Source organism: Lampetra fluviatilis, chromosome 12 (assembly GCF_964198595.1).
Source record: "Lampetra fluviatilis chromosome 12, kcLamFluv1.1, whole genome shotgun sequence".
Taxonomy (NCBI): domain Eukaryota; kingdom Metazoa; phylum Chordata; class Hyperoartia; order Petromyzontiformes; family Petromyzontidae; genus Lampetra; species Lampetra fluviatilis.
This window is the reverse complement of record NC_136286.1, coordinates 9,346,620-9,418,708: the sequence shown is the minus strand read 5'-3', so window position 1 is coordinate 9,418,708 and position 72,089 is coordinate 9,346,620. Positions and strand designations below refer to the sequence as shown.

At 51.5% G+C, this 72,089-nt stretch overlaps 1 protein-coding gene and 1 long non-coding RNA gene across 2 annotated transcripts; both read right to left on the bottom strand.

The window, feature by feature from the left end:
* Nucleotides 1–23,736: 23,736 nt before the first annotated feature.
* Nucleotides 23,737–30,704, bottom strand: LOC144934957 (uncharacterized). Its single transcript, XR_013637239.1, has 3 exons — nt 30,666–30,704; nt 27,358–27,454; nt 23,737–23,767 (listed from the first exon to the last, which is right to left on the bottom strand). It is a non-coding gene; the product is annotated as an uncharacterized LOC144934957 (long non-coding RNA).
* Nucleotides 30,705–37,808: 7,104 nt separating this feature from the next.
* FGF8 (fibroblast growth factor 8) lies at nt 37,809–59,974 on the bottom strand. Its single transcript, XM_078861216.1, has 5 exons — nt 59,808–59,974; nt 58,409–58,445; nt 53,984–54,149; nt 44,313–44,419; nt 37,809–38,240 (listed from the first exon to the last, which is right to left on the bottom strand). The coding sequence occupies exons 1-5, from the start codon at nt 59,843–59,845 to the stop codon at nt 37,887–37,889; spliced, it is 702 nt and encodes a 233-aa protein (XP_078717342.1). The 5' UTR covers nt 59,846–59,974; the 3' UTR covers nt 37,809–37,886.
* Nucleotides 59,975–72,089: the final 12,115 nt, after the last annotated feature.

The window sequence follows — 72,089 nt, the reverse complement described above, 5'->3', positions numbered from 1 at the left end:
AGTCACGTAGAGTTCCAGACGCCATTCGCGGATAGCCAAAAATCGCGGACAGAAATTTCGTGAATGACGAGGGAACACTGCAGTCATCATCCGGGAGACACTATCACTACTCAGCTTTCCTTTGTACCATCTCATATTTAGATTCTACACCTAAAACAAGCAGATATGTCTGGTCGCCGTGCGGATGTGCACACACACATACACGAAATAACACGCCAGCAATGAATGTGCCAGACTATGCCACCGTTAGGATTCTTAGCGCTCAGTGTTCATACCTGAGGCTCGCATAGCCAGACTGTCGGCACTGCGTTTCTAAGGGTTCATTATTATATCCTGAGGCTCAGAGGCAGACTAAGGCAATGTTAGGATTCTTGGGGATCAGCGTTGATTGCCTGAGGCTCACCGAGCCAAGCTGAGGCACCTTCAGAATTCCTAACATTCAAAATCAATGCCTGAAACTCAGAAGGCCAGATGCAGGGCCCTCTAGATTTGGAGTAGCAAACATTCAAGTGTCAAAACACAGCAAGCTTGTCTAACGCCAAATGTTTAGACAATGTTGAGTCCTCTCGTTTAACAGAGAACATTTCCTAGCAGGCTGCCGGGGGATAGGTGACAAGTGGAGATCAGTGGCAGATCTAGGGGGGGGGGGGTGCAACAATGGGGGCGACCGACCCCCTCCTTGAGACGCAACACATTGATGGGAGGTGCTGGGAGTGTGGCGGCACTTTCGGTCGCGTGGGCCCCAACGCTCGGCTCTGTTTGCTACGTTTGTTAACTCTGCTGCTGCTGCTGCTCCTGTGGATGTTGTGGTTGTTGTGGTTGTTGCTGTATTGACCAATGACTTAGCCGGTGGTCTCTGTTTGCCGGCCCCTCTCATTGAGCCTGTTTACCGGAAGGATTTGCCCTCCGCTTTGTGCGTGCACGCGAAGCGTTTCGATAACGAACAGCGAGAGAACGTCGTCCTCGTGCACCGGCGGTGATGATGAGCGTGTTTGGCCGGCGACGGCGACGGTGGTGCTGGGAGTGAGAGGACGTCAGCAGCACGGCCCTCCTCACGGAATGTCCACCGCGACGCACAGTGCTCGCCGCACCACGGGACGTCCACGCTGCTCGCTGTGTCCCTACCCAGCCGCATGTATCTGTCTCCCTCTTGAGATCCTCGCTAGCACACCTCCCCCCTCCCCACCTTGCCACCGCCCCTCCCCCAAAAACGTTCAGTTTGTTACTGCACTCAATCACTCATTCGTTCACTCACTCGCGTACACACTCAAATGCGCAGGCACTCATTCAATCACCCGGCTCGCTTACTCGCTCACTCTCCGTTGTGCGCTCACGCACTCCACCGGCTCACGAACTCGCCCGTACGCACTCACTCTCACCTCCTCACGCGCTCACTGCCTCATGCACTCCCTAATGCACTCGCTCAACCGCCTCACTACCTCGCTTACCGACTCGTGAACTCGCCATCTCATCCATGAAACTCTCTCACCTCGCTCGCTCACTCAACCGCTGACAACCTGTGCACTTCATGTGCAACTATCGCGTGCTGGTTACACGGGTTCTGTGTCTGGGTTCGAATTCCGGTTGTCGCGTGAGCAGTGGTCACTTAACCGCTAAGGACTCGAATCCTTATGAACTATTGAAAGTTTTACTGGGCAAAATGTATCCTGTGTAAAATAAGCAACTTTGCACGTTTAAGGCAATTGGAGCACCCACAGGCTAACAAGTAAAAATGCAGAATTCCAAAGATCAACAGGTTAAATTTTAAAGGTTTCAATGAAATTCTGCCGTTTTTGGCAGCAAAAACACGACGGCAAATTTAGCAGCGTGCGGCACCCATTACGCAAATGAGCGTTATTAAGAACAACCCCAAATCGCCCACGACAACGGCGCAATCCACGGAGTCACCTTGCAAAGTTGGGCCGTAGAATCGCTTGGGAATCTGCGGTGGGTGGGTCGTGGTGATGCGGGGGGTGGGGGGGGGCAGTGACAATGGGACGACGGAGTAAGGACGGGAGACTGATCGCGACGGAGATGTCACTGTTGAGTGGGTTAGACCAGTGGCTGTCCACCAAAGCCAAAGAGCATAAACCCATCAGAGCGCGAACTCCGGTCAACCTCCTCATGGCAGCGGCAGCTTTTTGGGTGGCCATCGAACAAAGACGGTGGCTTTTGCGTGGCCGTCTGGAACGCTCTTGCCTTCCGATATTAAGAAGCCACTTGGAGCTTTCCACTTGTAAGTTCGTCGTCCTTTCCCCCGCACGGTTGGCTACGTACGGTACGAAAGAAGTTCAACATGCATACGTACATTTTCCATTGCACAGCAACGGGTTCTCTACTCGTTACATCAATAATGCCATGTATTTACAACCATCAAAAGGTCTCAAGACTCCTTTACAGGAGGGTATTGCACAGGGATGTTCGACCAGTCCCATTAATGAGTGGTCGGCCTCATAAGAGTAAAAACCCACAGAGTACCGAAACGAAAAAACACCAACACACATACGAAGGGACAACCCTGGAAACTCCACACAGATAGATTCAAGAATCCATTGCTGTACTGCCACCTCCTGAGCACCTCGCCAGCCCAAGCCTATAACACCTGGTATAATTCCAAGGGGGGGAGATTGCTGCGGGAAGATGTTTTTTTTTCTTTTTCTGCCATTGAACATCTTGTGCACTGGTCGACGTCCCCCCACCCCTCTCTCTCTACCGTCGTGCGCGTCTTCTTCGAACGCTGGGGAGCCGGAAAAGCCCCTCTCTGTACCAGCGTGGACGGCACCCTCGTGTTCACCTTCTGAATCGCTCGCTCGTCACCGTGGCGTGCCCGATGACCACCACAACCACCACGTGACTTTTCTTTCGTGTTGTGCGCGGTGCTTTTAGCGCCACAGCGCGTGGATTTGTAGCGTTTATTTTAATTTGTTTGCTGGTGACTTTGTGTATTTCATATAGAAATCGCCTCCAGTGCTGTTGTGGCTGGCGGCAATAAAAGTTGTTTAAAAGTCAAAAGTCTGCGTGTGTGTCTGTCTGTGTGTCTCCGTGTCTATGTTTTGTCTCAAATGTAGCAATCTTTGGAAGAACGTAATCAACCAGATGGGGTGTTGACTGTTGTGTTGGCCGACTCTCTGTGTTGTATTGCATTATAGTTGTTTAAAAGTCAAAAAGTCTCTCCACCGTCAACAGCGAGCCGAACCTATCGCTGACTAATCGCAAGTCCTTCTCTGTCCTCTAAACAGTCAACAATCCGGGACGCTGCTTATTGGGAAAGGGGGGGGGGGACCACTCCAGTTATTAAGCGACGCACGCTCGCTCTGCGGCCACGCTACTGCAGTGGTGCAGTTTAGTCTTCATTGGAAACACGTGACATGCATTCTGCGCTCGTATAACACTGGTCAACACACTTTTTCTGGCATAAGGTTTTCCAACGGTTTCAAGGTAATTTTGGGGTTGCTGATTCCAAAAACTGGCATCAGTTTTTGTCTATCACATCAGGTTTTTGAGATATCAAATATTGCATTGTCAATAAAAACTGCAGAAGAAAAATATTAAGTAAATGTGGATATCTACATAAAATGATTTTATAAACACACTATCCTAAAAATACAGCACCATATTTTAACACTAAAGCAGTCACTGACTCGCAACAACTTGCAATCATAAGTGACAGAGTTAATTTCGGGTAAAATCAATGAAAATGGGGTATGCCGATAGCATAAAATTAGATGTGATAGAGCAAATCTGAGATCAGATTTGGAATCAGCACCCTGAAATTAGTCTAAAACAGCTGCAAAAGTCCAGGCCAGAAAAAAATGTTTTTTGTTGTTGTCGGCTTTGATTTTTTTTTGTTTAAGATCATCGACTTTTTTTGTTTACGAATCGTTCGCATTGATATTCCAATGGTGCTACGGGCGTCACGTCGCGGGGATGGAGACATTCCTCTCGTCATTCCACTCGGGAATCTGCAGAGAGCGGTGCACCACCCTGTGGCAAGAGAACGACTCCAGAAGATGAATTCACAGAACGAGTTTTGAGGTCACTTCAATCGCCTCTCTACTCACACCAGGGGCACACAATTATAATCTCTTGAAAACAATGGCTGTCACGTGTCAATCAAACTTAAATATTTAAGTCTCAGAGCTCAAATTCTGCCAAACTAAGCGGAAAAGTCAATTTTATTAGATTGCTTTTTTTAACGTAGTCAAAGGTGAATGGGATGAGCCCATTAACTTCCCTATGCTTGGGATGCTGGTCTATTCATGAGTGGCTACTCAGATTCAAAGCTACACATGGACATGTGTTGGTGTATTTACCGCTCTTTCGAGTTATCCGACGGAACAAAAGGCAAGTAGCCGATTGAATGATGTATAAAATATAAAATCCCCAAGTAAATCAATTTGGTCATTCAATCACATGAAAGGTAGATTAAAATGTAATTTGTAATAGAAAATTACTATGATTGCACAAATTCAAATCGTGAAAACGTCTCTGGAGGACTTCCAGAATGCATTAAGCAAACTACTCGTTCGATGGGTGGAGCAGTGGTTAGTGCACTATGCTGTCCATCCGGTGACACGAGTTTGATTCCCAGCCAAAGCTGACGCAGGCGGCGAGTGATATCGGAACGGGCCATGGGCAGCTCCCTACACCAACTCCCAACGACCATCGTGGTGAAGTATGGTCAAACCACCCCCACGACTGTCAAGGTTGAAAACAACGCTCTTCCTTCAGCGGATTGATAAAGGAATGAATTTGTTTTATATGATGAACTTTAATTGTATACAACGCATAAGAATAAAACAATTATTCATTTGCACGTGATTTTACGCGTGCATCCTCAAGTGCAATAATCAACTTTAATTCATGCCACGTTATTAAAGTGTGGCATTTCAGGGCCTCCATCCAGCGGTGGATTAATACAAGTATTGTACATTATTATTATTACCCTTTCAGACTCACTGGCCTCTTTGTCCACCTGGCAAGGCGGGCAGGCAGGCCACTCAATAAATCAGGCCCTATGATAGTGTGTCTCTGTGTCTATGGGGATCGGTAGTGTAGCAGTTAGCGCGCTGCGCTACGAACACCAGTGACGATTATTTGAACCGGTCCTGGGCCTCCCCTAGGTCGACTCAGCCTGAAATGAGTACCTGGTGCGATGCGTAAATATAACCACTGGGGAGACAAAGGCGGCCGAGCGCGTGCAGTGCAGGCCTTCCATAGGTGCTTGCTCACAGCGCTTGCCCCAACAGTCTGTTAAGTCTACACGGGGGATCTTTGTCTTTGTACGGTTGTACAAGTGTCCCACGTGACGCGTACAGGGTGAACCGCGTAGCGCTTCACGTGGGACGGGTCTACCGATCTTCGGGCGCGCGCTGCGAGGAACGAGTTCATTTGTATTTGAATTGGGAGTAAATTAGTTTGCGAGAAAAGACTCAGGCGTGGTGGTGAGTTGCGAGCACTGGAGTTTTGGGAAGCCCTGGTCTCGACGTTATTGCTCAACAGTTTAGAGAGCCGGCTCAGTGTGGTTTCATTTCCTAGCTGCTCGCTAACGGCACTTGGCCCAACAGGCTGTGATGTCTCTCCTGGGGCTCTGCGTCTTGTGTGCACGAGCGAGCGAAGCCAGAGGAGAGCCACCAGCAGCGTCCCCTGCACCTGGATTTATCCGTTTTCATCGGCACGGGGGTGGAGTTTGGTTTGGATTTTTTTGAAAGAGGGACAAACGCCCCGCAACTGCTTTGCCGTCCCATTGAAGCCGCCCGGCCGTCACAGCTTATTATTGTGCGTGTTGTAACCTTCACAGTATTGACCAAGGTGGGAGAGAACAAGCCTGGAAAGACAATGGGGGGGTGGGGGTGGGGGTAGGGATGAAGAACGGGCGTGTGGGCGGGCGATTTGAGAGTCGCATCTGCTGCTGCTGCTGCTGGAGGGAATCGTGTGGGAAGGAGAGCAGAAGGGCAGGGCTTTCCTGCTGAACTCAGCGCCGCTGCTAAATCACTGCAGGTATGACATCACTTTGCCAGCGAGGCCCCCCCTCCTCCCCCCCCCCGTTTGAAGGTGGGGGCCACCACTGCAGTGCCCGCAGAGGCACGGCGACGTCACGGCTACCCGCGTCGCCACCGCTGCCACCGGGGAACGATGGCGCTGAGGCCCCCACCGAACCGAGCATTGGACAATTTAGACTCCACGGTCTTCGTTGTTGGCCTACGCGTTTTCGTTGCGGTAAAGTGCAGTGGGATAATACAACCGCAATTTACACCTCCGTGGCCATCCACTGCTGGATGAAGGCCCCGGCCACGTGGGTAGTCAGCAGTTTCTATGTAGTTGTTGTTGCACAATTCAGTGGGGGTTGGTGAAGGGAGGGCCTTAAGGGCTGGTTCAGATACCACTCGCCACTAATGTGAGCAGTAGCCAGGATTTTAACTCAGGTGACCGAGTTGATAGTGCCACTGCACCCGGCATTGCAACACCACTGCTCCATCCCCTCGTTGTTACATTTCAGCGATTTTTTTGTATTATCTCACACGACCTTTATTTGGCAACCTGTTAATAGTTGTGTACGGCCGAGAGCTTGTGTACTTGGCTTTGGAATTTTTTTTGTAAAGATCATCCTAAGTGAAGGCACCAAAATACTGTTCTCACCCACATAACACAGAAAAGTCACTACAAATACGTTCCAAATTAGAGTTAATGTGCCTTATTTAGACAAACATACAGCCTCAGAAAGTCAAAAGATCAATAATTAAAACACGAGAACGATGCCTCATTGCTTAAAGCGATATTCCAAATCATCAGAAGTTCCGCCTTCTCTTAGGACATTAAACAAACTTTTTGGGCTAAAAAAGTCACTGAGAACTGCCTGACCGATGCACACCATAGTGAGTTTTGTTGTTTTATGAACATTGTTTTATTTTAGTTCAATTAATTGTAGGGCTGTAAATGTTTTGTTTACAAGAGTAAAACAAAAGTAACTCGACCGCTTCCTTGGACGCCGATTGGCTGCCCCGTTAGCGCAGTACCACGTGGCGACCAGGGTCCCCATCAAGGTCGTGGTTCCGTGTCCACAGCCCCCTCCTCTTCCCCCCCACCACCACCAGCCATCACAAAGACAAAGATCACCTGTATAGCCTTAACAGACTGATGGGGCATGTGTCCGAGCACCGATGAAGGCCGGCACGGAACACGAGCGAGTGGGTGCCCAGCCACCACCCACGATGTTTACACATTATTTGAGGCTGAGCCGACCTAAAGGAGGTGTTGGCTGTGAGTGGGACTCTAACTCGGCTCACCGGGTCCATAGGGCAGGACGCTAACCACTGCGCCACACACTTACAAAGACAAAGATCCCCTCTATAGCCTGTAACAGACTGTTGGGGCAAGTGCTGTTAGCGGCTACTTATGAAGGCCGGCACGGCACACGAGGGGGTGGGTGGCCAGCACCACGCCCGGCCGCCTTTGTCTCCCTAATGGCGTAGCTTACACACCGCACCAGGCACTAATTTACGGCTGAGTCGACCTTGGGGAGGCCCAGGACCGGTTCGGATCATCGTCACTGGGTGTTGACCGTGAGCGGGAAGCGAACCCGGGTCGTCAGCTCCTAGCGCAGCGTAGCGCTGACCGCTGCACCACCGCTCCCCACGCACACACACGCGCACGCGCAGTCACACAGACAGGCGCAACGCAGGCACGCGCACCAGAATCGATCTTGGCCGCTGGGTGCTCGTTACTCATGCAGGGCTCCGCACCGCGCGTGCGCGAGCCAGGAGGATCCATACGCGACGATTCCACCACACGGCCCCCGCCCGCCCGCCCTTCCCCGCCACTGGTGGGGGCCCACAGAGGAGTGGGGTCCTTGGAACGGAGGGGGCCGTGGAGGCTGAGGTCGTGGTGGAAGCGGCTCGGGGGGGGGGGGGCTGTTGTCTATTTCCCCAGTGGCGCGGTGCTCAGTCGCAGCCTTCGTTTAATTGCATCGCAATAAGCAGACGTGCCGTGCTGAGTTTGTGCCCACGACGGGAACTTGTCGAGACTACATTTGGTTAATTTTAATGGGTTATTGAACAGTTCGCGGCAGCAGCAGCAATGGCAGAAACGTAGAGGGTGTTAGCTGTATGTTAATGAGTGGTGTGTGTGTGCGTGTTTTTTTTTTAAGTGTGTATCGTACGCGTCGTTCTATAGCTTGTTATCGGCGTGTGCGTTTGAGCAGAACTCACGTTTATTTCCTGCATTAAAAATGGGTACGCATGCGTGTACGATCTCGCACACAAGATACCATATACCCCGTAGAGCCCTTACAGGCTGTTAGGGCAGGTGCTGTTAGCGAGCACCTATTAAGGTCAGCGTGCCGCACCAGGGGATGATGACGTGGCTTAGGCACCAGGCCTGGCCACCTTCGTCTCCCCCAGCGATGATACTCGTACACTGCACCAGGTATCCATTTTATACTGAGTCGACCTAGGGGAGGCCCAGGACCGGTTCAGATAATCGTCACTGGTATTAGCCGTGAGTGGGAATCGAACTCGGGTCGCCGGGTTCGTAGCGCAGCGCGCTAACCGCTGCACTCCCGCTCCCCACAAGTCTTGCATAGACACGCACGCGTGCAAACACAACATACTTTATCCACTGCTGTTATATCCGGAATGTACGAATCCAATAAAATAGTCCACGAACCATAAAACGCATGCGTTACGAATGCATGCGCATAGGAAAGTCAAGTACATTTTAAGGACAGTAATGCACATGCAGCTCACGTCACCATGAGCCAAACGCTTCCATCTTTCAAACAGTCAAGTCTTATTCTTCCAATTTGCTCAGCAATTTACCCACACTCTACCCGACCACGTGTGATAACATCTATGGGCCTTGTCCTTGTTACAGTGCTATCATCTTGACTGGGAGTTGAACCCAAAGTCTTTAGATTACATGTTCAAGGTTATCGTTCTGTACAACAAGGGGATTGTAAAGCCTCCTATGTGGTCTTTGTGTTGTGTGTTTTGAAAACAAATGCAGCGTGTTTTTTTACATTTGATATGAAATGTTATGCATACCAAAATATCCCATCAATACAAATGTTGAATTCACCAGAAAATGTGTGACTATCGGTGAGATTGTTTCATTAACTGAGAGGCCCATACTGCCTTCGTGAATGTCAAGACAGCGGACACTGCAGCAGGCAGCTCAATGTCTGTGGCGGTGGTGAGATGTTAACTCCCTCGCCTGGTAGGCAGGAGGTCGTGGTGTCGATCCCGACCTCCTGTATATTTGAAGTTTACATGTTCTCCACCTGGTCGCGTGGATTTGTCTCTGGGTCCTCCGGTTTTCCCTCCACATTTAGAATCAACATGCATTTAGATTAAAGTATTTGGCTGCTATAAATTCCCACATAAGCCACTTTGTTGAGCTTTTATTTGTGGTCAAGTAGCTTCTGTAAAAAGATACATAGCTCGGTGGGCCTTATTTGGCAAAATAAAAAAAATGGTTAAGGAGTATTTCGTTTGAATAGTCACAGTAATATATGTATATCAATTAAGTCATGGGGAGTTTTTGACCAAGCCTATCGATGCCGGCCAGGGCAAGTTGTTCTAAAATCGACACCATATCCCCTACCTCCCTGTACTGCGGAACATTATGCCACCAAATATCCGCAGAGAAAAGCAAACTGCAAAGGAGTGTACACGTTTCTTTTCCAACGACAACCACCTACCCATCATCAACAAAGATCTCAACAATGTACCTCGCCGCTGACTCAAGTTCCGATTCCCCTTCTGGGATCGCGATGTCACCGTCCTAGATTCTCACCCAGATCTGGAAGAACGCTGGCAAACAGAGTGGAGGTCCAGAATAACACGGAAGGCTACATACGATTGTGATAGAAGTTCAACATACGTACATACAACCACGTCGTTCGAGACCCAAACATTGCACCTCCTGGCTTCGACATTTCTCCTCGAAAAAACTGCATGAAAACATCAACAGGCCGATGCACACACCTCCTGCATGCATGGACAATTACAGAGAAGCCACAATGCGATTGTGGCCATGCAACCAAAACTATGGACCGCTGTAGTCTGTCTTCTTGGCTCTTTCGGTAAAGTCACGTAGAAGGAAAATAATAAAAAAATAAAAAAATAAAACATAATAAAATAATTCTCACGACGTTTCGGCCACAACGCAAGCACCCGTTTAATTATGTTTTATTTTTTATTATTTTATTATTTTCCTTCTACGTGACTTTACCGAAAGAACCAAGAAGATGAATCCCTGCAGTCACGAAAGAAGCTTTAAATCGAAACTGTAGTCTGTACTCGCTCCTTCAATACAACAAAAACTGAAGCCCTCTCGTGGCTAGCAGACCTCGACATTGGCATTTAACTGCTGAACCATATTGCCATAGGCAAGAATGGAATGGCATAGGGCAGGTTGGTTAGGCAGAGGTCACGTGGGTTTATGGCGCGGCACGCTAACCACGTGCCCAAGGCTCGCTCTGTGTTGAGGTTGGCCCGGGTCCAATGGCGGCGCGGCCCTACCATCTCAGAAGCCGTTTGTGAGCATCGATGGAAGTTGGTCGCGCTTGTGAGGCTAAGAACACTGGCCGGCCTTCAACTTGGCTAAACATTTGTCCTATTGTTCAAGTTTATTGACAAAAACATGAGCAAAACGAAGGACATCGAGTTGCACTGTTGAGGTGGAAACATCGTAAGTATATATTTAAATACTTGGGTGAACAAACCCTTCGTTTTAAAGCATGCTTCAAATATGAAACTTGTATTCACTGTGAAGGTGTATCACCGTGAACTCGGGGAGGGGGAGGGAGGAGGGGAAAGATTGAGGCCCATGCCAGCTGCAGTTCTACGCTGGGTTCCCACGACCGTTGAAAAACAGACCTGAGACATTTTGCGCATTTTTTCGGAAGGGGCCACACAGCGCGGCTCGTTCTTCTCCCATTGCCTCTAGACACACGCGGCTCCATGGACGCGCCATTTTCTCCCCGCCATTGCCTCCTCTTCGGCTTCCACGAAGTCAGCCCTAAGCGCGTCTCTTTCTCTTTCTCTCTTCCACGTTCACCCCGTGGCGTCGTCGCTGTTTTCTGACGGCAAGTCAGCCCATAGTCCCACGGCCCGCTCAGCCTCGCAGTCCGGTTATTTCGCACGTGGCCTGACGACAATGGCATCGCCATCCATCGTGCAGGTGGTCTAACTATCACCGGAGGCCCACGGACTGGTGGGCAGCCCAGGTGCCGTGACATTTCAAAAGCGGTGCCCCCTTTCGTTCCTCGCACAAAGGGCCCATGCCAATAACACGACGCCACTGCCGTGGAAAATGCTCCCGTGGGAATCTGGGCCTCGCCATCATTCCCGGTGTCCTCCACCTGGGCTGGCTCACTTCCCGGCAGTGGTCGTGGGAATGAGGCATTAGTAAGCACCCCACGCGTGTGCATTGACAACTGCAATTACTCAGCGTGGTTAAAGCTGCTGGCGTGCACTGCCATTACTTAAGTACACAACAAACGAGGACAAGAAAAACCTCGTGCTCCTCTCAGGCCTCTTCTCCCATCGGCCCATTTGCCACACAGATCCACGCCTCTCCACTTCATTGCCTCCAACTCATTCCCCAAATGCCTAGGATCCCAATCGCCACTGGACAACAATGACTAAGATCTCCCTTGCCGAGATAACCGAGATGCGAAGGCGAATTTCAAAGGTGTGATCATTTTCGCAGTGTCTATTCATGGCCATAATTTATGATGATGGTGGTCGTGTTGACGATGATCATTGTGATAATATACAGTCATTTGTCAGTGCGCTGCTGGATGCAGGCCTCTCTAGGCCGTGTCAGTCACGCAAGTTGTTTGACCATACTTCACCACGCTGGTAAGTACGGCATGAATCAAATGAAGGCCAAGGAGCGGATAGATGTTAGCCCTCGAAAAAGAATGTAGCTCAGTTTGGACGATTTGTAGCGCGGTGCTGCTCACAACTGTTCCACAAACTCCTGGCAACCTCACAACCCAGACCTGAGCATCCCCAGACAGCCCGCTGCCCAAGCACGACGAACCAGTTTCAACCCTGCTTAGCTTCCGATATCTGCCAGGATCAGGCAGAATCCGGGCCTTTTTATCTTCGCCGACGGGCAGAGAGAGAGAGATCAGTGCGAGCACTCGGCAAGGGCGGCCGGGCTGTGAGCGAGTGAGCGATCGAGTGAGCAAGTGTGGCCGCCACGTCGCAGTGAAACAAACTATTAAACCATTTTTCATTTTACCAGGTAAGGCCTACTGAGCTATGCGGAGCTCTTTTTCAGAAGCGACCTGGCCACGAATGACAGCTCAATGCGGTGACTTATCATCACGTGGATATGGAGAGCAGCCAAATACACTAAGCGCGTGATGTTGATCCTGAATGTCGGAGGGAAAAAAAACGGAGGACCCGGAGAAAAATCCAAGCGACAACAGGGAGAGAGAAACACGCAAACTCAAAATATACAGCAGACGTCAGGGTCGGGATCGAACCCACGACCTCCTGCATACCTGGCGAGGTAGTTAACATTTCGCCACCGTGGCACGAGACAAAATGCGGGGCGAACATCCCGAACAGCGAGGGAGGCAACGCGCAAGGTGTGCCCTATCGCTTGCACCTGGGCCACGTGAGCCACCTGGGCCACCTGGGCCACCTGGGCCACCTGTGCCACCTGGGTGGGAGGGGGGGGAGCAATGGAAGTGGATGAAGGTTCAAGAGGTTCAACCAAAAATGCCGAACACCACTGCCTCCATCCAAACCATGAGCAGCGCCACCACCTTGTTGCTTTGTTTGCCCCGCCCCCCCCGCCCCCCTCGGCTGCAATGAATGTGAGGAGTCGTAGTAGTAGTAGCAGCAGCAACAGAACCCACCTGTCCACAGATATGGTCAACGTAGAGAGGGCCTAAAGCCACAACCCCCCCCCCACTCCCAAGTTCTTCCAAGTGTGGGGGGGCTACAACCCCCCCTTACCGGCCCACCCCATATACTCCCCCCCCACTGAATGATCCCTTGTCCACTCAGGGTCCCTGCGAGACCCCACACCTTTCACGATCGCGGCCTAACGGGATTACGAGACCGCCCGCCCGGCCCGCCTTGTAGTTGGCAGTGCTCGGAATCCTTTCAGCCGCGCCAACTCAAAAATGCGCTCATTGTGGACGGGCCAGAGCGGGCCCCGACTCGTGTGGGGGAAGCAATCACGGCTCGGCGCAGCTACGGTGGGGGGGGGGGGGCAGCGTAGCGGACCGCAGGGGGGGCCCCGCACAATGCCGTGCGGAGCGTCACGTCACACTGTAAATATTTGGCGCGGCGAGCACAGAAAGAGAGAGAGAGAGCCCGGCGGATTATTATATCGTTACCCTGCAACAAAGATCTATGAAATTAGTATGCATTGGGGTTCATTGATCCTCTCGCTCTCGCGCGCGCGCTCGCTCGCTCTCGCTACTCGGGGTAAGGAAAGCAATTTTCCCGGTGCCGGTGTGGCCCGAAGGACCGCGTGGCCCACGGGGAGGACTTTTGGGGTAAATCAAACGGCAGGTGAATTTGGCAGCGTGGGGTTGTGCTGAGAAGGGGGGTGGGTGGGCAGGGGGCAGGAGGGCCGGGGAGGGCAGCTGCCATCCCCACTGGGAAAAGTCTCAACTCCCCTGGCCGGCTGGAGTAGCAGTGTTTGCTAGGACTCGACGGAGGCCCCGGGTTTCTCCACAAAACCCGACTCGTGCAAATAGGTGCGAGGGAAGGACAACAAACTAAACACAAAAAAGCATTTCTAAAGAAATGAGTTTTCAATCTAGATTGTAAAAGTGCACAGCTCCGGTCGCTTCCTAATACCGGAAGGAAGAGTGTTCCAGACGGCCGCAGAAGCGCATCTGAAAGCGTGCGATGCGGTGACCGTCTTTGTTCAATGGCGAGCCAAAATCCACTGCGAGGATGACCGGAGTTCGTGTGATGGTTTATGCCAAAATCGGCAAGGAATTGTGGCTCATTTGTGGCAAGTACTGTGTGTGTGTTGGCAGATGCACACCACCTGTGCTCGCCACCCGTGTCCCGCACAAGACGTCATGACACACACACACACACACGGAGTGTGCATGCGCACCGCCGACGCGCACACAGAGAGCGCGGCTGTGCCCTCTCCGATCGCACAATGCCGTCCGGTGCTCGAGCCTTGGCGAGACGTTCAGCCACTGTCAGCACTGGGTCGTGCTTTCAACGCTCATTGTGCTTGTGAGACTCAAAGCCAGGGCCAACCGTGCAATGTGATTAAGAGCTCTTTTGCAATCCTGTTTACAAATTGCAAGGGAGCAATTTCTTAACGCTGGCATCTCGGCAGCGCGGCGAAACGTTTAGGGAAATTGAAGTGGACCGGCCTAGGCCAAACGCAGCTAAACTACGAAACTCAACGTTTTAGTTTACCACGTAAGGCCCACCGAGCCGGACGTCCAGAGTAACTTGGCTCAGCGACGTGGCTTACCGTGTGGAAATGTATAGCGGCTGAACGTCGTGAATCACACGACATGGTGTCTGGTAAGTTTTACACGCAGTAGGGCTTTCGCGACCAGTATTATGCATAACAGAGAGGTTTTTTTGGGGTTAGGTAGCGTGAATATAAATGTGTCGTTAAACCCGCCACCACCTGACACAGCCAACTAGTAAGGTTCGTCACGTAAACAAAACATGCCAGTTAGTTACTAGTACAGCACAACGGTGTTTTGGAGAAATTGTACATGCTGTGGGTTTACTCTCCAACACACCGGTGTGCTGAACCAGTAACTAATCGCCACGTTTTGTTTACGTGTCAAACATTACTAATTGGCTGTGTCGGGTGCTGGCAGGTTTAACGGCACATTTATAATCACGCGATCTAACACCAAAAACATTTATCATGGAGGGTATCTGCTGTTAGTGCCTAGTGAGTGTTAGTGCCTGGTAAGTGTCAGTGCCTGTTTAGTCGTTAATTTCTGTAAATGATTACGAGTGTCGAGGAGTGATGAGTGTCTGGTAAGTGTATTTGTGTGTGCGGTAAATGGTGAATGGCTGGTCAGTAAGTGTGCATTTCATCTGTGCTGAGTATCAGGTGATTGTCTTGTGCCAATGCATTTCGGGTGGCGGGATTGCAGTGAGTGTCTGGTGAGGGTCGAGTGAGCGGTGATTATCTGGTGAGTGGTGTCAGGTGAGTGGCAAGTGGTGTCTCGTGAGGACGAGGGTCAGGCGTCAGGTCTAGGTTTCACGGGGCTGCTCTCAAGCAATATAACAATTACCCCCAGGAGCAAATCAATATCGCCTGATTATCTCTGCGTCCAGGGATTCCACCAGCCGCATAGCCATGCACATAGGAGGGTCAATACGAACTCGCGACAAAACTGCTGCCTTATGTAAATCACTGCACCCCCTTTTTTCTGAAACATCCTAACAAACCCCTCCACGTTTTTTTTTAAACCCCTCATAGCCTGAACAGACTGTTGGGGCAGAGTTGCTGTTAGCGAGCAGCACCACTGATGAAGGCCGGCACGGCACACGAGGGGGTGGTCGGTGGCCAACACCACGCCCGGGCCGCCTTTGTCTCCCCAGTGGCGATGTTGACGCGCCAGGTAATCATTTGAGGCCCAGCACCGGTTCAGATAATCGTCACCGGTGTTCGCTGCGAGCGGCAATCGACCTCGAGTCGCCGGGTTCGTGATGCAGAGCACGAAACCGGTAACACCGCTACGTTACCGCTCACCACAACCACATCATTTATATTTACCAGTTAAAATACGTTGATTGCTTTTGTTTATGTCGTACGGCACAGTACGTGGCACGATACGCCATCTCGCCGCGCGTGCGTCGTATCTCGTCCAACTTTATCGTTACATTATGTTTTGGGGAAACTGTCTTCGCTTAACGCGTCCTGCGCTTGAAGCGCGGCACTTTTCCAGGAGGGCACCTAACTGCGGCGTTAAACGAGGACTCGCTGTAACAAGGCTGCGCACTCACCCCCCTCAATATATTTCGTGTCCCCACACCCGCACTCCGATGGCCGCACCTTCAAGCCCCTTCTCGAACTTCGAGGCCGCTCACGCTGCTCCACGACCGTGTCCGATGTGCGCAGGAGGTAGCGCAGAGGCGATCAGGCTCTGCTCCGTTCGGAGCTCTAAAACGTCAGCGGGGACGAGGATGACGTCACGCGACGTGGCATCGCAAGTGCTCGTGACGCGTCCGTTTGCAAAACCCCCCCCCCCATCGCGGTATTAAACGCGATGGGGGTTTGGCGTTGGGCAGGTCATTGAGGACAGGCGCTGAAATTTTCAACTCGTCACACTCGAGAATCCAGTTTTTATTTGCACAGAGGAAAAAAAAAACAGACACTCGGCACGTTCGTCAATAAGACTACGTGGCCTTAAAAGGGGGACAAATATATAATAGGCGACGTTTCGGGCACATGTCCACGATATATTTTTTTCCTTTTAAGTTCGTGTTTTTTGACAAACGTGTTGAGTCGTTTTTATTTGTGGCTGTGCACCGCTGCCACGCAGAATCACCAAAATAATAGGAATTAATACTTTTCAATAATGTTATTTATCCGGGAAAGCCACACTAGGTCTTTGGACTCCTTTTCACGAAGGTCCTACATTTGGTTATCATTTCAAGATGTTTCCAGCTAATCGATGAGTGTTCATTATAAAACCGGGTGAAAACCAGACCAGCGGGAAGAAGAACAAAACGCACGAACGCATGTTGAACTTCTTTCACACCGTACGTAGCCAACCGCAAAAGAGGCAAAACTCCATCGCCGTACAGATGCAAACGGACGGCGATGAGTTCACTCGCTGTTACTGCCTTCTCGATGCCCGTGGCAAGGGAAAGTCTGACAACCTCGCCTCCCCTCCACAGTGCTGGACTACAGGCCACGTGGATAGTCGCCGCCAACACCACCACCTTAATCATTTGGTGCTAATTACAGACGGCCAAAATCTGAACCGGTACCAGTTCTCTCTCATCGATCCTGGCCTGCCACCTCAGCTCCGTCATTCACCTATAGCAGGCACACGCTACGCGTGCCTGGTGATTATGATGATGAAAACGTGATGTTTTAACTTCGCATAGTAAAGTAATTGTGTGTTTTTATTTGCTATACAGCCAAATAATACAAATCGCTAACAGCCAGTCGTTCATAATAGTTGAAGGCAGTCTAGCACTATAGTAATAGAGCAAGTGCAGAATCGCTGAACCGGAATTGATAGCTTGAAAGCGTTTAGCGCGGGGCGCTTGAAAGTGCGAGGCCCGTAGCTCCACGTGTAGCTGCTTTTGCTGCTAAGGATAATGCGGCACCGACGTCGCCTCGTATAAAACATCGAGTGACCAACCTACCTCAGCTACGTGCGGTGTCGGCAGCGGCTTTCCGAGCATCTTCTCTCAACTCGGAATATTCCGCTCAAGATCTTCGGGGCGCAGCGCCTCGGACCTCGCATTTGGCAAACGCGAAGCGAGGAAATGAACGTCAACCGCAACGTCCCAGCGGTGACGCCGTTGCGAGTGGATAGCGCTTGTCACTGTGTCTTGCTTTTGTTGTTGTTATTAATTCACTACCCTCGTAATTAAGTTGGCGAGCGTGCTCGTCAAATCGCTGTGAATTGTACAACAGGTTCGCCAAACCGTGCGAGACACTCAAGTGCCGGGGTTTTTTTTTATCGGAGGGACACCGTTCGAAGATACTGTACAGCAAATTCTGCGTACCTTGGACAGCAACTGAAGGCGGGCCGATATCAAAATAATGAAACGAGACGGACGAGAGCAGATTCAAATGTTGCCTGTATGTATTAACATACTGATTCGATAATAGCACTGCCTTAGAGAGGGGAAAACTAATTATTGTTATTGCCAAGGCTCACTGACAACGCAACATCACGGAATAATGTTGACTTTTGATTCTGAAAAGTGACGTACCAACAACGATGTGTGGAGAGTATAAAGTATTTAACGGGTGCGTGCTGCTCGCTACGTGCGGCGCGTGGCTTAGAACGTGGACACTGGCAAAGAAGGTGGAGCGAAACGTCTTAAAAGTTGCGCAAAGGATTGTGGATAGGTGCATGCTTGGAACTGCACTGAGATGCAGGAAAGAGGACCACGTGAATCAGAGAACACACGCACGTTAGAGTTCGCTGCCCCCCCCCCGCACCTCCGATTAGCAGGGCTGGCTACGTACGGTGTGAAAGAAGTTCAACATATTGACTGTTAAGAACGGTGAGCGGGCTTGGGCAGGAGCCGTCTCTGGCAGGGACGGATGTCCCGTGGTCGAGACTAACGACGGAGTAACAGCCAGAGGAGTGAAACGCGCCCGATCAATTGTTTCATCACACGACTGAAAGACGGCGACGGTTTTGGGTCGGCATTCGTCCAGCAGTAAATAGATCACGGCTGCTGATGGTGATGATGTCAGGGCGCGGATTGCACGCAAACGCTGTTCCATCCCACCTCACACACTGAACGTCTCTCAGCGCCGTCGCCCGCGTAGGTCAACATCGGCGTCAATCGTCTCCTCCCGTGCACACAACGAGCGAGGCAAGAGGGTGCCGCAGACCAAAGGCCGTCACGTCATTTTTTTCTGTCTCAGAGTCTTGTTTGTGTTGTTGTTGTTATCAATTATAGAAGATTACTGCGCACGAGGAATGGAATGCGATGCATTCTAAAGGTGTCTATTTATAGGTGCGTCTGTGTGAGCGGTGGTGAAACGTCGCGCTACGAACCCGGCGTCCCGAGTTCGATTCCCGTTCACGGACGGCCAACACCAAGTGACGATTATCTGAACCGGTCCTAGGCCTCATCTAGGTCGACTCAGCCTCAAATTAGTACCTGGTGCGATGTTTAAACGTCGGGAGACAAAGGCGGGCTGGCGTGGTGCTGGCCACCCACTCCCTCGTGTGCTGTTCCGGCCTTCATAGGTGCTCGCTAACACCACTCGCCCCAACAGTCTGTTGCAGGCTATACGGGGTATCGTTGTCTTTGTTTGTGTGCGTGCATGTCCTGTCTGCCTTGCGCGCTCCTAGCCATTGGATAAACAGCACCTGTTGGCATTTGTGGTGAGATGATGACAGATTTGAGTTTGTCCAACCGAGATGAACAATGCACGATATTGAACAATCAAACCCGCTCGTAAGAGACCGCGTGATGACTCATAACTCATAAAAGGCATCGCGGGGACCCACAAAGGATGGAATCTTCATTATATTTTGGTGGAAGAATAAGAAAAAAACGTGTTCTGCCGCAGGTATGAATTGTGCACATTTATTTATTCATTTACCACCTGCAGAGCGCCGATGAGTGGCTGGGAAATCAACAAAGCGGTGTCCTACCCAACGGACATGAGCGAGACAATGGCTTTGTTTTACTGGATGACGCTCACAATATAAACACGTCATCGTCTTCACCGTCACTGCAGCATTAGGATTATCAGCTATTGTACGACTCGGGGTGGAGAGTGGTGACGCAGTTTTTAGCACCACTTCGCTATAAACCCGGCAACCTGAGTTTGATTCCAGGCCACGGCTAACATAATGATATCAGATTTCGTTCAGGGCCTCTCATCTTTGAACTCAGTCATAAATAAGAACCTGCTACTGTTGCCCGGCGCCGGCCTTAATGTGTGCGCACTCACAGCACTTGCCCCAAATGTCTGGTGGAGCCTATATAGGGAATCTTTGCCTGTTTGTATAGCAATTATGCTCAGGGATGCTAAGTTGCTGAGTATGCTGCTGACGATCCTGATGATCACACTGCTGATGATTATGATGACGCTGTTGATAATGCCGATGCAACTGATGATGATGATGATGCGTGCGACACGTTTAAATCTCCAGAGTGTGGGGATCGCCACCATTCTCACAAACCCTGCGCCACCCACCAGCCTAATTTCACATCAGCGGGCGTCAGACGATGATGCTTTGACCAGGGGCCGTGCAATGACATCAAAAACACACGGCCGCCACGCATGGGCCGAGCAGGTATCATCTCACTACAGACCAACAAAGACGCACACCGGGAGAAAGCCGTTGACGCCTGGTCCTGGCGAGCGGCCCATTTAATGCGGCAGATCTGAAGATGCATAAAGATCCAGAGGATGGTGAATACGTCGACCACCATGTCTCTCGCTCTCTCCCTCCCTCCCCTCTCGCTCTCATTCTTGTTGTTTTTTTGTGTGTTTTCTTTATTCTTTTTTCTTCTTCTTCCAAAGATCGGTCCCCCTTGAAGCAACTTCTGAGCGAGTGGACGATGCGTAACTGACATCTCGAGGACAGTGAAACGGCGAGCGCATCAGAAGGCATCAGACGGGGCGCACGGGGGACAAAAGAGACCGATAGAGAAGAGGGGAGAGAGGAGAGGGAGGGGGCAGAGAGAGAGAGAGAGGGGGGAGAGAATGGTGCTGGTGGGGGAGAGAGAGAGAGAGGGAGGGAGGGACTCTATGGTCTGGGCAGGTTTTGTCTGCTGTGTTTATTTAGCGGCCAGCACGGCTGGGACGCTGGTGCATGGGAAAGGAGGAGGTTGATAAGAGGGCCGGCGCTCCGTTTGGATCATTGTGCTTTTCAGGTAGACCTGAACGGACTGCCATGCGTTCCCAGCGCAATCCCAATGCAGGGCACCCCGGGGTCTCCCAGCTCGCTACCGCCGCTGCCTCTGAAGATACATACACGCAACACGTGCATACACACGCACGCGTACGCGCAACCCATACAGGCACGCACTGTTATAGGGGCTGGAATTTTAATCCAGCCACTTGTTATTACTCGCGTTTGGTGACTTCAAAAAAATCGGGGGTGGGGCTGGTTGAGCGTTTGGGGGGGGGGGGCGGCGCGCTCAGACAAGGAGAGAGCGGGCCAGAGGTCACGATGTGAAATTATAACGCTTTGTGTCGCGGTCAGCTGTTGTATTTCGTGTTACATTGTCGCCAACACCATCACCACCATCGTCATGGTCGCTCATGATGCATCCACTGCTGGATGAATATCTCGTACGCCGTCGCCAACTATCACTCATCACGGTGGGGCGATGTCGCAAGGCAATTCCCGGCTATTGGCTGCCACTCTGCTTTCGGATATTGACCGCCATGCCATTAGTACTTACACTGACGTGTTCTGCCTAAGCCCCGCTTCTGAATGTGATTTTTCTGAACGGTATGATTAACTGCAATGACACTTTTGTTTTACTTTGCCCAGCAAAGCCGCACTGAGTCATGAGGTTATGTTTTTGTGTCAGGAAAGTCCTACATTGTGATGTTTCGCCAGTGTCGTAGCTCCCAACGCGGGCATCACTCTCACGCCCACGTGCTTCTCACCCGGAGACAAACACACACACACACACGTGTGACACACACACGTGTGTGACTCACACACGTGTGTGACTCACACGCCTGTGTCTCGTGCAACGAATTATCCGGATTGTAAGACGCGACCTTTACCCCCTCCCCCCCCCCCCTTTAATTTCAAAGCAAAAGTCGGAGGCGCGTTCGATAATCTTGCCAACTTGGGGCGTCAAGGGTGGCAAGATGTTAACTACCTCGCCTGGTATACAGGAGGACGTGGGTTCGATCCCAACCCTGACGCCTGCTGTATATTTGGAGTTTGCATCATCTCCTCCCGATGGGTCCTACGGGTTTTCCCTTTAAATTTAGAAACACGCGTTTACAGTATTTGGTGGCTATACATTCCCACATGATAAGCCACTTCGTTGAGCTATCATTTGTGGCCAGGTCGCTTCTGAAAAGGAGCGATACAGCTCAGGGGGCCTTAAACAACTTTTTTTGTGTTTCTTGTAGATGCGTGTGTGTGACCAGACGAATATGCGAACCCAGCCAACCGAGTTCAATTCCCGCTCACGGCCAACACCAGCAACGATTATCTGAACCGGTCCTGGACCACCTCTAGGTCGACTCAGTCTTAAATTAGTACTTTGTGCGATGGGCAAACATCGTCACTCGGGAGACAAAGGCGGCCGGGCGTGGTGCTGGCCACCCACCCCCTCGCGTGCCGTTCCGGCATTCATAGGTGCTCGCTGGCAGCACTTGCCCCAACAGTATGTTAAGGCTACACGGGGGATCTTTGTCTTACCTTTGACTTGTATAACTTTATTTCCACCGGGCACAGGTTTGCGGTGCGTCTCACTCTCCGGAGCGTCCTATGATCCGGACAAATAAGGCGCCTTTGTGTGTCAATCCCCTGCTGGACGTCCCCAAGGCGAGCGAGTCGTGTGCGTTGTTTGACCATACTTCACCACGCGGGTCTACATTAACGACGCGCAACATTCACTATAGGGTCACTTCATTGAAAGTGGGGGGGGGGGGGGGGGAAACGATCGATATTTTCGACCAATTTAAATCGGCATAGTAGCCAGGCACCACCGGCTTCGATATAATTAGAACTCATTAGCGTGCAATTTTGACTTTAAAACTTTCGTGACTGCAGGAATTCATATTCTATGGTTATTCGGTAAAGTCACGTCGATAGAAAAAATAATAACAATACAATAATAAAAATGAAAATAAAGTGAATAAAAAAAAGATTTTTATTAAAATATTATTATTCTTTTTTATTCACTTTTTGATATTTTTATTATGTTTTGTTCACTTTATTTTCATTTATATTTTTATTAATTTATTGTTATTATTTTAAATAATACAAATCTTTTTTTTATTGTATTGTTATTATTATTATTTTTTCTTCTATATTTGTGACTTTACCGAAAGACCCATAGAATTTCATTAGCATGCAGCTGCCAGCTATGGAAACGCCTCGGGGTGGGAGTGTTAATTGTAAGGGAATCAAGTCAATTGGCCCGACTGTAAATTACTTTACATGCGTTACATATTCGTTGCAACTTCACGTACGTCCATCATCAGCAAACAGCCCGTGGGTGTCCACTGATCCACTGCACGTTCCGTAATTTGTTTTTGCACTTGCCTCTGTCTTGTGCCAATAACTTTACTTACATCCTTTGTGTTGATCCACTGCTGGATGAAGAAACATCCAAGCCGTGGTCGATCGTTAGATTTGTTTCACCATACTTCACCACGCTGGTCAGTGCGGGTTGGTGAAGATTGTGCGGGAGTACAGGACCAGTGCAGATGTCACTCGCCAATGATGTTAAACGGGGCTGGGAATCCAACTAATATCGCAGAATTGTATACAAAAGACAAAGCTCCCCCGTATAGCGTCTAACACGATGTTGGGGCAAGGGCTGTTAGCGAGCACCGATGACGGCTGGCACGGTACAGAATGGGATGGGTGGTGAACACCACGCCCAGCCGCCTTTGTCTCCCCGCTGCTGATGGTCACACACCGCGCCACTTACTAATTTAATGCTGAGTCGACCTAGATTAGGCATAGGACCCGTTCTGCCATTTGTCATTGAATATTGGTCTTGAGCGGGAATCAAACTCAGGTCGGCGGGTTTGCAGCGCCTACGTGTGAAGAGAGCAATTGGCAAACGCGCTAAGGTGCAGACAGACAGCACTGTTTCCCTACGAAGCAGTCACGCATTGCAGTCGAGGCGCGTGTGTACAACACAGAAGCGGGGTTGGTGGATTGCATAGAGATGGCGAAGTCGCGTGCGTAATGCAAGGTCGCTATGCAGCAGCACATCAATTGGGTTCATGATCTAACCGTGGACAGTTGCAATACTTATCAGCTCGTTTTCATCCCGTGGTGAACGCATCCAGCCTCGCCGAGTCAAGGCTCCTTCTCGGGAGGGTCCTTGCTGCCACATTGGGGATCCTTGGCCCGGTTCCATTGGTTCGGCTGTGGCCTCAGGTGGGGAGTAAACATGAGCACGCACGACACTCAACGCCGCCGTCTGCCGGCCACCTCGCAGCCCAAGCCCGTAACACCTGGTTATGCACAGACAGAGGAAGTCTCTCCGATATGTAAGTGCTGACCAGGCGCCGAGCCCTGTTTAGCGTCACAGACCCGACGCGATCGGTCGCGTGGATTTGGTCGCAGGCCGTTCACTGTCACCGCAACTGCAGCAGGCGTTAGCATCGTCACACGCGTGTTGCTGAAATCAGCGGGGGGGGGGGTGTGGGGGGAAAATGGTTAGAAGGGGAGGGTGGCGGGACTCGAAGCGCCAAATGCATCGATCCGACCCGAACTCCTCCTTAAGCGTGGCTTGTGGATGAGAGAGGAGGGGTGGGAGACGAGGGCGGGGAGGCGGGGGGTGCAAAGATGGAGACGGTGGGGGCGGCACAAGGGTTAAATTGCCCGACATTGTCAAGGGTTGGATAGGAATGCGCTCCATTCAGCGCGCTGAAAGCCAGCAAAGGCCTCTTTGAATCGCTCCGGGCAGATGAAAGGCCGCGGCAAAATGAACAGAGTAACAACGCATTCCTTTTTGTAGACGTGTCGTAATTGTAGACTTTGTAATTTAGCTTAGTTCATCGTCGCGGTGATTTTATGGAACCCGTGTAATCTGCCGAGCGCGGCGGACACCTGCCGAGAGAGAGAGCGAGAGAGCGCACGCCGAGGAGGTGTCAGGAAGCGAGTCCGCGCCGAGATCTTACGCGGCGACGCACCGATTCATCGACGGGGTTGGGGGGGGGGTTTGGTCGAGATGACCTGCATTGGCGGTGTGGTATAGCCCAGCGAGTGTGCAGGCGGTGCAACTGCACCGGCGGGACCCAGCGGCCCGAGTGGTCCTAAGGGCCGGGCCACGTGCACTAAGAATAAAAGGGGGGTGGGGGGGGGTGCCCATTGGACAGGGGACACCCAACTCCATTCCGCGGTAGCCCAATGCTTAACCACGCCAAGCCACCGTTTTACTGAAAGTCAGGAGAGAGCCCATTGAGAGCGATACATTATTGATATGTTTTTGTACGAGGGACCTGAAACATAAAAAAAAATACGATCTCAAATGTAGAAGCGGTAATCGAAAATTTTATGAATTTAATTTAGGTACGAAGGGAAAAGAACACAACAGACTGTGGAACAAGGAGACGCAAGCACATTGTTTACGTCACCAATATCCATCATTAGCCCTGTCGTATTCGAGAAATGGATATACGTCAGTTGGCTGACGTTTCCAGCAGCGACCCTTCCACATAGCAGAATGCGTCTCTTTCTGATCTGTTTTGCTCCGTTTTGCTCTGGAGAAGGATCGTTGCCCGAATCGTTAGTCTAACGGAATGGTGCTTCACTTTTACTGCAGCCTTGCACCCCTTTGGTTCTCAATCGTAAAAAAGGGTACAATGGTGATCAAGTTTAACACGTGGGCTTTCGCGACCAATATTATTCATAATAAACGTTTTTTGGTAAGATCGCGTTATTTATAAAGTAGTGAACTATTTGTCTTTTGTCAACGTGACACTTTTTTGCTGATTGGCCTTGTCGGGTGGTGGAGGGTTACGACGCATTTATAAATAACGCGATCTCACCCAAAAACGTTTATTATGAATGGTGATCAAACAAAATAGTTGTAGTTACGTGCCGGTGCTTAATTTGTGTTTCGATGATTTACCTTCGAAAGAAATCTGGCCATGTCTCTCACCCCCAGGGGGTACAGCGTGCACCCCAGGTTAAGAACCACACTGCTCTAACGTATCTGTTGTCTGTTCTGAGGCAGCCTTAATGAAGAATCTGGCACAATAAACATGTAGATACAAGTTCAACCAACGCATGCGACGCTGATTTCGGGTTGTTCAAGTGGCGAATTAAAATTCAGAACTCAACACAAACTAAACGGGGCGCAATCAATGTATGCCCAAGTGGTCCATGCATGAGAAGCGTCGCGCGTGAACGATGTATTGTTCAAACACGCATTTCACCTCTGCAACACGGCGTTAGAATCTTGATGCAAGACTGAAGCCGAAATTAATTTATCACCAAAGTTAGTAGCCTACAGCTAAGCCTGGCATAGAGCATGGCATGGCGGAGGGGGAGGGGGGGAGTGCGTCAGTGACGTAGCTATCGAGTGTGTAGGCGTGGAACTGCGCGTTGGCCCGCGAGCCGGAGGGCACCAAACGTCGGGTTACAAAGGGTGACGGGAAACGTGGACGAGCGGACCGCATCTCGTCCCTTACACCAACCAGGTCTCAGCGCTAACCTGCGCCGCTAAGCCACTGATCTGTATCTACCAGCACACGCGGCTAACCCAATGTGTAGCACCTGCTGGGAATGATGAGACATTATATTCTTGGTTCTTTCGATAAAGTCACGTAGAAGGGAAATAGTAAAATAAGAAAAATATAAAATAATTTTTTTTATTCTTTTATTATTTCCCTTCTACGTGACTTTACCGAAAGAACCAAGAATATGAATCCCTGCAGTCACGAAAGCTTTAAATCAAAATTTAATGAGACATTCTTAATTTTCAGAAAGCTGAGTGCGGGCTGGTAAGAACTCGGGGTGAGAGTGCACGCAATAGGTGATCTCTAGACGGCAATAGGTGTCGATGTGACCATTCAATAAGGCCCTCCCGTCACGTCTTGCACGCGACGCAACATTGCCGCAACTAAACAGCGCGACGCCGTGAATTTCTGCACAGAAGTATGGGTAAAGGATAGAGTTGTGGCCCAATGGCCCAAAAGACTAATGGCCTGGAAGCGAGAGAGATCGTAAGTGGAAGTGCCAGTGTTGCTTCCCGTAAAATCACAACACCAGAGAATGACATCATAGCAAGTTTGCCGTCCCCCGCACCTCCGATTAGCACGGTCGGGTACGTACGGTGCGAAAGAAATTCAACATACATACACACGTAGATACACAGCTGATCCACAAATGGCAGATGGGATGTGCAGGTGGAGGTACGCAATGAGTGCTCGTCCTGATTGGATCAATGCCGCTGATTCTGGTCACGGTTGACACATTCGTAGTTACCAATTCTCAGACAATGTACCCCAGCGTGTCTTAGAAATCGCTCATCAGACTCGCCGTACATGTGTCCCAGTTGGCAATATATTGCGCTGTGCAGGTGACATCCTGTACGCCTATGGCACGCGGAAATTTTGATATCACAGCACCCACATTGCCTATTAGATCTACTTCATCATAATTGACCGTTATCTATTTACTGTCAGATGAATGCCTTCCCACCGCATCACCATGCAGCACCGTCCTAAGATGTCGCAATCCATCGCATTTCTTCATAGCACATGGAGCAACACCAGCTGGGAATTATTGTTATTGATTACAGCTATCGTTGCACCATCATTACTGGTTTTGTTGTTATTACGCCAACAAATAGGAACACTACCCCACGCCCAACACGGCGTGGGGGAGGCCATCATCTAGCACCAGGGGACTGTGAATTATTATATAAATTAAAGGAATGCCCCGATTTACGTCTCCCCATTTAACGTCGTTTCGCAAATACGTCGTCGCTTTATGAACACCGCTACCTGATTTGCGTCGCCTCGAACCCGCACTGACGTCGCTGACAGCATCGTCCGTTCTTTCTCGTGTCCGCCGCCTCTCAACCTTCACCTCCACTCAACCCTGTAAAACGCATTTATTCACGTCGTTTACATAGTCGTCGCACCTTTCAGGGAACGCATCCTCCGACGTAAACCGGGGTCGGTGGGGGGGGGGGGTACCACTGCATTTTCTACTTTTGTAGGCTGAACATGCGTCTTCGTGGACCTCATGGGACTTCATTCTGCTGTCAAAGTAGCACCACTCTGGCCACTCACCACGTGTCGAGAGGCGAGACCCTGGGCTTGAAGCGAGAGCCGCTGTGCCGGCTGGGTGTGTGTATGTGTGTGTATGTGTGTATGTGTGACCGCAACCGCAAGGATAAATGATGAGGGGTTAAAAGGCTTGAGCTTAAACGTGCCTCGCGATGTGTTGATGTCTTACTCTTCACGCGCGCGCATACACACGTGCGCGCACACGCGCGCGCACATACGCGCACACACGTGCGCACAAAGATAAATAATCCCACCGATAGCCTTTCCACCAGACTGTTGGGGCAAGTGCGGTTAGTGAGCTCCTATGAAGGCCGACACGGCACACGAGGGGGGCGGTTGTCAGCATGACGCCCGGCCGCCTTTGTCTCACCAGTGCCGATGTTTTGCACAAGGCACCGGGTTCATATTTAGGGCCTGGCCACCTTCGTCTCCCCAGCGATGAGACTCGCACACTGCGCCGGGTATCCATTTAAGGCTAAATCGACCTAGGGGGGAAACCAGGACCAGTTCAAATATTCGCCACTGCTATTGGTCGTGAGTGGGAATCGAACTCTGGTGGCCGGGTTCGTCGCGCTGTGCGCTAACGACCACGTGATCGCTCCCCAAGACATGCGCGCGCACACACACACACACATGCATGCTTTCTTTAAAAAAAATACTTAAAATGTTTGCCTTAAGTACTAAAACGTAGTTAAGTATTATTACGCGTGCACGTGAAATGTACCACACACTCTTAACGCACGCACCTGTTTATACAACGTCTACAAATAAGTAAGCGCATTATGCAGCACTCAATAAAAGCGTTACCTATTTCCCATTGTGTGCGCGCACACGCGCGCGCTCCGCGTTCTGCCGCTAATTAAAACGTAATTGGTCCTCCGGTGGCGATAACTGGGAAGGCGAGATGATGATGATGACGTCAGCTGCTGCTGTCGTCGCGGGAGAGGCGCGTTGGGGGCGGGGTGGGGGGCGCACGTGGGGGGCGGGGTGGGGGGCGGGGTGGGGGGGCGCGCGGGGGGGGCGGGGTGGGGGGGCGCGCGGGGGGGGCGGGGTGGGGGGCGCACGTGGGGGGTGGGGGGGCGGGGTGGGGGGGCGCGCGGGGGGGGGGGGCGGGGTGGGAGCTCGCGAGAGACGCAGCACACCAGGACGAGCCCGCATCCAAACGCGCCGCCACTCGTTGCGCAGCACACGCACAGCACCAGCACACGCACAGCACCAGCACACGCACAGCACCAGCACACGCACAGCACCAGCACACGCACAGCACCAGCACACGCACAGCACCAGCACACGCACAGCACCAGCACACGCACAGCACCAGCACACGCACAGCACCAGCACAGCACACGCACAGCACCAGCACAGCACACGCAGCACTCGATTTTGCAGCACACGCAGCACTCACAGCACACACAGCACACGCCGCACACACATCACTCGTTTCGCAGCACACACCGCACCCACAGCACTCGCAGCACACGCAGAGCCGCCGAGCCACGCAACCCGAGCTTGCTCGCGGCAGGCACCCTTGTGGCGACTTCTGCTCTTCGTTTCTCTTTCTCGTAGCCCGCAAGGGGGAGGGGGGAGGGGGGGTCGGCAACCCCCCCTCCCCCCGCTCCCCCCTGCGGGCTCCGGAGCCGCGGTGCGACTCTTGAAATTCGAAAATAAATGTCTCCTCGTGTTGTTTCCGTTTTGCCGACCCCACCACTGGAGTGGCCAGTGACGGTCGCGTGCGCGGTTCGGGGAATGGTGCCCGCTCTGGTGAACGGTAAAGCCGCGGCCCTGCAATTGCTCGCTCACGGCCACTGTCGGAGGAAGGGGTTCCCGGCTGCAGTGAGTGATGTCGTCCTACTCGTCCACGCTGACACAGAATGCGTCGCAAGAGATGGGGCAGTACCCACACATTTACCCCACCACACGTGACCTGTCCCATCGACTTATTTTGGGGCCCTGCAATGAATGAAACGCTACCCACCCCTCCCCTCTACCTCGGTGTACAATGAACCCCACCCAAACCTCCCTCGGCACCACCGTCTAATCGCGGCACGGCGTTTGTGCCCCTCCAATCCGTGGTCCCCTGGGCCACTGCACCCCCCTGCGCACTCACTCGGTCGTGGCCTACGCCAGTGGCTATAACCGCCTTAAATTGCCTCTGAGTTGTTCGAATGAGAATGCCAAATGAGCGCTCTCTCGCGCCACGGGTTTTAACCAAATATGCTCTTCCCGGCAGCTCAAACAAGATAACGCGTAGTTGCTGATAAACACATGTACGAGTTATGCAGTAGTGAGAGACTGGACTGGGTATGTGTGCGTGTGTATTTAGCATGCACACAATAGGAAGGGTAGGGGGGGATTGACGCACTGCGCTATGGAGCCGGTCTACCTGAGTTCGGTTCCCAGCCACGGCAAGCATCGGTAATAACTGAGCCGGTCCTGGTTCTCTTTTTTCCCCCAAATTGCATTTACCAGAGGGGCGAAGTGTGGTCCAATAACCCTATGACCAAGATGGCGTGGGGAGGCTTGCCTCCAACCAATGGATTCATTCGCAAAGAAGCTACAAAATCAGTGTTTTTGTACGTACGTATGTTGACCTTCTTTCGCGCCGTACGTAACGAACCGCGCCAATCGGAAGTGCAAAGAAACTGGGTGAACATTTTTTCTAAACACCCAAACGCAGGACGTTTATATAAGCATAAACTAAATTTTACCAAAAAAATAAGTTGAGGATTTCCCGAGTAAATACATTCCACTATTATGAACAGACGCAATCCCACACGTAACTCGTGTGTCCGTCCCTCCGCACCTCCGACAAAGCACGATTGGCTACGTACGATGCGAAAGAAGTTCAACGTACACACACATTTACATTGCCAATTCACCTCGCCGATCAACGTCAACAAATAACTCGCCCATTGCCCGCGTCTACAGATGAAGCTCCTCCTGACCGTTGCCGCTGCTGCTGCTGCTGCACATCACAAGAGGGCCCGGACAGGCGGGCTCTATCGGTGCGTCGTCAATACCTTGGTGCAGATATGCCTGTGCCTTCAAATTGTTGCCGCCGCCGCTGCTGCTGTTTGTGTTCCTGTTGTAATTATCGTTGTTGTAGTCGCTGCTGCTGCTGCTGTTGTTGTTGTTGGAGAGCACGCACATTTCACCAAGCACCTCGGTGCGATGTGTTGCAGCAGACTCGCCCGCAGCAGAAACTCAGAAACGTTGTCCCTCTCTGTGTGTGTGTGTCTGTGTGTGTGTCTGTGTGTGAGAGAGAGAGCGCAAAGAAGAAAGCGTGGAAGAGTTAAAAGGCAGTTTTCTGGCTATTCAATCGTGGGGGGTGGGGGTGGTGGGGGGGGGTTATTGTTGTAAGTTACAGTGTTTTGTCCTCTGACTTTTGAGCCGAATTCTTTTTTATATAATAAAAAAAAGTCGGTCACGCAGACGCCGTGGGTTTTGGCTGTAGAGATCTCTCTCTCTCGCTTTGTTAAGGTTCGTTATAGGTCTATTATCGTAGCCAAAAAAGCCTCCCCGCTCAATTCAACGTACGTTACATTATTCTCAAGCAAACAACAACGAGCCATTCTGGTTGGATTGAAGAAAAAAAAACGGCTTCTTGATGTGGGAGTCAGTCCAAGAAGTTCACTTCATACCCAGCGTAGAGCTGCACTGCTGTTGCTCCTCGTGTAACTCCGATCCTGCCCTGTGTATTTGTTCGGCACAACACGTGACACAACAGGCGGCGTGACCATCAATCATCATCATCATCAGATCTTAATTTTAGAACTTTCGTGACTGCAGGAATTATTTTACCTGTGTTGCTCCCGCTATGTATCTTGGTGATATCTGTCTGCTAATATGTCTGTCTATAGTTTTCTGGTTAGATTTCATGTCGCTATTTCATTATACCTGATGATGATTGCTTGTGTTGCAATGGAAACGTCGTATTCTATTATTTAATTTAATTTATTATTTTATCTTTAGACGTGACTTAACCGAAAGAACCAAATAATCATCATCATCATCAGACATGGCCAATGCGCTGCTGGATGAAAGCCGCCGCCTCTCACGAAGCTGCCGCAGTGAATCATGATCTTTCTATCTATCCATGGCACGCCGCGCGACCACGTGGGGGTTTAGGCTGAGCAATGGTCCACGTTGCAAAGGGTTCATTTAACTTTCACGAATGTAGCCTGACGAGTGTGCTTAACGCGAGAGAGCAGTGACGTTGAGTGGTTCTCAAACTGGGTTACTGAATCCGAATTCACGATTTCCAATCCCGACCACGGCTATCACGAGTGGCGAGTGCTAGCTTCGCCACGTAGCAAGGCATTACAAAGAGCGGCCCTTCATCAATCCGTACTGTAGTTAAATAACTCAAACGATCAACTCGGTAATGGGAAGCCTTTCATCCAACAGTGGATTTAAGCAGGACCGCACATCATTATCTGGCCCGTAATTATTTTTGCGAGGATGAGCTAAACATCCTGCTGATGGTGATATGTGTGGTCAGCGGTTCCTAACACGTGTCATGCACTTTAAGCCGAGGTAGTCAGGAGTAAAAAACAACACATCAGCAAATTATTGAATCCATCTGTGCGGAGATGTGAATGTTCGTCCCTCGTATGTGAATGTTGGGCTTTATCCTGGTATTCCGATTATCTCGCACATGAGGGCAAACGCGTTGCATTTAAGTTGAGCAACCATCCCCAATGCGGGAACCTCCTGAACATGAGTTGTTTGAGATTCAGTGAGACTTCACTGGGTACCACACAGACGCGAGCGTGTGTAATACAAAGCCGAGTTGGCACGTCTATTGCCCGCAGTGGCAGTGCAGCAGTGGCCAAATCCACTGCTGCTGCTGCTGCTGATGATGATGATGATGAATTGAAGGGGCATTTATTTTGCATTATTACGGTGATCCAAGTGTTAAAAAGTCAATCGAGCTCCCACCTCTTCCACTTCACTGCAACGTGCGCTTTCAAATGCGCTTCTGCGGCCGTCTGGAACGCTCTTGCTTCCGATATTGGGAAGCCACTGGAGCTGTACACTTTTAAATCAACTCCATTGAGAACTCGTTTCTTCAGAACTATTTTTTATGTTTAGTTTGTTCTTCCCCCGCACCTCCGATTAGCATGGTTGGCTACGTACGGTGCGATAGAAGTTCAACAGACACACGCAAATGCTAACTTGACTAAAGTTTAACTCGAAACGCTATGCTGGACCAGACGCGCGCAGATGAAATTCATTTTGTTTTTGCAAAAGGTTGACCTGGGTTACTGTAAAATGAATAAATAAATAAATAACCTTGCGTCGGTCTCTCCACATGAAATATTGAGAACGCTTTAATCCATTAGCACATCGATGATGGATAGATAAATAATGATAGGCTGGTCTTAGACCGTGGGGACGATAGCCACGTTACTTTGCCTGCCTGCGAATGCGAATGGCTTCCGATGGCCTTCTTTGATCATTTGTCCGCATTGCTAATTCCAGAGGATATCACGATCGCCTGTTGTCAGCGGCTGTGTCAGCAATCGATCGGTTGCTTTCCTGCAAACTGGCTGAGTGGCTGTCTGCATATCGCTACTAGCTCGCACACGTGGCGGAAACTACCACGCAAACTGTCCTGTACGCTGAATAGAATCCGCCTATATGAAGGTGTCTGTTCTTATCTCCTCCGTAAGCAGAAACACAAAAATTCTTATTTTACCAGGTAAGGCTCGCTGAGCTATATACACATTCTTTTCAGAGGCAACCTGGCCACAAACGATAGTCCAATGAATTGGCTTATCATGTGCAAAGTCATAGCAGTAAAATCGTCTAAACACATGTTTGCAAATGTGTAGAACATGCAAACTCCAAACGTACATGTGACAACGGTAGGGGTCGAACCCACGACCTCCTTGCATACCAGGCGAGGTAGTTAACATCTCCTCGCCACCGCGGTTAAAACCAGCCCTGTACTCTCGAAACAAACAACGGTCCACATCGGACCGTCCCCTGCAGACGTCCGCTCTCTACCCAAGTGCTCCTCCTTTACACAGGCACAGCCAACGATTCCTCTGCTTTCGTGTAGCGTTTTGAAAAACAGCAACAAACTACAATTGTTCGTTGAATTTTGAGTGAGCCATTCCTGCACGTCATCCGGGGGTGGTAGCCGAGTGGCGTGGTAACGCTTGTTCCACCATGGACAGACTTGCTGTATTGGGGGAGCGGAGTGGCGTAGTACCGCTTGTCCACCATAGACACGCGTGCTGTATTGGGGGAGCGGAGTGGAATAGTTCGCTTGTTCCACTATGGACACGCGTGCTGTATTGGGGGAGCGGAGTGGAATAGTTCGCTTGTTCCACTATGGACACGCGTGCTGTATTGGGGGAGCGGAGTGGAATAGTTCGCTTGTTCCACTATGGACACGCGTGCTGTACTGGGGGAGCGGAGTGGAATAGTTCGCTTGTTCCACCATGGACACGCGTGCTGTATTGGGGCAGTCGTCAGAGACATTCGCCCGATGGTTTGCACCTCACCGCAATGGCAGTTTGGTGGAGTCCCTGGTCCTTCCATTTACGGAGGAAACATCGACACCTCATTTCGTGTGCTGTTGTTCACCTCTCGCTGTGGCTGTGGCTACTGGTCACGTGCCTACTTCTACCGTCGATCCATAACTTAGCCATCACAAAGTACACAAATTCGCGGTGTGTGTTTGTGTGTGTATGTGTAATTGGTAGCGGTAGTGTAGCGGTTAGCGCGCTGCGCTATGAACCCGGCGACCCGGGTTCGATTCCCGCTCACGGCCTACACCAGTGACGACTATAATTATCTGAACCGGTCTTGGACCTCCCCTAGGTCGACTCAGCCTCAAATGAGCACCTGGTGCGGTGTGTAGTAAACATCGCCACTGGGGAGACAAAGGCGGTCGAGCGTGGTGCTGGCCACCCACCCCCTCGTGTACCGTTCCGGCCTTCATAGGTGCTCGCTAACAGTACTTGCCTCTACAGTATGTTAAGGCTATACGGGGGTCTTTGTCTGTGTAATTGCTAACGGTAGTGTTTTAGTGGTTAGGGTTCTGCGCTACGAACCCGGCGAGCCGAGTTCGATTTCCGCTCACGCCCACCAACACCAGTGACGATTATCTGAGCCGGTCCTGCGCCTCTCCTCGGTCGACTCAGTCTGGAGTGAGTGTGTTAGATACAACCCACTATGGAGATCAAGTCGCCCGCGTGTAGGGTGCTGGCCATCCATCTTCTCGTGAGCCGTGCCTGCTTTCATAGGCGCTCGCGAACAGCGCTTGCTCCAAAAGTCTGTTAAGGTTATACGGGGGATCTTTGTTTGCGTTTGAGTAACTGCTAGCGGGCTTTGCCTGTTTTCTGTGCGTCCAACTCTATCCAGGGAAGCACTTGGTTCACCGACGATGATGATCGTTTTAATAATTACCAAGAGTTAAACTAATCAAACTCGGTCTGTAGGACATAAATGCGAACATTGTCTATTGGAATTGTTTAAATTAAAATATAATCAAGGTCTCGACTATAATTGTGCCAAACTTCGGGTTCCTTGCCCTTCTATATATATTTTTAAAAACTAGAATTTGCATCACTCACCAATTCGCTCGCTCAAGATCACGATCGCCCATAGCCCTATATTGTACATGCCACGCTGGTGAACGGTGGTGCAGCGGTTCGCGCAATTGTGCGACGCAACGCGACTGACACCCACTGAGTTCGACACCCGGCCAAGGCGAAGCGACCAGCGATATCCGAACGGCTCATGAGCCTCCCTCTCCTTTGACGAACCCGCACCCGTCCAGCCTAGTCGACGTGCTGCAATGTAAAGTCAAATAATCCACATGATCGACACGGAAGCGGTAAGGCCTTCATTCAACAGTGGATGGACACGTTACATGAATGATGACGATGATGAATGAGAGTCACTGCGTTGTCATGCCTTGATTTGCTTTAATAGGGCAGCGACTGGCGAAGCAGATCTGCCTTGGCACGTGAGAACGGGAAGAGATACGCGGGGGTCATGCCCGTGGCTAGCAGCGCGCGACGCATTCACCGAAGGCGATAACAGTGGTTCAGATCATCGCGGCAATGTTTGCTAAACACGTTCGTTTTAGGCAGCGAGGCAAAACGGCTTGGACACGTTTAAAGGAATCCCTTAATCGGTTAAGCCAACATCTGTTTAATGCGGCGCTTCACTCAAAGTCTCGCAAGCCTTTAAACACTGCGTTGCTTGTTCCTCTCTAAAGGGTGCTTACAAAATACAACTCGTCAACAACAAATGAATTCGGGCCAGGTAGCTTTACAGTGTTTTCATCTTTAATGCAAGTTTGTCGGTTGAACAATAAATAAATACATTATATAAAAAAAAATACGATATGTTAATTTTTTGTCATATCAACGGAACGGAATTCAACTTAAAAAGGCATCTAAGTTTTTTCTCTTCTCGAAGTAGCGAGCGCCTTCCTGCCTGCCTGCGTGCGTGGGTCTCGCGTGCGCGTGCGTGGGTCGCGCGTGCGCGTGCGTGGGTCTCGCGTGCGCGTGCGTGGGATGCGCGTGCACGTGCGTGGGATGCGCGTGCGCGTGCGTGGGACGCGCAGCTCGTGCGGGTGTAAGCGAGCAGTCTACACGGGGCCGCTAGCGCGTGTGTGTGCTGGCGGGTTCAAAGCAGCCACAGCCGATACTGCAACTGGTCTGCGGGGTGAACGGTGAGGTTCGTATGGAGCATCATCTTAAGTGTACATTGTGTAGGATACAACCGTTTATCTTTCTTTACTGGCAGGAAAACTTTACAAAAAAATCTACAATACCTCGGAAACACATTTATCTTATTTTTTTGCAAAAAAATAAAAATAAAGCAGTCTTCTGAAGTTTAAATGAAAGTTCTCAAAGATGTTACGGAGCCATCATTGGGTCTGTCTCTCTGTGTGGTCTCTTTGCTTGCAGACGTGTGTACGTGTTTGTGTGTGTCTGTGTGTGATGGAGTTCATCACGAACGTGTCTCTGTATAATCCATGTTTTGTTCGTCTTGTTTAGTTCTATGTATGCAGTCTTCGGTCAACAAATCTTCGTCTTTCTCCCCTTAATCTTTCTCTTCTTAACGGCACTTGCAGACAAACTTTACAATCGCGTAGACTCTTCCGATGAGGGCGGACAACGTACAACGTACCAAGCACAGGGCTACACTGCTTCTTCCCCCCACCCACCCCTTCTGCGCGATAGTACCGTCCAGCGATGCGCTAAAGTGTCAGTCGACTAATCGGAACGGTGAGTAAAAAAAAAAGAAAACTTACAAAATAATAATAACAACAATAACCCCCCAAAAAACATAACACAAGGGTCGGCTTGCCCATGTCGAGTTTACTGTGATCGCTCGCTCGTTTGGTTCAATAAATACGCGAAGATTGGCAAACACGTGCAGGGAAGCAACGTCCCTGCTGGAAGGCGCAGTGGTGGCGACACGGAGAACTCGTCCACTCTTCTTGACAGCGCAGTCTTATCGAGAGGTTTGGGTTTTTACAAAAATAAACATTTCGTCGTAAAAAAATTACTTCTATTTTTTTTTCATCGTTTTTTTTCTTCTTCTTATTATTTCTCTTCCGTTTGTAGATCGGTATTGTTCATTCTCATCATGGCCCGCCACCGCCGTTGTTGCTGTTGTTGTTGTTGTCAATGATAATTACAATGGAGATGTCTTAGTTGTCTCATTTTCTCGGCTCCTGCTTCTGCATTATGCGGGTGTTGGGTTTATCTGATCGAGATGAGGCCACGCGATATCCTCTGAGACACCGTTCTCTCTCACCTCTCCCACCCCCCCCATCTCTCTCTGCGTCTCTCTACACAGCTCGCACGCTCTCACACTGTTTACACACTCACTCTGCTCAAAGTCTCTCTCACACGCACGCTTTATACATTCTCTCGCTATGTACATTACTCCAGTTCTCTCTGCTGTCTGCTGCTTCCATCGCGCTCGTTGTCTCTCTCTCTCTCTCCCCCTGTCTTCTCCCCAGCGGTCATATTTCCCTACATCTCAAAACCTTTCTCCCTCCCTCTCTCTCCCCCTCTCCACTCTCTCCTGCTGCACCCAACCTCTGAGATCTCCCCTCCTCCTGCTCCCCCTCCACTTTCTATCTCTCTGCACTCTCCCTCTCTCCCCCTCTCCACTCTCTCCTCCCCTCCCTCCTGCCGCGTCCGTCCTTCTTCCGCGCCGCGTGCCGCGTGCCACGCGCGCGTGCTCCCTTCCTCGCGCGTCTACCGCGGGCGGGAAGCCAACGAAGACGACGACTCGGACTTAGACGACGCAGACGACGATGACGACGATCCTGCGGCGGCTGCGGCGGCGGCCCCCCCGTGCATGCGCTTGCTGCGGCGTGCGGCCCCCGTGGCGACCTGGATGAACTTGCGCTCGCGTTCCTCCGACGTGCGCTGGAAGCGTTTCATGAAGTGGACCTCGCGCTGGTGCTGGCTCGTCTGCGAGCCCTTGCGCGGCCGGCCCTTGCGCGTGAAGCCCATGTACCAGCCGCCGTACATGACCGACTCGAGCGCGGTGTAGTTGTTCTCCAGCACGATCTCCTTGAAGACGCAGTCGGTGTCTTTGCCCTCCTTCTGCACGCGCGGCGAGAGAGGGGGGGGGCGGTTAGTGAGTTGAGGAGGGACGGGAGGGGGCTGTTTGGGGAGGATCTGTGTCGTTGTGATGAGCAGCAGCAGACGAGGTCAATCCACTGCTGGCTGGCTGGATGAAGGCCCCTACCCACGCCGTGTTGTGTCAATCATAGTGGGCGGGGGGGGGGGGGGGGGTGTTTCAATTCAACCATATTTCACCAGGCTGGTTTGCACGGTTATTGAAGGTGCGTAAAGGAAGACCGGGACCCGTTCGGACATCACTCGCCAACCGATGCTAGCCGTGATTGCGCGTCAACCACTGCGCCACCGCTCCCCCACACACCCCACTCCCTGCAGTTGTGTGCTGTGCCGCTTTGCAAGAAGTCACCAATGGTGAGAGAAGTCCGCCACGACCGATGTTAAAACAACAACAACAACAAAAACCCAACACGTCGATTCGCGAATCCAAGCACCTCTACGATCATCGCACACACCGGGGGTGAGCGCTACAGCAGACTACAGCGATAGAATAAAATCGGCTGGCGTAACTCATTCTGTTCGCCGTTCAAACGTCGCGCTAACGTTCGTTCGTGACATTGACCGTGTCGCGGCCTCCCAGTTCCCGTACCTTTTGTATGCCCCCCCCCTCCTACCCCCATTACACAAGGTCAAGCTAGCAAGAGGGATCAGCAGTCGTACACCCTACAGAAGGAGAGGATTTGAACGCAGACATGGGGAAGGGGCAACCTTTGAAGTCACCTTAACACTCATCGAATGACACCCCCTACCACCCTCCACGCTCGCCCAGTACAGCGGTCTGCCAGTAACAACGCGGTCGATGCGGGGGGGGGGAAGGTAGGTGGAGGGGAAGGGGGGTGGTGTGGGTCGCATTATTGACACGTTGGCCGAGTGACGGGCATGCAGACACCGACTGTTGGCGAACGTGCAAGCACGGCTTGATGGATGCGTGTTTGCGGGCGGGAATGCAACTCGCGGAAGCCAGGAATGTCACCGAGGGAAATGTGGAATTTGTCCGCTGCGGTTCTGATGAATTGCCGATGCAAGGCCTGTTGTTCATGTAGCGGAGATCACCACGGGGCCACAAAACGATTCTCATATTCAGGGAGGTGGTGGGGGGAGGTGAGAGGGAGGGGGGAGAATCGCCCGTGTTATACGCGAATCGATGTGGCGAATTTGAGGACAGACACGACAATGATTTAACTCCGTTGATAGACAAATCGTCGCGATGTCAATGAACCCTCGAGCCTCGGGTGTAAATAAATAAAGGACTTGCTGACACATGACGCTGAACTGATACCAATTCGCGGTGAGATTGTGTCTGAGAGAAAACGGTGGTGGTGGTGGTGGTGATGGTGATTTGAATATGTTTACTCTGCAGACATGAGCAGGATATATTGTAAGCCGCTGCGGTATACACGCGCACGGCTATAGAGTCGTATCGAAGCGGACGCGTGTTCTTGAAGTGAAGGAAACGTGACGCACTTTCTATTGAATCTGTCATGTCGAGATACAGGCATCGAAGCGTCACGTCAGTCATGGGGGTTGTTTGGCCATACTTCACCACGCTGGTCAGTGCGAGTTAGTGTTGGGTTGGGGGCGGGCGGGCGTGCAGGGGGGGGGGGGGGGCGGGGACACTGGCGTTATATACCACTCGCCACTGATGCTAGCCGTGGCTGAGAATCCAACTCAGGTGGTGAGGTTCACGGCTCATTCAGCTAAGCACGGCGCCACCCGCTCCTCCACTGGCGTGTAAAGTACGTACGTGTAAGGCACCGCGTCTATCGTGTAGGTTGATGAAGTGAACGAAACGAAACTATTTTATTTTACCAAGTAAAGCTCATCGGGATCGAACCCACGACCTCCTGTATACCAGGCGAGGTGGTTCACATCTCATAGCCACCGCGGCGAACCATGAACAGCTGGAGAAGTCGCGGGATGGGTACTAGTACAGCGCGTGCACACACACCACGTGCACACACACACACACCACGTGCACACACACACACCACGTGCACACACACACACACCACGTGCACACACACACACCACGTGCACACACACACACCACGTGCACACACACACACACACCACGTGCACACACACACCACGTGCACACACACACCACGTGCACACACACACCACGTGCACACACACACACACCACGTGAACACACACACACACCACGTGCACACACACCACGTGCACACACACACACCACGTGCACACACACACCACGTGCACACACACACACCACGTGCACACACACACACACACACCACGTGCACACACACACACACCACGTGCACACACACACACCACGTGTTCCCGCACCACCACCACCACCACGTGCGCCCATTCAACGGACATTTAAGGCAGCAGCATTTATCAAACAGTCCAAGTTCATCAACAAACACTCCCGCGGTCAAAGGTCAGCCCAAGCCACGACTGCACATTCGGCACAGCTTACAATGCAACGTCTACCGTCAGAAGCCGATGGAAGACCGTCCTGCGGATCTTTTCTGTGTAGAAAACACATTCCTTAATGCGACTGCAATCAGAGTGACTTATCTAGGTCACGTTTTTTTTATTCCACCAAGGTCAAAGGCTATCGAGTGAACGCAGCGCATCATGAACACCCGAGGTGCGTGCTCTCTTCTGATCAGAATGGGCTCTTACTCGCTCAACGCTGTATGGCCACAATTGTTCAAACGAGTACTGCGCTACAAACTCGTCGATTTGAGTTTTTTTTTTCCCGGCCAGGGCTAACATCAGCGGTGCGTGATATCCAACCGCGTCCCCACTTCCCTCTCCTTCCCACCCCGTCAACAACCCGCACTGAGCGTCGTGGTGAGGTACCGTCAAAATCACCCCCATGGGCAACACGGGGCTTGGGGAGGCATTCATCCAGCAGTGGATTGACAAATTGCCGTAAAGTCGTAAATGTTTGATTCGCTCGTGTCGGTCGCCGTCAGCGATGGGGAGAGCGGGACGACTCCGCACTTTGCAGGCTGCGAGCCAGCGCCGTCACCGAAATAGGCGCTCGTCAACTGCCCTTGCTCCATACGCATGGACGATGCGTCAACCCGCGATTGCGAATGCACACGCGGGTATCTCGTCGGTGCAGGGAGGCGGTAAGGAAACATCGCAACTTTAGACAAGGGGCCTCAAGCGCTATCCATTGGTATCAAGACGAACCGGGTGCCCGAACGAATCGCGCAGCAACGGAAGTCACCCGTCACGCATCGGCGCGCCTAATGCTGGAAGAACGGTCCCCGATCTCCTTATCGACCCGTGCGCTGTAGTCTGCGTGCAGCTCGCGTTCACTGGATGTGGACAGGCGAGCTCCTAGATAAGTCACTGAATGCTGCGACGAAAGCGTGGCACGATGTTACGGGCCCATGCATCGTCTCTCTCTCTCTTTCTGTGATCTGTCTCCAGCGGTGATTTGTACGTGTCTCACTCTGCTGCTGCTGCTGCTTGTGAAACACCGTACGTGCTTGTGCTCGCGAGCCCCTCTCGAGAATACTGCCTAGGGCCTCTCTCGAGCACGAATGCAAAAGGAAAATGCTCGCCGTCTCAACGGACCTTCAAGGGGTTTCTCCATCGATAGAGATCGCTCACTGAATGCCCCGTGTGCAAGTCATCGATTCCGTTGATTTCCGCACCCCCGATTGGCACGTTTGGCTAGGTACGGCGCGAAAGAAGTTCTACGCACATACGTACAAGTCAACGCCGCGTTATGCGAGCTTTGTCGGTCACCTAAAGCCACGGACATTCCATTCACGGGGCACCACTCAGCACTGCGCTCCTCATACGTATGGCCTTAACGAATCGCTAATATTAATATCCGATGCAGTTAATCATTATTAGTAGTATACCATATAATCCAAGTGTTATGATGGGACGTTTGGCTTGGATTAAGTGGAATTATGAGCGTAATAATTTATTTTTATTAAGTATATAAGTGTCTTGCATTGTCCCTGCGTCACAGCTGCAAACGACTTTAGTATCCCCACTGATTAAATGACGAGGTCAAACGAGCGTTTGGAGGTGGGAAATCCACATTCCTCGGACGTAGGCGGATGCATCAATAATTCTGATTCCCTGCGTGCGTATTATGTAATAACGGTGCAGTCAAGTATGAGCAATACTTAAAGTTACTAGCAACGACATAATACGACGAGCTACAAGATAGGGCTAGCAACAGTATCGCCATAGGGTTAACGGCAGGAAAGAATACGAATAAAAACGCACGAAGGGCATGGGGGATTGTTTGACCATCCTTTACCACGCCGGTGACGGAGAGAGGGGGTGTGTGTGGCGGGGAGTGTGGCCTAGAACCATCTCTAATATCCTATCGCCGTCAATGTGAATCCGTGAACCGGGAATGAAACTCACTTGGGTAGCCGGGTTCATAGTGCGCAGCGGCGTTGCTAACCACCGCGCCACCGCTCCACCCAAATAATGCCCCGTGAGTAGCAACGAGCCGCGCGCGCGCATCGTAAACGGCAGAGGTGTGGACTCGAGTCATGTGACTTGGACTCGAGTCAGACTCGAGTCATGAATTTGATGACTTGCGACTCGACTTGGACTTGCATAACAATGACTTTGTCCCACCTATGAGATGTGGACTCGAGTCATGTGACTTGGACTCGAGTCAGACTCGAGTCATGAATTTGATGACTTGCGACTCGACTTGGACTTGCATAACAATGACTTTGTCCCACCTCTGGTAAACGGTGCCCGCGTGTGGAACGCGCTTTTATCAGACGCAATCAATAATAACAGGCGTTCGAGCAAACACAGAACGCGTACAAAAAGAACCGTTTCCACGCCCAAATTTAACATGTCCTCTTTGCACTTGTTTTTTTTTTGCGTAAATCCCTAACCACAATCCACACGCCGGGACTGAAACCAACTCTCCAGCCAAACGGGTGCCAAAGAGAATGAGTGGGTCAAGCGTGCACACACACGCGCACGCACGCACACCCACCCAGACCACCCTGCCCGACACACACGCACTTAACCAACGCGCCCCTACCACAGGCCACCTCCATCACCTCCTCTATCAATAAGCAATCTAGCTTATAACCGCAGGTCACGTGGTCTGTTTCGAAACACGAGCGAGACACGTGCGTGTGCGTGTGTGTGTACGCGCGTGGTCCTGCTGGACACCCACACGCACCCTCGTGTGCCGTGCCGGCCTTCCTAGGCGCTCGCTAACAGCACTTGCCCCAACAGTCCTGTTAAGGCTACACACGGGGGGATCTTTGTCGCCATGTGCATTCGTAGGTGCCCGCCAATACCACTTTCCCCAACATTCTGTTCAGGCTACGCGGGGGATCTTTGCCTTTTTTATGTGCCTGTGCTCGCGCACAATATCCGGCCGCAGGTAATATCAGCGGTAAGTAGTATCACCTGAACTTGTCCCGGGCCCTCACCTTAGGCCGACTCAGCTCTAAATGAGTTCCTTTGTATGATGTGTAATCATCAGCGCGAGCTAGACAAAGGCGACCTTAAACAGGTGATCTGTGACAGCACATTCTATCCTCGCTTATTCGGGGGATCTTTGTGTGTGCGCGTGAATGAGAAGAGGTGCGTAAAAAGCAAATTATTGGCAGAGCACGTGGGCTGTGTTCGCGCGTGTATGTAGCACGTTTGCGTGTGTGTGTGTGTCCTTGTGCATGTATGTGTCATCTCCGTCAGTCGACCCGTGGCAGACGGGCGTTCGACACTTCACGTGGCCTCAACGTGCACATAGCCTGGCACAAGCGACGTGGTGACGTCACCGCCACTTAGTGGCCAATGGCGGTTGTTGATGTCTGTGTGTGGGAGGAGGCGTGCGGTGCATTGCGTTCGTGCCTGTACGTCTGTCTTTGTCGCTGTATGTCAACCCACAACATTTTGGTCTGTCCCGTGACCTCCTGTCAGCGAGCTGTCGTCAATTGACGTGCCCTCCAAGTGCACCTAGCCTGGCACCATTGTCAGGCTACACTTGCAGCCCACGTGCGCGGGCTGCATGTTCCGTGTGAGGCGCGTGGTTGCAGCTCTCACCTTGCCCACCAGCTTCCCCTTGTTGTTCATGCAGATGTAGTAGCCGGATTCTGCTCCTTTTATCCGTACGCGGCTGCCGAACGTGTCCGTTTCCACGGTCAGTTTGGCTGCAAAGAGAATGAAGGAGGAGGCGATGAGAACGAGTTGGGGGGGGGGTGTACACAGCCAAGGTTGCGGTGATAGCAGCAGCAGCAGCAGCTGTTAAAGCAGCAGCAGCAGCAGCTGTTAAAGTAGCACCAGCAGCAACCGAGGTGGCGTGGTCGAGGAGGAGGATATTACGATCGCGTTTGTTTGTGGTATAGACCGCGCATTTGCTAAATGTGTTGTTCGACCTGAGCATGCGCGCGTGCGTGTGCGTTATATAATGAATTTAATCATTGACAGCCCTTTGTACATCCGCTTTTTCGGCCGAATGCATTGCCCAGCGGAGTGGCGTTTGCTCTGTTTACTTCGTGTTGTAAACGCAGCAATATTGCGCAGGCTGGATACGATAAGTGTGCTGTTGTGTACGATTGGTAGCTGCTGCGGTATTCTATGAATTGCGTACACAGACAAAGGTCCCCCATATAGCCTCAGCATACTTTTTGGGCAAGTGCTGTTAGCGAGCGCTTATGAAGGCCGGCACGGCACACCAGAAGGGTGGTTGGTCACACAAATATCTCCCTTATAGCCTTTAACAGACTGTTGGGGCAAGCGCTGTTCGGGAGTAGCACCTATGAAGGCCGGCACGGCACACGAGGGGGTGGGTGGTCAACACCACGCCCGGCCGCCTTTGTCTCCCCAGTGGTGATGTTTACACACTGCACCAGGTACACATTTGAGGTTGAGTCGACCTAGGGGAGGCCCAGAACCGATTCAGATAATCGTCACCGGTGTTGGCCGTGAGCGGGAATCGAACTCGGGCCGCTGGGTTCGCAGCGCAGCGTAGCGCTAAACGCTCCACCGCGCTCCCCACCACACACACACACACCCACACGCGCGCACCCACAATCACACATTCCCAAACACAGAGGCACAAACGCACATCCATTCAACCACGCATGCACATAAACGCACACAAACAAACAGGCGTAAACACACACGCACACACAAAGCCAGACCCACAACATTCAAACATCCATGCACCTGCCGTAAGCCATCCTTAACTCCTGCGCTCTCTGCTCCTCCGCTAGAGCAGCGCTCATTCCACCCCACGTGCGACCCGCTCTGACCCGGGCGCCAAATGCCCCCCTTCCTTTCCTCGCTGCCGCCACACGCGCAGCCACATTTCAGATTAAGCGCTCTTTGCCCTGCGGTTTGGAACCCTCCCTGCGTCGTGATTAGCTCCGCGCGCGCACTTAAGGAGAATCATTGTTCGCCGAGGCCGTTCGCGCAAAACCACAAACCTTGCATGCGCTCGCGCGCGCGCGTGTGTGTGTGTATGTGGACGTGTGCGCATGTTACAGGAAGCCTCTGTTGCCAAAGCGCGATGGTAAAAAAAAAGTTATTAAGACACTCCTCTGTCGTTGTGCCACCGTAAACCCACCACCACCAACTCGCCGACCCAATTGCTCCCAACTAAATAATAAATTATGATTTGGGCTTGTATTGTCCACACCGCGATAAGTTAGCGGGTGCGTGCGAGATTGGAGGAGCAGGGGGGCGGGGGGTCTGCTCCGGTTTCGTATAATACACAGAAGCAGTCTGTGGGTGAGCTTATCGGCGATCTTGTAAATGTCGACAGGTGAGATAGCAACTGTGGTGGTAGCGATTGGTGACAGCCCCCCGCATTTTCAATTCCACGCGTGCGGTGTGGCCTGGCAGATGACTTCTACTGCAGTGGAAATAAATGTATTTTTTTTTGATAACGAGAAGAGCCGCATGCTTACAATCGGCTGCTGGTCTGTCGCACAGGCCGTGCGCATAACATATGCAAGAACGATGCTGTTGTCACCTTTGTCATGCAAAGCACTCTGTGACTTTCTTTCGTGCGTTTTGCCGTTCTAAACGCCTCCGGCGTGTATTTTGAGTCTGTATTTCTTCAATAAGAACGGTCATGAATTGTTGTTACCCCCCCCCCTTCAAGCTGATTTTTCCTCTTCGCACAATGTGTCAAACATGATATTTGTGAATTCTCAGCGCTGAATTTCGTATAATAAACAAAATCAAGTTCTAAATCGAGAGTTTGTATTTTTGTGCAGTCATCAACTCGCTGCACGTGAGAATCCAGGTCACTCACAAGTGGCTAAAACCCGGGATCGAACCCAGGTATCAGCGGGTGCTGGCTTTAGCGCATCTGACCTCTGAGCCACCCAGCCACCTTAGCTTTACGAATGGTGCTGGACAATAATCGCCGCAAAGCATGAAGTGAGCATGCACCAACTTTGTCTGCTTTCGTACGACAAGCAACAGTTTGTGTCGATGATGTCAGTATTGAACGTTAAGGTCCTTCAACCAATTCAAGGCGGCTGTAGACGTTGTACGGAATGCAGGAATATCGCCAGTGTGTGCATGGATGGCGCACTGAACTCAGAGGTCATGGCTATAAAATGTGATCTCATAACAATACTGGACCACTTAGTGCAATGTATTTGTTGGATTCTATAAGACAACGACCCTGCAATGAAAGCGATTATAATGACACACGTTATAACATATGTATCATGCACCAAAGTGGATGGAGACTTCTGGGTATAATAAATTAATAAATAAGCAGGATTACATCTGTGTCTCATCATAAAAAAAAATAAAGTAACATTTGCGTCCACCAGCCTATACATGGATCCTCTGTGTGAACGTGTAATTTCTTCCTCGGGTGAAGGGCAAAATCATTTGTCGATCCTTTGGCCGCATTTTCCTACCTAATGCTAATGTTGGTAAGAGTTGGTCTTTTGCCAAAGTTGCACCGAACCCACTCTTAGCAGGTGAAATTAGTGAGATGGGGCTTAGGAACTAAATAAATTGGCCAGATTTGGTGTGTGTGTGTGTGTACGTTGAACTTCAGTCACACCGTACGCAAACAACCGTGCTAATCGGCGGTGCGGATTTTCCGACTAGCGCAAGCGCTCACGTGTCTAACGAGTGGGAGGAATTACAGTATACCGAGATATCAATATGTCTGGCAGCACCATTGATGTTGTCGCTCAAGTCTGTACCATTAAGCAGCCCATCAAACAATTAGTGAGCAGGCCTGGCTTGTGCCGATGAGATTGCACTACAGTTGAATCGAGTACGTGCCCTGCTTACAAAAACAGTGTGCTGAAAAAAACATTGCTTCATAAGACGCACAGGGTGACAGATGTACACATTCTTTATTTACTTTTATACGGAGAGCCAGACGACTGCCACTTTGACGATTTCCATTTACTTTCAGATCTATCCAAGAACTAACTTAATCATAAAATGATCGCAGGGATAGACCAATCCAACCTCATTGACTACTTTGTTATCAATACGATTTCGTGTGCGCGTGGTGGGTGGAATGGGGGAGGGGGGGGGCTCAGTGGACCTGACCACCCGAGTTCAATTCCCGACCAAGGCTCGCATCAGTGGCGAGTGGCACCTCAACCGTCACGCATTTCCCTCCCCCCCCCACAACCCTTACGTTCATGTACCCAATAATCTATCTTCACAAATTATTGCTCGAATTCACAAATGATTGCATTGCAATTCTTCACATCTATTAACCCCCACCCACCCACACCAACCTCGAACGCAACCTCGACCGAACCGATCGCACGTGCAATGTGATGACGAAGCGACGAGGTCCAAATCGCTCGTAAACTTTTGATACGTTCGCGAATAGCGGCGTCTCTGACGACGCTTTTTAAGCGGAGCAAATTGCTAATTGTTTCCGCGACGATGTATCCGTGACCCGCACAGCGCGTCTCAACGCCGAGTGATGCTCACGCACACCGCGTTGGGCAAGCGAACACAACACACGGCATGCAACGAGAGTGCGTGAGCGTGGGTGTATGTGTGTGTGTGTGTACGCTTGCCTGCGCGCGCCCGTGCCTGTGTGTGCGTACGCTTGGGTGTAGGGATTTTGTCGGGCGCTGCGCTACGAACCTCGGCCACCAGAGTTCGATTCACGCTCACGGCCAACACCGGTGACAATTATCTGAACCCGCCCTGGGCCTCCCCTAGGTTCACTCAGCCTCAAATGAGTACCTGGTGCGGTGTGTAAACATCGCCACTCGGGAGACAAAGGCGACCGGGCGTGGTGCTGACCATCCACCCCCATCGTGTGCCGTGCCGGCCTTCACGGGTGCTGTGTTATGGCTATAAGGGCGATATTTGTCTTTGTGCTTGTTAGCGTGTGCTTCTTTGCGTGCATGTGCACGTGTATGCATGCATGTGCATACGTGTGGGTGTTCGTTGTGTGTGTGTACATATGTGTGTAGCGCCAACCGGTCGGCACGGTTGGCTACGTGCCGTGCGAAAGAGGTTCGACATTTCTGCATAAAACAACGCCAACTTCACTGTGCACTGAACTGCCCATACGACGCAAGTTGCTAAAACGCACGTGTTGGCGGTGCTGGTTTGTGCTCTATGCCCACGGCAAGTCGCCCCATGTTCACGTCCTGTATACGGGCTCTGGGTGGTTTTTCTATTGCACCATAAGCGCTGCTCGTGCGTGTTTATTGCGGGCCGTATACACCGCCGCACATCCCTCAAGCAAGTTACACGCGCTCTCACATTAGAGCCCGGCGTTAAACGATTCGCTCGGCGAACCGTGTTGCGCAATGCGCGAAGAGGCACCCACGCTACCTAATAGTATTACTATTATTGTTGAGACAACTCCACGCTCTGTACACAATACGATTCACAATTATATATCGCAGGAGCAGTGCTTGTCTTTATCTTATATACAGAAGAGAGAGGGGCATGCGAGCCTGTAGGCAGAGGAAGGGGAGTCGGGTCTTGATTGAGCCTGGACTCGAACAGGGACAGGGAAGCGACAGCACCGACGTCTGTGGGAAAGCAGTGCCAGACAATGGGGGCAGCATCGCAGAATGAGCGATCTACCGCCGAGCGAAGGTTGACTGGGGGCTTCGATGGCAAGCCTTGGTTGGCTGGAGCGGAGAGTGTACGGAGGGGAGTAGAGTGAGGTGAGAGGGGAGAGGTAGGAGAGTGTTTGGAGGGGGGTAGAGATGAGAGGGTTGAGATAGGAGAGTGCGTGGAGGGGTGTGGAGTGAGAGGTAGGAGAGCGTGTGGAGGGGGTAGAGATGAGAGAGGAACAGAGGTAGCCAGAGGGCGAAACCCATGGACGGATCGTGAGAACGTTGCATGCGATCTTGAAATTGACCTGGGATTGTATCGGCAGCCCGTGTGAGTGATTGGGAGGTGGTAGATTTGGTTCGTTCGCGTGCGTCTCACTCTGAAGCCGGACTGTGTCAAGCAAAAGTGCTGGGTGGCGAGCTCAGAGCGGCGCAAGAAAATCTCCACTGCCCTTTATTATGCAACAAGGTGCGATTAACGAGTCGCGGGTCAAAGTACCCAGGGGAGTGATCGCTGTGCAAAGCGAGAAGAAGAATAAGGAAGGAGAAACCCCCCCCCCTCCCCACCACTTGCTTGCTCTGTGACATTGCTAATTGCACGTCAACGTCGGTAGCTTCGGGGTGAAGCTCATTGACGGGCAAGGTTGTTGTTGTTGTTGCAGTAGCCTTAGACCAGGGGTCGGCAACCTACGGCTCCGGAGCCGCATGCGGCTCTTTACGGGCTGCTTCTTGACGATATGTACGTATGTACAGTATGTACTCAGATGCATTGCGGCTCTTGAAATACTGAATTTTGTACCGAATTGGAAAGAAATGGCTCTTTTTGTTATTTTGGTTGCCGACCCCTGACATAGACAAACGCGGGAGAGGTGGACTCCTCAAGAAGAAGAAGAAGCAGAGGAGGAGGAGGGGGGGAGTCAGTCAGACTGCCGAGACGCGTTCGGCAATGACGCAGCGAGCGCTCAGTGTCGATTGACGAAGCGAACGGCTTCTGTCGTGCCCATACAAAGGGAAAGATCACCCGTGTAGCCTGCTGGGGGCAAGTGCTGTTCGCGAGCACCTCTTATACGAAATCCAAAACGGCACAGGGCGTGGCCGTCCAGGACCACGTCCGGCCACCTTTGTCTCCCCGAGTGCCGATGTTGACACACCCGCACCGCACGTGCATCATTCAAGGGATGAAATTGTTCGAGGAGAGGGACCCCAAGACCGGTTCAGATATCACTCGCCGCTGATGTTAGCCGTGGCCTGGAATGGAACTCGAACCGCTGCGATCGCTATGGAATATCGGTGGCTGCAGTTGGGCTTAATAGGTGCTTGCAAACATCACTTGCCTCGTGAGTCTGTTTAAATAGAGTATAGGGAATTCAATACACGTCCATACCTTCACACGTACAGACAAAGATCACCCCTATTGCCTATTATAGGCTGGCTATTGGAGCATTCAGTTAGTATCCAAATAATTCATGATAAAAAAAAAGGGCTCAACCCTTACTGGCATAAATACAGGAGGTGTCAAGACGTTCAAACACCAAAATAAACACTTACAGACAAGGCATCATGTCTGCATGATGTCTGCAAATGAGTGTCTATTTGGTCTTTAAACATCAACAGCCTATAGGCTGGTGGTTACACACATGGCACACGTGAAAGAGCTCACGAGGAGGTGGGTGGCCAGCACCGGACAATGTACTAATTTGAGGCTGAGTCAACCTAGGGGTTGCCCAGGACCGGTTCAGACAATCGTCACCGGTTTTGTGGCCGTGAGCGTCGCAGCGCGCTAAGTGCTGCACCACCGCTCCCCATCCCCACACACGCAAATAGATTGACACACACACACATACACACACACTCACACATACACACACATACACACACTCACACAAACACTCACACACACTCACACACACTCACCTCACATACACACACTCACACATACACATACACACACATACACACACACATACACACACTCACTCACACACACACTCACACACACTCACACACACACTCAACTCACATACTCACACACACACTCACACACACTCACCTCACATACACACACTCACACACTCCCACACACTCACAAACTCACACACACTCAACTCACACATACTCACTCACACACGCACTCACACTCACTCACTCACACACACTGACACACACTCACTCACACACACTCACACACTCACTCACACACACACTCACACACACTCACGCACACACTCACTCACTCACACACACACTCACTCACACACACACTCACACACACTCACACACTCACTCACTCAACTCACACACTCGATTAGCTGACACCGCACGCCCTGTCTGAGCCGGTGCGCGGCTCCACGAACCGCCACGCTGAGTGATGAATTCACACACCCACGTATCTTCGCAGCCCTCCCAACACAAGAGGCGCAGCCGGGCCAGACAGGCAAAGGGGGGGATAGCAACGCTTCAGCCCGCGCAAGCATCGTGGGCACAACAACAACAACATTTAACTCGCCAAGCGAAGCGAGCCATGGGCCGATGGGCTTCTGCCTGCACCGGGCGCGCGGATGCGAGGTCGCGTGAATCAGCTGAGCGCCCAAATGCCGCCCACCCCCTCCGCGTTTAATTATAACCGGGCACAGGCAGTGCGATCCGCAATGTTATCTTGAGCTACACCGCGGGGTGTGAGGAGCAGCTTCCTGCGCCACTGCCATTGACCAACACGCGCGCACTTCGTCCGTGCCAAGTTGAACGAACCACGTGCGAGTCCACGTTCTCGTGACTCTTGAATAGAGGGGGCGGGGGGGGGTTGAGTGGGGGAGCCGTGGTGCAGCGGTTAGCGCGCTGCGCTACGAACCCGGCGACGCGAGTTCGATTCCCGCTCACTGCCAACACGAGTTTACGATTATCTGAACCGGTCCTGCGCCTCCCCTAGGTCGACTCAGCCTCAAATGAGTGTCTGGTGCTGTCTGCAAATGAGTGTCTGGTGCTCCACCCCCCCCCACCCCCCACCTCGTGTGCCGTGCCGGCCTTCATAGCCGCTCGCTAACAGCACTTGCCCCAATAGTCTGTAAAACTCTATACGGGGGATCTTTGTCTTTGTGGTGACCCAGACGTTAGCTTCACTGCACTCTGAATCTGTCCTTATTTTAGGCTTGTACGTGTGTGTGGTTCGGTGAGTGTTTTGTGTTGGGGGTATATCTATATGCGCGTGTGTGTGTGTACACAAATCACCTTCCTTTCCCCAAGATGCCAATGTCCCAATGCTTCGCACAGCGTGCTCAGGGGGCAGTTGCATTTTTTTGTAGATGTTACGTAAGTCCAGATAGCATTGTATTGGGTACCTTTGTGTTTGACCATGTGTCTTTATACATTACGATAGTTGGTGTGTAGCCAGCCGTGCTAATCGGAGGTTGCGGGAAAAATCTGTCTGCGTTTGAATTGAACGTGCGTATTCTCGGTTGGGTATTCGTGTGTGCGTGTTTCATGCACGTGGGTGCTTGCAAAGAAGAACTTTGCCCCAATAGTCTCGATTCAATGTAAGGGAGCTAATGCACACGCACAGTTTGTTAACCGTATAGTGTGCACACACACACTCACTGCAGCGACAAGTAATTTTAGCGAGCACCTATCGAGAACCTTCCGATATGCCTTCATCCAGCAGTGGATCGATCACTGCCGAAGTTCGTCAAGACACCAGGTAGTAGCAACACGTTTCTTAATAAAAAAAAAAAACGTGTACGTAATTCCTACAGGGATATATTGCTGCCGTATTGGACGAGCTGTTGGGAAAGGTTTTTTTGTTTAAAGTTGAAGTTGTTTCGTGTACACAGTGCACCTGCTCTCATCGTTTGAGGATGAGCGGACCTAGAGCGCGGAGGGTTATAGGCATGGGGCAAGTTCAGATCACTTAGCAAACGAAATTAAAATCGATTAGCCTGATAGATGGCGGGGAGAGACCCGCGGTGATACCAACGTCCGTGGCACGTGTAACATACATGCCACGCAACATACATGGCACACACATATACACCTATGTGTATACGTATGTACGTGTGTGTGTCAGTTTGGGGTGTAAATTAATGTATAAATATGTATGAGTATGCAAAGTTGATAGGTGCATATTATGTCGATCAAGTATGCGCGCGCGTGTGTGTGTATGTGCATTTGCGATGGATGATTCATTCCAAGCGAGCAGTTGTGAATATAAAAATTAAACTTAGATTATTGATATAGCGTGGCCACACATCCTGAAAAGCAAATACATGTTCAACTCAATCCTCAAAAGGTCCCCCCTGGTGTGTAGTGTTGTCTATGTATTGCAAGCACACACACACACACACGTGCTGTTAGCGAGCACCTATTATGGCCAACACCACGTCCGACCGCCTTTGTATCCCTCCTACTGGCAACGCACCACGTACTCGTGTTATATTCGTTTTAAGGTTTGAGTTGATTTGGGGGACCGTGGGCTGGAAATGTGAACCCATGGGACTGCTTCGTGACAGTTATTTATTGAGGGCCGTCTCGTAACACGCGGTGGCATTGCGTCTCATGAACTACAGAGGTTTTTTTCCTTGTTCGTTTACCGAATTCGCCAAAAAAAAAATTAACGTTCCTTCTTTCTATTTTGATCGCCTGCGCTAGCCCAACCGCTGCGCCACCGCTCCTCTCTCACTCACTCACTCGCTCCACACTCACCGAACTTATTGCCGTCGTCGGCGCGCGCGTTGATGCGCTTGTTTACGATCTGCACGTGTTTCCCGCTCGTGCGGCTGTAGAGCTGGTAGGAGCGGATGTGCTTGCGGCTCACGGCGTCCGGTCGCTGGAGCTGCGCCTCCACATGCTGCGTAAAATCCGGCGCCGCCTGGTCAGTGAGTGGGGGAGGCAAGGTCTCCATTACTTACACTCGCGCATGCGCACGCACACGCGCACGCGCACCCACGCGCGCACCCACACGCGCACCCACGCGCGCACCCACGCGCGCACCCACGCGCGCACCCACGCGCGCACTCACGCGCGCACCCACGCGCGCACCCACACGCGCACCCACACGCGCACCCACACGCACCGCCACGCGCCCACGCACCCACACACGCACCCACGCGCACACCCACACGCACCCATGCGCGCCCACACGCACCCACACACACCCACGGACCCACGCACGCACCCAGACGCCCCACGCGCACCCACACGCGCCCACGCACCCACACACACCCACGGACCCACGCACGCACCCAGACGCCCCACGCGCACCCACACGCGCACCCACACGCGCCCACGCACCCACACACACCCACGGACCCACGCACGCACCCAGACGCCCCACGCGCACCCACACGCGCACCCACACGCGCCCACGCACCCACACGCACCCACATACACCCACACATACCCACACACACCCACACACACCCACGCGCACCCACGCACACCCACACACACCCACGCATCCACGCGCACCCACACGCGCCCACGCTCCCACACGCACCCACGCGCACCCACACGCACCCACACGCACCCACGCACACCCCAGGCACGCACCCACACGCGCACCCACACGCACCCACGCGCACCCACGCGCACCCTCACGCGCCCCACGGACCCCCACGCACCTACACAAATATTCGCCCCCCCCCCTCACTCCCCCGCTATAGCCTCAACAGGGCTTCTGGGGCAAGTGCCTATAAAGGCCGGGGTGGGTGGCCAGCACCACGCCCGGCCGCCTTTGTCTCCCAAGTGACGATGTTTAAACATCGCACCAGGACCAGTTCAGATACTCGTCGCTGATGTTGGCTTTGAGCGGGAATCGAACCCGGGTCGGGTCGCCAGGTATGTAGCACAGCGCGCTAACCACTTTACGACACACAAACAACAAAGACAAAGAGACACAGATCCCCGGTATAGCCTTAACAGACTGTAGGGGCAAGTGCTGTTATCGAGCACCTATGAAGGCCGGGACGGTACACGAGAGGGTGGGTGGCCAGCACCACGCCCGACAGCCTTTGTCTCCCAAGTGACGATGTTTAAACACCGCACCAGGTACTCGTTTGAGGCTGAGTCGACCTAGGGGAGGCCCAAGACCGGTTCAGATAATCGTCACCGGTGTTGGCCGTGGGCGGGAACCGAACCCGTGTCGCCAGGTTCATAGCGCTACACTACCGCTCCCCACAAACAACACGCACGCACGCACATGTACTCACAGTTGACGTACAAGCAAATGCTCACACACACGGACACACACGCGTGCGCGCGTGCGTACGTACGTACGTGAACGTGCTTTCGCACACGCACGAACATTGCATTCAGACACACACACACATGCCCGCGCGGACATACAGTTACATACACCAACGTACGCATAGCTACATTCGGCATACACGTGCAGGCATTGCATCGATGTGTTTTACATACGCGATGACATCTCCGGCGCTACCCCCCCCCCTTCTCTCTCTCTCTAAGATAGTCGTGTTACAAAACAAAAGTTGGTCTTTGTAGACCTTTGGGGTTGTTCAACCTCTCCGTTTGCGTGGCGGGGTTTCTCCGAAAACTCCTGCAAATGACACCCTCGTTAATTTTCTCTCCCTCTCAAAAAAAAAATTGAATTGGGCATATGTCCCAAGGAAGGAGTCAGTGAAACTTTCCTGGGAAAATAAATAAATGTTCGCATATTGTTTTGACCTAAGAGCACCCAAGGTCTCCCTTGCCGACAAAAAAAAATGAGCCATCTGCTCTTAATGGGCTCTCACCTGGTTTAAAATAATGTTATCAATCTCAATGCGTGTCACTGCTTGCAGAGAGGGCGTGTTTATTTGTGACGACTGCATTGTTGTTGCTGCTGCTGCTGTTGTTGTTGTTTATAAAGTGTTGTTTTCATTGAGGCTATAGATAGCCCCTTTGGAGGGCTCTCACGCGAGATGTGTTTCCATACTCTCACATCAAGGGGCTTTGATCCGTGCCAGCCAAGATATGTCTTGTGTTCGCGCTAACAGCATGACCGAAGCCGATACAAAACATCCATAACAGCGCTCGCAGGTACAAATAACTGTGTGGCAGTGCACGCAAGCGTACAGCCCTGCTGTCAATCCGTTGCCGGATGACCATACTTCACCGCGCTGGTGAGTGCGGGTGTGTGGTGTTAATACATACAGCCAATTGCATAACTTTTTTTTATCAGTTAAAATGTTGACATTTCTTATGTTGAGTCGTTTGCCGTTAAGATGATTTAACTCGTATTTTGTAGCACTAGGACCCGAGCCATTAGCACGGTTGGCTACGTACGGTACAAATAAAGTTCAACACATAGATGATTCCTGTACGTGTTCCCAGGTCTCCCTTAAAACATAAAATTAGATTTCTGCTCTCAACTGGCTCTCTAACATGCTCTAAGAATTGAAACGGTATAAACGAACCCACTGCATAAGGTCACCTGCTGCAGGCCACCGTCGCGAAACGTTTAAACCTTTCGCAACTCTCGGCGTTGGAGGAGAGATGGAGAGAGAGAGAGATAGGAAACGAAACGACAAAATGAAACTTCCCTCGCGTAGCAACACAGGAGAGGCCGCATCATGATAGTGATGAATATCGACTCACGCAGCACGCTGCCTTCTGCTGCCATCTATCTTCTAGCTTCCAAGATGAGGAGGGATACTCTCTCTCTCTACGAGTGTCCGCGCCGTGTGGGCTACCCCCGGGTCGTTAAGTTCGTCGCGGGGCTATAAGCGGCTCCGAAGCAGTGCATGCATGTGCGCACGTGTGCTGTGGGGAGCGATAGTGCAGCGGTGAGCGCGCTGCGCTATGAACCCGGCGACACGAGTTCGATTCCCGCTCACGGCCAACACCAGTGACGATTATCTGAACCGGTCCCGGGCCTCCCCTAGGTCGACCCAGCCTCAAATGAGTACCTGGTGCGGTGTGTAAACATTGCCACTAGGGAGACAAAGGCGGTCGGGCGTGGTGCTGGCCACCCACCCCCTAGTGTACCGTTCCGGCCTTAATAGGTGCTCGCTAACAGCATTTGCCCCAACAGTCTGTTAAAGGCTATACGGGGGTTCTTTTTTTGTTGTGGTTACTAGGTCGACTCAGCCTCAAATGAGTACCTGGTGCGGTGTGTAAACATCGCCACTCGGGAGATAAAGGCGGCCGGGCGTGGTGTTGACCACTCACCGCCCTCGTGTGCCTGTGCCGCCCTTCATAGGTGCTGCTCGCTAACAGCACTTGCCCCAACAGTCTGTCACGGGCTATACGGGAGATTCTTGTCGTTGTTTAGTCTTTCATGGTGACGATGAACTCGTGGTGCGCTATTGTGTTCCCGTTAGTTACAGTTATAGCTACACATTTATAGATATAAATATCTTATCCAGAAGTTGTTGCGTGACAGCTGTATCGCACAGAGGTCACGGCGTGACCAATCGTCGCATCATCAATATCGATCCTGTTCAAGTTAAGAGTGGCTGTGCCACGGGGCTGGTTGCGGAAGCTGCTACGATCACGTGGAAGGCATCACGAATCGATAACTTTCCGGAAACTTTTCTTTTCTTCTCCCATATCCGTAAAAAAAAAACTTTCAATCACCGAGCACCAACTTTTTTCTGTGAGAACGCTCGATACGTTCGACCAACTTTTTTTTTTAGTTTCTACCCCCGAGTAATGCGCGGTTGCGTTGCCCTCTAACCCCCCCCCCGATGGACTTGTTCACACCTCGAGAAGCTTGTGGGCAGCACGTGGCGATGCACCATCTCTGCCAAAACATTTCGCCTCTTTTTGTCGGATTCGTAACCACCCAGTGCCGCCGATGGGATACATCGACATCGGACTTCGACCGTTTCCACCCAAAATATAAATAAATACAACTTTCGTAGGAGAAGTCTAAATCGGCAGCAGCAGCAGCAACAACGACACACCCGTGGATATGTGCCCTACGTGCGTATGTGCGTGCGCGTGTACACTTGGCCCAACAGTCCGGCAAGGCTAAACGGGGGATCGTTGTATTTGTGTGTGTGTGTACAATTCACACGATCGGGGTACGCTCAGAACAAAAAGAAATCTATTGGGTGCTGAAACATTGAACGCTTCAACTGTTGCTCGCGTCGTCTATTAAAAGGAGAATCAGCGGTCACGTACCTGCACTTGAAAGCAGAGCACCAGGAAGTGTAGGCATCTGCGAGAAAACAACAACAACAACAACAAGAAGAAATCCATCAACACAGCTTTAGTCGCGGCACAAATCCCGCGCTCGCTCGCTCGCTGCGGAAGATCTCTGACTGAACACGTGCCCCCTGCTCCTCCTGCTGCTGCTGCTGCTGTTGTGCCAGGTGACACGCGCCTCTAGCGATGGGGACTCCTCGAGCGACGGGAGGCTATCGGCGAGCCTCGACCACACAATCTCATAGACACACACACACACATATACACACACACACACATATACACACACACACACATATACACACACACACACACATATACACACACACACACGTGCGTACAAAGACAGAGACCCACCCCAACGTGCGGCCTCAAGTTACTTATTTGGGCAAGTGCTGTTAAGCGAGCACCTATGAAGGGGCGAGACGACGAACGGGAGGATGCGTGGCCAGCACCACGCCCGCCCGTCTTTGTCTCCCCGGTGCCGATGTTTTACGCACCGCGCCAGCTACTCACTTAAGGCTGAGTCGACCTAGGGGCGGCCCAGAACCGGTTCAGATAATCGAGTTCAATTCCCGCTTCACATCCACACATGCGTGCGCGCATTCATACATTCACGTGTATACACACTATTTATATTCAGGATACGTATGTACTAATCGGAGGTGAAACAGAACAACAAACTAAACACCAAAAGCAGTTTCATATACCTACACACAAAGACAACCATTACCCCGTCTAGCCTTAACAGACTGCCGATATACACAGACGCAGTCACTCATACAATACACATGCTTTCTTACACGCGCACAAGTCTACGTGCATAGACAAATATACAAACTCGTGCATGCAAAAACAGGCGCACACACGCACACACACACGCACACACACACGCACACACGCGCGCGCACGCATACAGAGGTCAGATCGCGCGCACAGAAGCCCGAGTACCTGTCCTGCCCCCCCCCCGCGCACTGCACATTTTACAATTCTTATCTCTGCACTCCCAGCGATACAAACAGCGTCAATCGGACCGAGCTCGCGCGTGCAAACGTTTCGGTCGCTGCATCGTTAGTAGCGTCAACATCATCATCATCACCATCGCTGTAAAATAACTATTATTAGTCCACCGCTAATATTAACCCCCCATCGCAAGCCCTTGCATAACCTCTACACAGCCTGTAGTTCAACGCGTGCCGTCCGCTTTAAAGCTCTCCCGTAGCGATGCGCAAACCACGCACACGGCACGTCGCCGTGATGAAATATCCATCTCTCTCAATGAGCCTAGGCACGCGGGCAAAGCGCGCAAAGAACGAGCAAAATTGTGCGCCGGATGAACGCAGAGGCGAGGAGCGCCCGACGCACCGCCACTTACAGAGACGCGAGTGGCTGCCGGTACTGGGAGAGTCGCATCTTGAACGACGCGCGGCGCTCTCTGGCCGCGGCGCAGGACGCAGTCGATGTAGACAGCGGGGTAGTTAATCCTCGCCGGCGCAAGCTCTTGCTGCAATGCGACCGGCCGGGCAAGCGGAGGATGATGTGATGATGAGGATGGGGGGTAGGGTAAGGGGGTGGTGGGGGGGGCTAGTTGGTTCTGGTGAGGGGGGGGGAGCGGGGGGTGGGAGTAGGAGAGGGGGGGGGGGCGTAGGACGTGGGGGGCTTGGTTAGTTGCTTGGTGGGGGCGATGAGAAGGGGGCGAGGAGGAGGAGAGGGGGGGGGGAGATGGAGGCACGGGGGTTAGGAACAGGAGGGGTGAGGATGGCAGTGGCGAGGTGATCCTCCGGGCTTCGCTGGGAGCCGCAGCGACGCAGACGGCCACGAGTCCGGGGATCCGCGACTCGATTTGCCGGAGATGAGACGAGCGAGCCGGTTTCCTCTGCCGGGCGGATCAATTCGCCGCGAATATTTCCCCTAGCGACGCCACCGCTGCGTGTCTTACATGCGCAGTAAGTCCCGAGGACGCCGCACTAAATGTCTAAGACTCCTCTGTCTTCTCTCTGCACGTCACTGTCTCTCTGTCTGTCTGTCTCTCTCTCTCTGCGACTCTGTCTCTTCTCCGTTGTCTGTCTCTCTTCAAAGGCGGCAGTCAGTCCCCGAGTCGGCGCGCCGTGCTGCGTTGTGTCCGCGATGCACCACAGCAAGCGCGGGTCTTGTGGCTGCACGCGGTGACCGACGCAGACCCTTATCACCCCACACCTGTCCCTCGCCCGCGCCCTCCCTGGACCTATGCCTCTCATTTAAATGATGACTTTTAAATGGCCCACTGCCTGTGTTCCGGTTGTGACGTCGCCAGACCATCCCCTCTGCAACCCCCTGCCACCAACACTCACGCACACACTCACGCATTTCGCTTCTCCAGCCGGCCCGCCCTCCCTCCCTCCCTCCATCCCTCCCCCCTCTCCTCCCCTCCACCTCCCTCACCGCACCACCCCTTACCCACCAGCACCAGCAAGCACCATTTACCACCCACCCCCTTAGAATCCCTTACCCAACACCCCGGGCCGCCAACACAAATGCACAACAAATCAAGCAGTCGAGTAGAAAGAAACAAAAAATCGATGACAAGCAAGGCGTTTGTCATGCTGTGTGGGACTGCGTGGGCGCACGCTATTCATAGTAACCCGGGATTCTCCAACAGCATTTATAGCAGTGAAACAATGAAACACAGCAGCAGCAGCAGCAACACACGTACACACACACACATAGACACACAAAAAGAGATCTCCCCCGTATAGCCTTAACAGACTTTTGGGGCAAGTGCTGTCAACGAGCACCTTTGAAGGCCGGCACGGCACACGAGAGGGTGGGTGGCCAGCACCACGCACGACCGCCTTTGTCTCCCCAGTGGCGATGTTTACACATCGAACCAGGTACTCATTTGAGGCTGAGTCGACCTAGGGGAAGCCCAGGACCGGTTCAGATAAACGTCACCGGGAATCGAACTCGGCACGCCGGGTTCGTAGCGCAGCGTAGCGCTAACCGCTGCACCACCGCTCCCCACACGCACACCCACATAGAAACACATACACACGCACTCGCTATGCGACACACGAAATCCATAAATGCGTACGACGTGTATGAAAAGCGCTGAGGTTTCGCGTCGTCCTCAATGCCTAGCAAAGTGGATACGTGATAATGCGTAATTAATAGTTGTGTCAATAACTTCAAGATGTGTGCGTACATATATCAATATATACAACGTGATGGGGGCTGATATATTGACAATATTCAGGGTGATTCACGGGCCTCACCTGCACACTCAAACTATAAAACTGCAATCTTCACTGCGCAAATTACGGCGATGCGCATTTGTCGATCAGCTTTTATTGCAAATCAAAACGCGCCGCATTAGCAATGTAGAATGTTAATGTTCGTCCAGGTCCCCCCCCCCCTCCCACCAAGCCACTTCTAATGTAATGCACGCTCTGTGCGCACCAAGCCCGACACTGCGGCATACTAACTCCCCACTACAGAGTTGTAATAAATCCGTACATTTTATAAGTGGATGGAAACTCTGGGTCAAAACTGCGACTGGTTCGCTCCTCGTGAAAGCGACACTCGGGCGCTTCGTGACAAGGTGGACTGCTGCGGTATCAGACCGCTGTTCAAAGGAGAGAAACTCAACTCGCAGAGCGATCGAACAGGGCACAGTAGTCACAATTCTAGCGGACTTTTCTTTAACATTGCTCGTCATCTAAAACTAAACTACTTTTTTTATTTACCAAACACGGCCCACCGAGCTATACAGCTCTCTTTCAGAAGCGAGCTGGCCACAAATGATAGCTCAACGAAGTGGCTTATCATGTGAAAACGTATCACAGCCAAATACTTGTTTCTAAACGTGGAGCGAAAACCCAGAGGACCCGGAGAAACATCCACGCAACCACGGGGATAACATTAAAATAAAAAAAATATATACAGCAGGCGTCAGCGTCGGGATGCCTCCTGTATACCAGGCGAGGTAGTTAACATCTCGTCACCTTGACGCTCAAATCCACATCATCGCCATGGCTGCTTTGATAATTATCTGAGCCTCAGGACGATCTTATTAATGCCGCAGAAATTGAGCCACGCTAAACAGGGAAGGAGTTAATCTCGAGCCAAACGCAGGGCCATTGAAGCGCGTTCTTATACTTGATAAACAGAAGAGTGAATGAAGGAATAACTGAATTAATGCATTACATTGTAAGTTTCTTTTTTTCCCAACAGACTTGCTTGCCAATTGAAAGAATGGGCATTTTTTCCGCGCACGAACGCTAGATATATGTAGACCCGTAAACTTTCGGTAACTTCGTGCCCCTGACCAACACCGCTCAATCATTCCGCCAACAGACATTCGACAAAGGCATTTGACAGCTGGCAGCATGAGACACGTGGGCGCGTTTCGCCCTCGTCAGGGCTCATCAGCGAGCACGTGTGCGCCTAGAGAGTGCCGATAAGTACCGTATATGGCCGAGGAGACAACAGAAACACTCTAAGTTCCCTAAAAACAAGCTTCCGCATATACTTTGTATGGATGGCACGTGGAAAGTCTGGCCGCTTTTGTAGAGTCAAAGTCAGCGGGGTTTGTTGATGCTGAACGATGAGGACACGTGGGGTGATGAGGCCGGTCGGGTGGCTGAGGGCTCCTGAGTAATGAGCCGGTCACGCTGAGAACATCAGCTCGAATCCGTGTTTCAACCGCCCGAGATTAAAGCGGGTGATCAAGGTTGGTCTCAGCCCAGTCCCCAATGTCTGTGCAAAAAAACAACAAAATAAACTTCCATCCTGTTGAAATTGGATGTTTCACTTACGGTGACAAAACGTCCAATTCTGATCATGTGTATCGGTTTAAGTGAAATATACGGCAAATAGTAGCCACGGCGGTGCGTGTGAGAAAGTGTAGCAACTCCCTAGTTGTGAAAAAGAGGGAATTTTAAGCAATTTCAGAATGAGTTCTGTAGTATCTTCTTCCACGTTCCCTTTTTTTTGTTTGGAACATTAATAACACCCTGCTTTGCGGGACTTCCCAACGGGTTCCTCGTCGTAACGACGTGATACCGACACCACAATCGTATTATAATTGGGGGGGGGGGGGGAATGTTTTTCTTCTTCAGACACGCGAATGGAAACCGCTCCTTAGCGCCGCAATCAAAGTCCCGGACACAACGCGGCGCGGTAATCACAACAAACAAAGGCAATCAATTAATGATTAAGCGCTGCGACGAAATTGGGCCGCTCATATAAGCGGATCCATCAAGCTGCGGAGAGAGAGAGAGAGGGAGGGAGGGAGAGAGTGAGAGAGGGGGGGGCTTTATTTTAAGCTTAATGTGTTTATTTAGTGCGAGATGAGCCGAGAGAGAAAACGGGGCGACGAGGAGGAGGGGGAGGCGGGTGGTCGTGGTGTTGGGCAGTCGAGCAGATCTGTGGCGGACGGTAGGCCGCGTACAACGTCGCAATAAACAACTTGCAGTGGCGATTAAAACTGCGAAGGATTTTCACGGCGGCAAGGTGCGAGACTTGGCGGATCGAGATATGCGCCGAGAGTCCCCCCCCCACCCCCCACCCCCCACCACCCCCCACCCCCCACCACCGCGTCGGCTCCCATCGCCTTTAATTACCGCCTCCCTGCCATTGACGCGATCCCTGCAATTAAAAATATATCAATCGACACGTGGCTGACGGTGACCGCATCCGAACGCGGTAGGTCAAGAGACGCGCGGACGTCGCGCCAATTACACACGCGCACACACGCGCACGCACACACGCGCACACACACGCACACACACGCACCCACACGCGCACACACGCACACACACGCACACGCACACACACGCACGCACACACACACGCACACACATGCACACGCGCGCGCCCGTGCGCGTGTGCATGTGGGGAGCGGTGGCGCAGCGGTTAGCGCTACGCTGCGCTGCGAACCCGGCGACCCGGGTTCGATTGCCGCTCACGGCACAACACCGGTGACGATTGTCTGAACCGGTCCTGGGCCCTTCACTAGGTCGACTCAGCCTCAAATGAGTACCTGGTGCGGTGTGGGAACATCGCCACTGGGGAGACAAAGGCGGTCGGGCGTGGTGCTGGCCACCCACCCTCTCGTGTGCCGTTCCGGCCTTCATAGGTGCTGCTCGCTACAGTCTGTTCAGGCTATACGGGGATCTTTGTATTTGTATGGTGGGGAGCGGTGGTGTAGCGGTGAGCGCGCCGCGCTACGAACCCCAGCTTCCCGAGTTCGATTCTCGCTCACGGCCGACCAACACCAGTGACGATTATCTGAATCGGTCCTGGGTCTCCCCTAGGTCGATTCAGCCTCAAAAGAGTACCCGGTAAGGTGTGTAAACACCGCCACCGGGGATACAAAGGCGACCGCGGGTGGTGTTTGGCCACCCATCACCTCGTGTGCCGTGCCGGCCTTCATAGATGCTCGCTAACAGCACTTGCCCCAAACAGTCTGTTCAAAGTCCATACGGAGGATCTTTGTCGTTTGTGGAGATAGGGGTTGCAAGTGGCGCCCTCCAGCAACAACACCTGGGTCTGTCCCGTTACCTCCTGCCAGCGAGCCTTAGACACGCCATGTGTCCTCAACGTGCACCTAGCCTGGCACAGTCGCTGTGGCGACACCACTTCGTCGCGAATGACGGCTGCTGTGTGCACGTGGCGCAGTGGGTAACGCACTAAGCTATGAACCGAACTGCCTGATTGAAATCCCTGACCGTGGCTGACATCAGTGGCGAGTGAGAGTGATTATCATTCTAAATCATGTCTTCCCCCATCCCAGCAACCCCCCTAGGTCGACTCAGACTTAAACCACTGTGGAGACTCAGGTGGTCGGGCATGGCTGTCAGCTGTTCCACCCTCTCGCGTGCCGCGTCGGCCTTAATAGGTGCTCGCAAAAACAACAATCAGCCTTTAGGGACACAAGTATGGATCTTTGTCTGGTATGTGTGGGCTGAATTAATCCGTCGATTCTTCTATACATATCATGCACATGTTATTACATATATTATATATATAATACACAGTGTGGTTGTGTGTCCAAGAACATCTCAGTGAGTCTCAATACACATGTTCAAGATGCCTCTGCTCGGTGTGGTTGGCCCGTTATGTTTTCGAGCTGAAAACAAAACGTGGCAGACACACTTTGGAGTAAATGTTTAATCTGATCGCTTATGTCCACAGGCGATTGTCTCGTAGGCACACACAGAGCTAATGTATTGGTACGCATACAACACCAATGGCCCGATGTGACGTGAATAGTAGAGGTGGCCATTGACGGAGAACGTGGAAGGCCGTAACCCCATTGGGATCCCAAATAATGCGTGATCCTCATTCGTGTTCTTTCGAACTTTGTCCACCGCGACGGATATGACCGTGACCATCAATTGCCACGCGATTGCACGCGCGTTCCCGACAGAGCCACTGAACAAAGTTACGATGCACACGTGACATTTATGCAAATAGTGCAATGAGGAAGGGCCATTGCCTGAAACGTCGCCTGTTTGAGATGGGTTTTTTTACGCTTTGGTTCTTTCGGTAAAGTCACGTAGAAAGAAAATAAATTAAATTTAAAAACAATTATTTTAAGGAAGTCTTCTTCTTTCGTACGGCTACGATTTCACGACGACTACGATTTCCCATTCAGGTGGTCAAGTCAGATTTCAAGCTTAGTGGTGAATGTGTTGAGTTTTTTTTCTTGTTTGCAAATTGCAGTCGTTCCGAGGTTTACGTGCTCTGCTAAACCCGAAATCGTTTTTTTTTTGTGTGTGCCGTGGATCATTGGATCTCCTCCAGATGTCGTCGGTGCACACGACCGCGCAGATTTCGTGCAGCATGTCTGTGCGTGGTGAGCAAAAAGAAGAGAGAGAAAAAAACCCACCCCTGTCCCCAGAGCGTGCAACAATAAACGGGCAATTACAAGCAACACACGAAATCCGGCCAGATTACGGGGGGCGTGGACACCAAATCCTCGATTCAACACGCCTGGGTTATAGAGGACATGATCGGTGATCCCCACAGTAGGCCCTGGCCTCATCGGGTTGGCCTGGCTGGCTCGATTTCTCTCGCGGAGGCGGGGGGGGGGGCACTGTGACCACGAGTCCAGTCTATACCACGTGTTCCGCGACAACGAAGAAGGGAATAAACTCAACTATTTATTTTGAAAAAATGTTTTTATATTTTATCAGGTAAGGCCCCACTGCGCTCTAGAATTTTTTTTTTCAGAAGCGACCTGGCCACAAATGATCGCTCAAACGAAGTGGCTTATCACGTGGACAATTTTGGCAGGCAAATGCTCAAAATAAGATTGTGTATCGTATTTCTTTTGAGTTGAATAGGGTCCCCGTGGTTTATATGGAGTGCACTTGCCAATATCGTCAGCAGCGTCGCAGGACGCTCATGAACTAGATCCGAACAGCTCATTTGGCCCTTCCTGTTGAAATAAATACAATCTAAAACATGGGCTCATCCAGACGTATTTCTTTAACACCGCCTTATGCTCACCGATGAGACCCAGAACGTGAAAACCGGTCCAGACGCAATAATGCCGCTTGCTAATATTGGGCTGTGAAGCCAAGAGCTTGATAGTCTAAACACTTACATGTGGAGACATAATGACGGCATATTGCTCGTATATGGTAACGTGATACTGCTATTGGCAGTGAGTCCACAAGCACAGATAAGAAATACTCAACACATTCGTCAATAACACTGCCCTTCAACGATATACACATATATAATAGACGACATTTCTGGCAATGACCCCTACCTTCGAAGCAGAGAAAGGGACATTACCCAAAATGTCCCGTATCATTTATATAAATATGCGCGCGCGTGTGTGTGTGTGTTCCTGGTAGGGCAGTGCTATTTGCGGGAATGTTGAGCGTCTGTCTGCTTATATATGTTTTACAAGCATGTGCGATGGAAGGAGGAGGGGTGTGTGTAGACATTTTGTCTCCGTGTCGTGGCGAGCTTACTTGGAACCGTGTTTATTATTTAGCGAACCGGTTTTTTTTTGGGAGGGGGGGGGTGAAGCTGAGCGCGCCGCGTATACAATTATCACCTCGTGTGCGTGGTAGACTCCTGCTTGTCCTGTAAGACGAGGCCACGCAGCGGCAGGTTGCTTGACGGGCCACACACTGCCCCGGCGAGACACATCTCGGAGGAGTCGAAGGGGATGCACGATGAAGGGCGATTGCCCGAAACGTTCAAGCGGCGGCGGCCGTTGAAACAAGACGTTGAAAATGTTCACAAAGTTCGTTTTCCCGATCAAACAAATGCCAACATTGTTGGTTTAAACAAAGCCTGACTCTGCTGATGAGGCACTGCGTGTCAAAACCGAGTTGTCTCGTATTAAACCAATGCTGTTGGGAAATAAATATCACTCACATGAGGCCGTGTAGAGGATGGGATGTGTAAAACTTATGGTTTTTGTTTAATGTGGGAAGGAGGCGCGTTGTCTGTCTATTGATGTTGTTACTATATAATGCATTGAATGGTTATTTAGTGGACTTAGGACATGTCGCCAAAAGGGATGACCGCTGGTGGTTTGGATGAACGATGGAAAGGTACCGTCTGATGATCCTGCTACTGCTGCTGCTGCTGGTGCTGCTGCTGCTGCTGCTGGTGGTGGTGGTGGTGACAATGTGTGGGGAGCGGTAGCGTAGCTGCTAGCACGCCGCGCTACGAACCCGGCGAACTGCTAGCGGAAACCAACACAGGGGACTATTATCTGAACTGGTCCTGGGTCTCCCCTAAGTCATCTCAGCCTCAAATGAGTGCCTGGTGCGGTGTGTAAACATCGCCATTGGTGAGACAAAGGCGGCCGGACCCAAACAAAGCGGTGACGATTCCTCCTCCTCCTCCTTGAAGTTGTGGATTGGAGCTGCCTCCACGTCACGCGCACCGATAGAGGGGACAGTGGGGGGGGTGTATGCCCCCCTCCCCCCGCTCATTTGCATGCCGATACATTGCTTCTTGTTGGCTCAGAGGGCATTCCAAGAGGTGGCATTTTGCCTTCTTTATTTCTTCGGTGGGAGTCGTCGTCGACTTCTTCTCTTTGGGGGTTGGAAAGAAAGAATGAAAGAAATAAAGCACAATGACAATGCGTTCGTACGAAGGGGAACTTTATTTTTTTTTAAATAGTCTTACGTTTTGACGCACGGTACCCCATTGTTGATGCGGACTTGCAACCTTTCAACGACAAGCGCACAGAACGCGAACGAAGATAAAAGCGACGGCGATCTAAAGATCAAACACGCACCTTCCTCTTTAGAGCAACGATGTGCGGTGTGTGGATCTCACCGCAGACTGTTGCGGTGATATCCACACAGTGGACACGTCACGATTGGCAGTGACATTGGGGTTTGGGGAGCGGTGGGACGGTGGCTCGCACAGCGTGCTATCAACCCGGTCACCTGAGTTCGATCATTCTTGACCACGGTGATGATCTCCACCGGTCCTGGGCTCATTCTATGTCGACTCAGCCTTAAATGAGAACCCCTCCCCCTCCACTCCCCAACCTTCTTTCTCGCCAACCCGCACTGACCAGTGTGGTAAAGTATGGCTAAACAACCACCACGACCACCACAACAAACAAACAACCACCACTACCACACCACAACAAACAACCACCACCACAACAACCACCACCACACCACAACAAACAAACAAACAACCACCACCACCACACCACAACAAACAAACAAAAAACCACCACCACAACCACCACCACAACCACCACGACCACCACAACAACCACCACAACCACCACAACAAACAAACAACCACAACGCCCACCACACCACAACAAACAAACAACAACCACCACGCCACACCACCACAAACAAACAAACAACCACCACCACCACCACACCACAACAAACAAACAACCACCACCACAACCACCACGACCACCACAACAACCACCACAACCACCACAACAAACAAACAACCACAACGCCCACCACACCACAACAAACAAACAACAACCACGCCACACCACCACAAACAAACAACAACCACGACCACCACAACACACAACCACCACACCACGACCAACACGCTCTTTGGGGAGAACTTCACTGAGCAGGGTGTAAAAAAAAAGGAATATCGATACACATTCATCTTGATTTGAAGCTTTCGTGACTGCTGGAATCCATACTCTTTGGTTCTTTCGGTAAAGTCACGTAGGTAGACAAAATAAAATAAAAAAATATATACATTAATACATGAATCACACACTGAACTAATCTGATAAGTGACTCGCCCGTTCATGGGTACAAGTGATTTGTAAGACGAATCCTTCATAACGAGTTGTCGTAGTGAAGCAACATTTATGTGCGATATCGGACATCATCAACTTGTGATGTTACCATCACAACCAGTGGCCTTTCCTTCCTTATTTATAGTACGGCCTAAGCATAGATGAACTTGGATGCTTTATTTATAACCCAGTCGCAGCGCAAAGGCGCCAGAAGCCTATTTTAAGAGAACATCCAAATGAATGTGATCTATTTCACGAACTGTTGAATCCACTAATAATACGTGAAAGTCCAATTTGGATCCAAAAACTTTTAGGCAACTAGGTACACAGTAAGCACACATTAAGTGTGGTCGATTTATATATATATCATGTTTTCTTTGCAGCTCGTTTTCGAACGTGAGGGGGGCTTCGGGCTACCAGTCGTCTCTTGAATGCTGACGGCAACGCAGTCTTTAACGTCTCTTTTTGGAAAATACAGAATGCGGGCCCGTCGTAATCTACCAACGAAACGGCCCGGCGGCAGGTGTCGAACCTATGGTGTGGGAGTCGAACCTATGGTGTGGGAGTCGAACCTATGGTGTGGAAGTCGAACCAATGGTGTGGGAGTCGAACCTATGGTGTGGGAGTCGAACCTATGGTGTGGAAGTCGAACCAATGGTGTGGGAGTCGAACCTATGGTGTGGGAGTCGAACCTATGGTGTGGGAGTCGAACCTATGGTGTGGGAGTCGAACCTATGGTGTGAGAGTCGAACCTATGGTGTGGGAGTCGAACCTATGGTGTGGAAGTCGAACCTATGGTGTGGGAGTCGAACCTATGGTGTGGGAGTCGAACCTATGGTGTGGAAGTCGAACCTATGGTGTGGAAGTCGAACCTATGGTGTGGAAGTCGAACATATGGTGTGGAAGTCGAACCTATGTTGTGGGAGTCGAACCTATGGGTCAAACTGACTGGGCGGGGAACCACGCTGACCTCCAAGCCGCCACTCGTCGCTGTGCGTGTGAGAGGTCCACCCCTTGCAGCGCCCCGTGTCGCTCGTGCCGGCAGGGAACGTGCAAACGGGACTCGGCGACTCGCCGCGGCACAACATCCATCGATTAGTCGGTTGAACTTCATTAATGCGCTCGCGACAGGACGCGTATTGGCACCTCCGATGAGCACGGTTGGTTACGTACGGTGCGAAAGAGGTTCGACATACATGCGCACATCTAATCTCGTGCGTGACTTATCGACACATTCAAGCCGGCGCTCCGTGCTATGAAGGCGATTGCCTGAAACGTCGCCGATTATATGATTTCGTTTCCGTTCAGAGCGAGTGTGTCAAATCGTTGTTGTTGTTTGTGCTTAAGAACCACTGGCCAACGCAGTGTGACAAAAAAAATTGCGTTAGGAAATCGATCGCATGCGATGTGCAGCAGCCATACGTGTTCTGTGAATGATGTGCACATTTAACATCGAGAGCAGGCGGAGAGAACAAAACCTCGACAAGACGGAAATACAGACACGATGCATATGAGACGACATTTCCAAAACATGACGAACAATATTCGGAATCGCATCGCGATATACAAAGCGTGACAATCACGGCATCGATTGAGGTTGTAAATCGATGAAAATAACCGATCGATTTTATTGAGCGAACGCAAAGTCCCTAAGCCAAGCGGTTGCTTCCACTTGAGGATGGGTAGGCCTCCGCTGAGTGTGTGGATTGGGCAGACTTCTAGGATGATCGAGGGGGAATGAATCGTGAAGCTTGCCGCGATATGACGATACTACGATGTGAGGTAGCCAGTGACCATGTCATTTTTCTATTTTGCCAAATCTCGCTATATCGCGATATGGGGTTAAGTTGCTCATGTTTTTTTTGTCGTTTTTGCGTAAATGTTCAAAATTTCCTCACAGAATATTGATAGAGTAAATAAAATAACGTGATTGAAGTTGTAAACATAATTAGCGGCATGTTATCTCTCTGTGTGTCCTCTCTAAAAGACGTCGGCACGATAACTGTTAACTACCTCGCCTGGTATTCAGGAGGTCGTGGGTTCGATCCCGACCCTGACGCCTGCTGTATAATTGGAATGTGCGTGTCTCTCTCTCTCTCTCCCCGTGGTGAGATATTAACTACCTCGCCTGGTATGCAGGAGGTCGTGGGTTCGATCCTGACCCTGACGTATAATTGGAGTTTGCGTGGTCTCTCTTCCCCGCTGTCGCGTGGATTTGCCTCTGGGTCCTCCGTGTGTTTCCCCCCTCCACGTTTAGAAACACGCGTTGAGAAAATTTGGCTGCTGTACATCTCCACGCGATAGACCACTTCGTCGAGCTATCGTTTGTGGCCAGATCGCTTCTGAAAAAGAGTTCCATAGCTCGGTGGGCCTTACCTGATAAAATAAATTAAACGTTTTCTT

What these genes read in the sequence shown, in the direction of transcription:
- FGF8 (XM_078861216.1), bottom strand. Translation starts at nt 59,845, where the DNA reads ATGCGACTCTCCCAGTACCGGCAGCCACTCGCGTCTCT. An exon ending in CGGCAGCCACTCGCGTCTCT is followed by an intron (nt 58,446 to 59,807) that starts GTAAGTGGCGGT and finishes GTTTTCTCGCAG; the next exon opens with ATGCCTACACTTCCTGGTGC. An exon ending in CGACGACGGCAATAAGTTCG is followed by an intron (nt 44,420 to 53,983) that starts GTGAGTGTGGAG and finishes TTCTCTTTGCAG; the next exon opens with CCAAACTGACCGTGGAAACG.